Source organism: Pristiophorus japonicus, chromosome 3 (assembly GCF_044704955.1).
Source record: "Pristiophorus japonicus isolate sPriJap1 chromosome 3, sPriJap1.hap1, whole genome shotgun sequence".
NCBI classification, from domain to species: Eukaryota; Metazoa; Chordata; class Chondrichthyes; family Pristiophoridae; genus Pristiophorus; species Pristiophorus japonicus.
The window spans coordinates 61,783,168-61,855,256 of NC_091979.1; positions in this window are offsets into that span (position 1 = coordinate 61,783,168).

Consider the following 72,089-nt stretch of genomic DNA (forward strand, 5'->3'; position numbering starts at 1 on the left):
GCTCGCTGCATCCCACTGGGACCCGCAGCCTGGGACGGTGGGGCCCAGGGTGTGCCTTGCTGCACCACACCACTGGGACCCGCAGCATCGGAAGGTGGGGCCCTGGGTGTGCCTCACTGCACCCCACTAAGACCTGCAGCCTCGGTTGGTGGGGCCCAGGGTGTGCCTTACTGCACCACACCACTGGGACCCGCAGCATCGGAAGGTGGGGCCCTGGGTGTGCCTCACTGCACCCCACTAAGACCCGCAGCCTCGGTTGGTGGGGCTCTGGGTGTGCCTCGCTGAACCCCACTGGAATCCCCATTCTCGGATGGTGGGAAACCATGGAATGTCCCACCAACACTCAAACCACTACTCAGGGAAGGGGCTGGTACCTCAATGGGTGGCACCTGCACCTCCTCCAAAATGAGTACAACAGTGGGGGCTTCATCCATCCCCTCCCCCTCCCCCTCATCCCATACTCTGGGTCTGGAAGGTGGGATTGGAAGATATTCTCTTCTTCAGGCTTGTCCTCGTCTGAATCTTCTTCTGCATCATCAGGCTTGGCATCAAGCTCTAAAAATAAGAACAGAACAGACAAATGGTTAGCAGTAGAGGAGGGGACAGGGTGGCATTAGTAGGCTGCAGGCTGATTTGAAGAACCACGATGAATGATGGCACATTGCATCTGTCATGTATTCAACTATCATTGTAACCCATGTATAAGCTGACCTAAGTTGTACACCTTGAGAACATTGACCACAAGGGGGCGAACTTGTGGGAGACACTCCTAACCTGGACTTTCCGGTATAAAAGGGGAAGCTCCACTCACCGTCTGCACTTGAGGTCTTGGTAATAAAGGTAACTGGGCACAGAGTGATCTACTCTCAAGTATGGGCCTCATGTGCATTTATACTATATAGTATAAATGCACATAGTGATAGGGGATTCAATTGTGAGGGGAATAGATAGGCGTTTCTGCGGCCGCAACCGAGACTCCAGGATGGTATGCTGCCTCCCTGGTGCAAGGGTCAAGGTTGTCTCTGAGCGGGTGCAGGACATTCTTAAAAAAGGGAGGGAGAACAGCCAGTTGTCGTGGTGCACATTGGTACCAACGACATAGCTAAAAAAAGGCATGAGGTCCTACAAAACGAATTTAAGGAGCTAGGAACTAAATTAAAATGTAGGACCTCAAAAGTAGTAATCTCGGGATTGCTACCAGTGCCACGTGCTAGTCAGAGTAGGAATCGCAGGATAATGCAGATGAATACGTGGCTTGAGCAGTGGTGCAGCAGGGAGGGATTCAAATTCCTGGGGCATTGGAACCGGTTCTGGGGGAGGTGGGACCAGTACAAACCGGACGGTCTGCACCTGGGCAGGACCGGAACCAATGTCCAAGGGGGAGTGTTTGCTAATGCTGTTGGGGAGGAGTTAAACTAATATGGCAGGGGGATGGGAACCAATGCAGGGAGACAGAGGGAAACAAAAAGGAGACAAAAGCAAAAGACAGAAAGGAGATGAGGAAAAGTGGAGGGCAGAGAAACCCAAGGCAAAAACATAAAGGGCCACTGTACAGCAAAATTCTAAAAGGACGAAGGGTGTTAAAACAACAAGCCTGAAGGCTTTGTGTCTTAAAGCAAGGAGTATCCGTAATAAGGTGGATGAATTAACTGTGCAAATAGATGTTAACAAATATGATTTGATTGGGATTATAGAGACGTGGCTCCAGGATGATCAGGGCTGGGAACTCAACATCCAGGGGTATTCAACATTCAGGAGGGATAGAATAAAAGGAAAAGGAGGTGGGGTAGCATTGCTGGTTAAAGAGGAGATTAATGCAATAGTTAGGAAAGACATTAGCTTGGATGATGTGGAATCTATATGGGTCGAGCTGCAGAACACCAAAGGGAAAAAACGTTAGTTGGAGTTGTGTATAGACCATCAAACAGTAGTGGTGATGTTGGGGAGGGCATCAAACAGGAAATTAGGGGTGCATGCAATAAAGGTGCAGCAGTTATAATGGGTGACTTTAATATGCACATAGTTTGGGCTAGCCAAACTGGAAGCAATACGGTAGAGGAGGATTTCCTGGAGTGCATAAGGGATGGTTTTCTAGACCAATATGTCGAGGAACCAACTAGGGGGGAGGCCATCTTAGACTGGGTGTTGTGTAATGAGAGAGGATTAATTAGCAATCTCATTGTGCGAGGCCCCTTGGGGAAGAGTGACCATAATATGGTGGAATTCTGCATTAGGATGGAGAATGAAACAGTTAATTCAGAGACCATGGTCCAGAACTTAAAGAAGGGTAACTTTGAAGGTGGGAGGCGTGAATTGGCTAGGATAGATTGGCGAATGATACTTAAGGGGTTCACTGTGGATGGGCAATGGCAGACATTTAGAGACCGCATGGATGAACTACAACAATTGTACATTCCTGTTGCCGTAAAAATAAAAAAAGGAAGGTGGCTCAACCGTGGCTATCAAGGGAAATCAGGGATAGTATTAAAGCCAAGGAAGTGGCATACAAATTGGCCAGAAATAGCAGCGAGCCCGGGGACTGGGAGAAATTTAGAACTCAGCAGAGGAGGACAAAGGGTTTGATTAGGGCAGGGAAAATGGAGTACGAGAAGAAGCTTGCAGGGAACATTAAGAAGGATTGCAAGAGTTTCTATAGATATGTAAAGAGAAAAAGGTTAGTAAAGACAAACGTAGGTCCCCTGCAGTCAGAATCAGGGGAAGTCATAACTGGGAACAAAGAAATGGCGGACCAATTGAACAAGTACTTTGGTTCGGTATTCACTAAGGAGGACACAAACAACCTTCCGGATATAAAAGGGGTCAGAGGGTCTAGTAAGGAGGAGGAACTGAGGGAAATCTTTATTAGTCGGGAAATTGTGTTGGGGAAATTGATGGGATTGAAGGCCGATAAATCCCCAGGGCCTGATGGACTGCATCCCAGAGTACTTAAGGAGGTGGCCTTGGAAATAGCGGATGCATTGACAGTCATTTTCCAACATTCCATTGACTCTGGATCAGTTCCTATCGAGTGGAGGGTAGCCAATGTAACCCCATTTTTTAAAAAAGGAGGCAGAGAGAAAACAGGGAATTATAGACCGGTCAGCCTGACCTCAGTAGTGGGTAAAATGATGAAATCAATTATTAAGGATGTCATAGCAGCGTATTTGGAAAGAGGTGACATGATAGGTCCAAGTCAGCATGGATTTGTGAAAGGGAAATCATGCTTGACAAATCTTCTGGAATTTTTTGAGGATGTTTCCAGTAGAGTGGACAAGGGAGAACCATTGATGTGGTATATTTGGACTTTCAGAAGGCTTTCGACAAGGTCCCACAAGAGATTAATGTGCAAAGTTAAAGCACATGGGATTGGGGGTAGTGTGCTGACATGGATTGAGAACTGGTTGTCAGACAGGAAGCAAAGAGTAGGAGTAAATGGGTACTTTTCAGAATGGCAGGCAGTAACTAGTGGGGTGCCGCAAGGTACTGTGCTGGGGCCTCAGCTGTTTACACTGTACATTAATGATTTAGATGAGGGGATTAAATGTAGTATCTCCAAATTTGCAGATGACACTAAGTTGGGTGGCAGTGTGAGCTGCGAGGAGGATGCTATGAGGCTGCAGAGTGACTTGGATAGGTTAGGTGAGTGGGCAAATGCATGGCAGATGAAGTATAATGTGGATAAATGTGAGGTTATCCACTTTGGTGGTAAAAACAGAGAGACAGACTATTATCTGAATGGTGACAGATTAGGAAAAGGAGAGGTGCAACGAGACCTGGGTGTCATGGTACATCAGTCATTGAAGGTTGGCATGCAGCTACAGCAGGCGGTTAAGAAAGCAAATGGCATGTTGGCAATCATAGCGAGGGGATTTGAGTACAGGGGCAGGGAGGTGTTGCTACAGTTGTACAGGGCCTTGGTGAGGCCACACCTGGAGTATTGTGTACAGTTTTGGTCTCCTAACTTGAGGAAGGACATTCTTGCTATTGAGGGAGTGCAGCGAAGGTTCACCAGACTGATTCCCGGGATGGTGGGACTGACCTATCAAGAATGACTGGATCAACTGGGCTTGTATTCACTGGAGTTCAGAAGAATGAGAGGGGACCTCATAAAAACGTTTAAAATTCTGATGGTTTTCGACAGGTTGGATGCAGGAAGAATGTTCCCAATGTTGGGGAAGTCCAGAACCAGGGGTCACAGTCTAAGAATAAGGGGTAAGCCATTTAGGACCGAGATGAGGAGAAACTTCTTCACCCAGAGAGTGGTGAACCTGTGGAATTCTCTACCACAGAAAGTAGTTGAGGCCAATTCACTAAATATATTCAAAAGGGAGTTAGATGAAGTCCTTACTACTAGGGGGATCAAGGGGTATGGTGAGAAAGCAGGACCGGGGTACTGAATTTGCATGTTCAGCCATGAACTCATTGAATGGCGGTGCAGGCTAGAAGGGCTGAATGGCCTGCTCCTGCACCTATTTTCTATGTTTCTATGTTTCTATGTAAGGATATATCATTGGCGACGAGAAACTGGGATTTAAACTACGCGAGCATGGCCACTAGCAGCACGGAAGAGAGGTACTGTGTTGTTGATGATTGGGACAACTTTATTGAGAGACTACAGCAAAGTTTTGTCACTAAGGAATGGTTGGAACAGGATTTGGCCGACAAATGCAGGGCTTATCTCCTGATGGTTTGTTGATCCAGAACGTATTCCCTGATGAAGGACCTTCTAGCGCCAGAGAAGCCGGCGGATAAGACATTCAAAGAGCTCAGTAAGTTGATCAGGGAACACCTTAAACCGGTGAGCAGCATGCACATGGCGAGACATCGGTTTTGCACACACCGGCGGGGAGAAGGGCAAAGCGTTCCAGACTTCATGGAAGATCTCCGGCGACTGGCGAGCCGATGTAAGTTCCCAGATGAGGGCATCGGGCACGCTGGAGTTTTCAGGAAACTGATTGAGACCAAAGATCTGACCTTGAAAGCGGCGGCTCTGATAGCCCAGACAATTATCTCAGGGGAGGAAGAGACCAGAATGCTTTATGGCAAAAATCTTGGCTCAAATGCGGCAAACGACCAGGGAGTCAACATTGTTAATGCGGCACACAGTTCTCTAGGCAGACAAGGGCAATCAGACATGCCCCAGCATGCAGTCGAACCCAAAATGGGAATTCAACAGAGACAATGGCTAGCTGAACGGCGATTCATGCCATCGCAATGTACAATGCGGCCGGTAATGGGGCCATTAACACCTGTTAATGGTGCGCTTAAGGACAGTTACAGAGACAGTCAGAGACGATCGACTGGTAATGGACCTTCTGTTTCCAACAATGGGGCCTCCAGCTCATGCTGGAGGTGTGGAGGCAAACACCCAGCCGGAGCTTGTAGGTATCAGCAATACATCTGCAGACACTGCAACATCAGCGGTCACTTGGCGCGTATGTGCAGGAAGCCTGCAGCCAGGTTTATGTATGAGGAGGTCGGGCCCGATGTAAGCCCTACGTGGCCAAATGAATACTGGTGGAAATCGCTGGAAGCTGAAGTTCAGCGAGTTCATGTGGAGCTCGTCTGCAAGCTCGTTGGAGGTGCCCCATTGTTCCACAGCTCTTGCAAACATACCCTTTGAAGCGGCATGAATAGGCTGAATGGAAGCCTCCACAACGCCAATAAGGTGTGAATTGCCTTGCATTCATCCTTTGTTGCGGATTCTGAGTCATCTGGGTCACCTGAGGTCTGCTGGCAGTTGCAGGCTCATGGTTTCTGCCCTGTACATTTCTGCTTGCAAACACAGTTCCAGTTAATTTATGAACATTGCTAGCACTTGTATGCTGAGAGATTTGTTTGGTGTTATCACTGGTGGACATAAACGCCTGTGCTATCGCAATGGCCTTACTGAGGGTCGGTGTCTCTGCAGTCCAAAGTTTTCGTAGATTGGTCTCGTGACCAATGCCCAGTGCAAAAAAGTCTCTGAGCATTTGCTCCACATAGCCATCAAACTCACATTGTCCTGCAAGTCACCTTAGCTCGGCGATGTAGCTTGCCACTTCCTGATCTTCAGATCGCTGTCATGTGTGGAACTGATACCTCGCCATCAGCACGCTCTCACTTTGGTTCAGATGCTCCTAAACCAGTGTACACAGCTCCTCATACGACTTATCTGTGGGTTTCACCGGAGCCAGAAGATTCTTCATGAGGCTGTAGGTCGGTGCCCCGCAGACCATGAGGATGACTGCTCTCCTTTTTGCAACGCTTCCTTCTCCGTCCAGCTCATTAGCTACAAAGTACTGGCCTAGCCGTTCGACATAGGCTTCCCAGTCCTCACCCTCCACGAACTTCTACAGTATGCCCACAGTTTGCTGCATCTTTGCATTGGATTCATATACTCGTCGCCAGTTATTGTGTTCCTAACACAGATGAGACTGCACACAGGGAGGTTAAAGTAACAGTGACCTCAGTCTTTATTAAGACACTCCAGAGTGAGGAACAGGCCTTAGGGGCCGGCTTATATACAGTGCTCCCAAGGAATGCTGGGATCCCTTGGGACTTCAGGGGATGCACACCCTGGTGGCGGAACATGGGAGTGCATGCTTTACAGATACACAACAAATTGGTTCCAGCGTTTCTTCATTTTTTTGGGTGGAACTTTTATGTGACCTCTTCCGGTGTCCAGCTCCTGCCATCTGGCCTCAATCTCAGTAACTAGTGCCTCTACTTCATCCTGTAAGAATTTCTTGGTCCTTGCACTGCATTGCACTTTGTATTGCAGCTCCAATTTTTCCAGTGAAAGTTACAGTTCTCACATAGTACTCAACATTCTCATACACACAACTGGCACTTTAAAAATGGCCGACTGCAGACCGGGAGCTGTATTGCGCATGCGTGCCCATTGGAATCATGTTAGAAATGTCCTTTTTTTTCGCGCATGCGCAGAAGATGCGGCAACGTTTTTTTGGCGCAGACAGCAGGCTCCACCCCCCCAAGGCGACTGGACAGGCTATGCTGCGGCAAATTTGAAAAATACAGTGGGGTAACTTTGGACAAATATTGTTGAAGTATTTCTGGCCTAGAAAAACACACATAATTCTGGAAATACGCCAAAAAATGGCTTTGGGCAAAATTGAGCCCATTAAATGGATCAACCATGAGAAATGCCATAAAGTTGACATGTGGCTAAAGTGCCAGTCCTAGTTTGCTCCCAGTGCTAAATCTTTAACATTTGTAATATAATGAAAGTTAAATAACGGGACAAAACATGGCGCTAAAATTTCCCTAACCTGTTTTTCTGGCGCCCTCACTCGAGGTGCGCCACTTTTGTCTGCCTCCAAGCGCGCCGAAAAAAGACCTCCATATTCTGGCCACTCCGCAGCCTCTCCTCGGTCGTGGCACAGCGTGGCCCAATGGATTGGGGTGGAGCCAGGTCCCAGTGCTGAAAAAAGTGCCGGGACCTCTGCACATGCGCGCTAGAGTCTGCGCACATGTGCAATAGGTCCTGGCAGGCCGTTTCTGCAAATGCGGGGCAGACTTTGTGGGAGGGGCCCGAAGCTCGCCGTCCCTAACCCTGGCTGAATGGGCTCCCTCTTCGGCGGCCAGAGTGTGCTGTGCAGCCTGTGTCATCTGATTGTTTTCTTCCCTTCATGTCAAAAGATGATTTGATTCCTTTCTGCCTTGGATTAGGGGATTTACAGATTAGAAACATTTTAAGAAAATCAAGATGGAACTTTGGCCTGGGAGAGGCCCGTGGTGATGGTTTTTGAATCCACCAGTGGTGACGCCTCTGACCTGATTGTAAAACTCCTGAAGAGTCTCTGGGGATCTGGATTTGTAATTCTTGACCAGATGAACCGGGGATTCATGCGGGTGTTTGATGCCATGCCGGACATCAGTCTAGACGTGCTTCGCAAGAGGTTACTTCCACCTCCCCCCTCCTCTCCGCCCCTCCACCCCCCTCTGCCTCCTCTCCCCCCTCCCTCCCCCCATCTCCTCTCTCCCCCCTTCCTCTCTCTCCCCTCCTCTCTCCCCCCCCCCTCCCTCCCCACTCCCCGTTCTCCCTCCCCTCCACCCCCCCACCCTCCTAGCCCTGGCCGAATGGGCTCCCTCATCGGCGGCCCGCTGCATTCCCTAAGGTAGGACTTCTATTTTTTATTTGTTGTTTCCTGATTGATTTTGGTGCTTTAGGTGCAGGGTTCCTTCTATTTTTTTATTTGTTATTTATTGATTGCTTATTACTTTGGTCTTGGTGCTTTAGGGGCAGGGTTCCTTCTATTTTATTTGTTAATTAATTGCTTATTACTTTTTGTGCTTTGTTTGGTGCTTGGTGGTGCTTTAAATGTAGTTACTTGCGCCGATTCCTTAACTGTAAGTAAGGTCTTTCTGTGCGGACAAAAGTGGACACATACGCTGCCCTCAGTTAGTTTAGTACAACTTTTTTCTGGCCAAATTGGCATAAATGGTGTAAGTGGCTGGGAACACTCCCTTTTGCAAAAAAAACAGACCTAACAAAAACCCTAACTAACTCATTTACACTGGCGCAAATTAAATGACCATATTTGCAACTAAAAAGATACAGCAGAAAAATCAAGTTACACCAAATAAAACGGTGCAACTCATGGGAAAACTTGTACCCATAGAATGTAAGATATCTGCCATCAATACATGGCCTTGGAGATTCAGCAATGGAATTTTGAGGACAGGTAACATGGAAGGATGTGATCATCTCATTTGTATTTCAACAATGGACGGAAAGATGTGGGAAAATAGGATGTTGAAGTGCCTGTTTAACGCTATCAGTTGTTGATCAGCATTTCTTCTTTCTCCAATGATGCCATTATTTGGATGGGGAAAACGAAGCTTGCGTGCTAAGCTTATAATTGCTGTTCCAACAGATGCAAATAGCATTTGTGTAAATACACTGAGGGATTCATGCGCATTGTAATTAGGTCCTTGAATATTTTCAGTGAAGTATCCACAAAAGAATAAGAATATTTTTTGATATGTGTTGGTGCTTTTATTTTAAATTCTTGAGGATTAACATTTATCCATTCACCGGATCTCAAGATAAAACATCTGCCCTAGACTTTACATAAACTTTGCGACCTACATTGGAAAACTTGGCGATGAAGTGCTGCCACTTTACAATGTCTACTGCTGAAGTAACCCTATATCCACGATATAAGTGTTATAAATGTAGGCAGATATTTTTAACATGGGCTAAACATGGCATATTGGCAGCAAGCAAATGACTACAGGCAACTTTGATTAATAAATACACCTGCACTGCTCACTCATAAGCATTTATGCAGTGTTCTGTGACCTTTCCTTAAAAGTCCAATTGCTTTGTGTTTTTTAAAAATTATATTTAATAATTTTTGAATAAAAAACCATTGCAGGTCTGACATTGAAGAGGGTACAGGTTAGGAAGCGAAAAGAATCATTCCACAGGTTTCCTTTGGCAACAATCTCATTCCAGCATCAGATAAAACAGTGATGAGTCAATGGGTAAGTGCAGTATTATACTAAGCTATACTGCCCAGAAAGGCCCCACATTTGCTCACTGATTTTTGTTGTACTAGTTCATTTCAACTGGGGTGATAGTGGATCTGCTAAAATTAAGAACATAAGAACATAAGAATTAGGAGCAGGAGTAGACCGTACAACACTTCAACTCTGCTCCGGCATTCAATAAGATCATGGCTGATCTTCGGCCTCAACTCAACAATTTGCACTGTCAGCTGAGGCTCAGTGGGAAGCACACTCGCCTCTGAGTCAGAAGGTTGTGGGTTCATAGACCCAATTCAGAGAATTGAGCACAAAGAATCTCGGCTGACACTCCAGTGTAGTGCTGAGGGAGCACTGCACTATTGGAGGTAGAATCATAGAATGGAATCAGCTGAAAGTAGGCCATTTCGGCCCATCGTGTCCACGCCAAGAGCTATCCAGCCTACTCCCATGTTTTAGCTCTTGATCCGTAACCCTATAGGTTATGGCACTTTAAGTGCACATCCAAGTATCTTTTAAATGTGGTGAGGGTTCCTGCCTCTACCAACCTTTCAGGCAGTGAGTTCCAGAACCCTACCACCCTCTGGTGAAGAAATTTCCACTCATATCTCCTCTAAACCTCCCCCCAATTACTTTAAATCTACGCTCCCTGGTTGTTGACACGTCTGCCAAGGGAAACAGGTCATTCCTATCCACTCTATCCAGATCACTCATAATTTTATGCACCTCAATCAGGTATCCCCTGTTGTAAACAAAACAGACCCAGCATCTCCAATCTTTCCTCATAGCCAAAATTCTCCAGTCCAGGCAATATTCTTGTAAATATCCTCTTTACCTTTTCCAGTGCAATCACATCTTTCCTGTAATGTGGTGACCAGAACTGCACACAGTACTCCAGCTGCAGCCTAACCAGTGTTTTATTCAGTTCAAGCATAATCTCCTTGCTCTTGTACTCTATGCCGCCACTTATAAAGGCAAATATTCCATATGTCTTCTTAACCACCTTATCTACCTAGCCCGCTACCTTCAGGGATCTGTGGACCTGCACTCCAAGGTTCCGTTGTTCCTCTACACTTTTCAATATCGTACCATTTAATGTGGATTCCATTGCCTTCTTAGACCTCCTCAAATGCATTACTTCACACTGTCCTGCCCACCTCCCAGTACATTGCTATCTTCCTGCAGTCCACAGCTTTCTTCTTCATTATCAACCACACGGCCTATTTTAGTGCAATCTGCAAACTTCTTAATCATACCCCCAACATTTAAATCCTAGTCATTGATATATACCTCAAAAAGCAAGGGTCCCAGCACTGAGCCCTGTGGAGCTCCACTGGATACAGCCTTCCAGTCACAAAAACACCCATCAACCATTACCCTTTGCTTCCTGTCTCCAAGACAAATTTGGATCCAACTTGCCACTTTACTCTGATCTCATGGGCTATTACTTTCGTGATCAGTCTGCCATGTGGGACCTTATCAAAAGCTTTGCTGAAATCCATATACACTAAATCATATGCACCTCCCTCATTGACCCTCCTTGTTACCTCCTTGAAAAATTCAATCAAGTTAGTCAGACACAACCTTCCCTTGACAAATCCATGCTGACTGTCCTTGATTCATCCATGTCCTTCCAAATGAAGATTTATCCTGTCCCTCAGGATTTTTTACAATAGTTTTCCCACCACTGATGTTACACACACAGTTTTCCTTTATAGTCACTAATAGGCCCCACTCTTTCTCCAGTTATCCTCTTGTGCTTAATGTATTTATAAAGCATCTTTGGGTTTTCCCTGATTTTACTTGCGAGCATTCTTTCATTCTCTCTCTTTGCTTTCCTGATATCTTTTTTAATTGCACCCCTGCACTTCTTATATTCCTCTAGAGTTTCTGCAATGTTGAGATGTTGAGTTCTCGGTATCTGTCATAAACTTCCCTTTTTTTCTTTATCTTACCCTGTATGCCCCTTGACATCCAGGGGGCTCTAGATTTGTTAGCCCCACCTTTTTTTTTAAGAGAACATCATTGCTCTTACCCTCAGGATCTCCTCCTTGAATGCTTCCCAATGCTCTGACACTGGTTTACCATCAAGTATGTGCTTCCAGTTCACTTGGGCAAATCCCATCTCAGCTCAGCAAAATTGGCTTTTACCCAATTGGGAACTTTTATTCCTGGTCCCCCTTTGTCCTTTTCCATAACTACCCTAAATCTTATTGAATTATGATCACTAGCACCTAAATGCTCTCTCACTGATACCCCTTCCACCTGCCCCTCTTCATTCCCCCAAACCAATTCCAGAACCGCCCCCCCCTTGTTGGGCTTGTTACATACTGGCTAAAGAATTTTTCCTTGATGTATTTTAGGAATTCCGCACCCTCTGTACCATTCACACCTTTTTTCCAGTTAATATTAGGGTAGTTGAAATCCCCCACTATTACAGCTCTATGGTTTTTGCACTTTGCAGCAATTTTCCCACATATTTGTTCGGTTGAGAGGTTAAACCGAGGTCCAGTCTCATGTAGATGTAAAATATCCCATGGCACTATTTTGAAAAAGAGCAGGGGAGTTATCACTGGTGTCCTGGCCAATATTTATCCCTCAATCAACATAACAAAAAAACTGATTATCTTGTCATTAACACATTGCTGTTTGTGGGAGCTTGCTGTGTGCAAATGGCTGCCACGTTTCCTACATTATAACAGTGAGAACACTTCAAAAAGTACTTCATTGGCTGTAAAGTACTTTGAGACATCCGGTGGTCGTGAAAGGCACTATATTAATCCAAGTCTTTCTTTTTTTTTTAACTCCACTTTCCCACCCAATCCCTTGATTCCTGTAGAGTCCAAAAATCTAGCGATCTCAGCCTTGAATATACTCAACAATTCAGTTTCCACAGCTCTTTGGGGTAAAGAATTCCAAAGATTCACAACCCTCTGAGTGAAAAAATTCCTCCTCATCTTAGATGGCCGACCTCTTATCCTGAGATTATGCTCTCTAGTTCTAGACACTCCAGCCAGGGGAAACAACCTCTCAGCATCTACCCTGTGAATCCCCTTCAGAATCTTATATGTTTCAATGAGATCACCTTTCATTTTTCTAAACTCCAGAGAGTATAGACCCAATCTACTCAATCTCTCCTCATAGAACAACCCTCTCACCCTAGGGATAAATCTAGTGAACCTTTGTTGCACCGTCTCTAATGCAAGTATATCCTTCCTCAGATAAGGAGACCAAAACTGTACGCAGTACTCCAGGTATGGTCTCACCAAAGTCCTGTACAATTGTAGTAAAACTTCCTTACTCTTCTACTCCAATCCCCTTGCAATAAAGGCCAACATGCCAGTTGCCTTCCTAATTGCCTGCTCTACCTGCTTGCTAACTTTCTGTGTTTCCTGTACGAGGACATCTAAATCTCTCTGGCACCAACATTTAATAGTTTCTCACCATTTAAAAAATATTCTGTTTTCTATTCTTCCTACTAAAGTGAGTAACCACACATTCCCTGACATTATACTCAATATTCCTAAACTAGAGGGAGGAAGGGTTCCTACTCTTGATTATTATCTAGCAACCCCTGCTGGAAGTCCACATATGTGGTCATCAAGTTCATATAGGATCAGGCGTGGCTGTGAAGGTCCCAATGATCAAATAAGCCGCTGACATTCACTGCCCAGGCTAGACATGGGCAGATTACTGCTTGGCTGTAGCACCTGTCAAACCACCACAGTATCTTCAAAACAGGGGGAAAAAATTGGGGTAGAACTTTTTGCATTGTGTAAGAGACGATGGTGACAGAAACCTATGCCTACTTTTATGCTCATACACAACACTTGTACAAAAAGCTCTTGAAGTGTTACAGCCAGTCCTTAGAATGTTTAACCTTATGGGTTAGAAATTGACCAGCCTTGCTCATTTCTCCGGCAATATTTCGCCTTTGTTGACGGAAAAAGGTGTTCACCTAAAGTCGTGCACCGGCGGTTTTAAAATACGGTCCGACGCGTGCAAGATGAAAAAAAGCGATATTGCTTTAAATTGGCTGCTTGGCACGCCTGTATTTTGCGCGAAAAAAAACATCCGAGAAAAGCCTGCGTTGCAGCCCCAGAGACAGCGGTAAGTATGAAGATCTGCAAAAAAGGTAAGTTCTAGTTTTTATTTTTTAATTCGTTTTCAGTGATTCGCTAGATAAGTGCCTTGTGAATGTTTTGTGATTTTTTATTTTTTGTTTTTTTGCAACTTTTTTGTGTGTCTTCCCCCTCCCAGGACTTGTCACTTTAGCGGTAATCGGCCTCGGACTAAAGTTGGCAAGGACTGCGGTTTCCACCGCGAATCCTTGTGCAACGCCAATTTTTATTGTTGGGCACATTTTTTTGCCAATTTTATGCCTTTAATAAATAGCGGTATTTTTAATGCTTTTTTTTGGCAAAAAATGCCGGAAAAATACCACTATCACCAAAAGACCAATTTCCCATTTATATCTGTAATCAGCTCATTATTAATGTTTTGCGGCAGTAAGTTATTTTTTAGAACTGCTATTGAGGATGACAGCATTTATTTGACAAAACTACAAACACAACAAGATGATAATTCTGTTTACTTATAGAATACTTTGGATTCAGCAATGGTCTCTGGATCTTCAGATTGCTCTCGTATTATAAAATCCCACATTGAAAACTAATGACAAAATAAATTGTTGCTGTTAATACATGTGCAGTTTCAAAGGCATTCTTTACTCAAAAGATCTGATTTGAAATATCATAGACCGAAATTCACAGTTGTACTATTAAAATTGAGGTTCTATTGAAGCAAATTTCATGACATCAATTAAAGGGAGCTGGTTAATTATTTGCCTGCCCCCGCCACACAGCACTGCCCACCAGTTATCAAAATCCACGATGAGGCCTTGGACAACGTGGACCATTTTCCATACCTCGGAAGTCTACTGTCAACAAGGGCAGCCATCGACAAGGATTTCCAACACCGCCTTCAGTGTGCCAGTGCAGCCTTCGGTCGCCTGATGAAGAGAATGTTTGAAGATCGGGACCTCAAACCCGGCACCAAGCTCATGGTCTACAGAGCAGTAGTGATACCTGCTCTCCTATATGGCTCAGAGACATGGACTACGTACAGCATATTGGTTGGACAAAGCAAATTGGCTAGGATAGCCTTGAAGAAGAGTTCATAGAGAGTATCTGGGATAGCTTCCTTGAACAGTACATAGCAGAACCAACCAGGGAGCAGGCTTTCTTAGATCTGGTACTGTGTAATGAGACAGGATTAATAAACAATCTCATAGTAAAGGATCCTCTAGGAATGAGTGACCATAACATGGTTGAATTTCAAATTCAGTTGCAGGGTGAGAAAATTGGATCTCAAACCAGTGTCCTAAGCTTAAATAAAGGCAACCTCAAAGGTTTGAAGGCAGAGTTGGCTAAAGTGGACTGGGAAAATAGATTAAAGTGTGCGACGGTTGATGAACAGTGGCAGATATTTAAGGAGATATTTTATAACTCTCAACAAAAATATATCCCAATGAGAAGGAAAGACTGTAAGAGAAGGGATAACTATCCATGGCTAACGAAGGAAATAAGGGATTGTATCAAATTGAAAACAAGGGCATACAAAGTGGTCAAGACTAGTGGGAGGCCAAAGGATTTGGAAACTTTTAAAAGCCAGCAAAGGACAACTAAAAAAATAATAAAAAGAGGGAAGATAGATTATGGGCTCAATTTTCCCCAGTGATTTGAGCTGTTTTTTTGGAGTAGGCTACTTTTTTAGTGTATTAAGTTAAATTTTTGGCGTATTTTTTTTTCAAACTTTCTCCCTGTAATTTGCGTCGACATAACGGGCTTAGTTACGATTTTTCTAGGCCAGTTTTTTTTCACCTCAGAGCGGGCGTTGCCTCATGTCTGCGCCGGTTTTTTCAATTATTCGCAGTTTGGTCAACATTTTTCTCCAGTATGTTGGCGTATCTGGCCACTCCCAAAAAACCTTCTGGTGATTTAAGAAACCAGCGCACATTCACAAATCTGCACTGAAAAGACGCCATTGTTTTTAAATCGAAGATTTTGGAGGGAGTCAAGGACACTGTCAAAATCAATAATAAAGTTCAACTTTTTTTTACCTGTCAACGTAGAAGTGTAAATTTGTTGGATTTAGGCCAACGATCAGGCCAACATCCCCAGCATCGAAGCACTGACCACACTCAACCAGCTCCGTTGGGCGGGCCACATTGTTCGCATGCCCGACACAAGACTCCCAAAGCAAGCGCTCTACTCGGAACTCCTACACGACAAGCGAGCCCCAGGTGGGCAGAGGAAACATTTCAAGGACACCCTCAAAGCCTCCTTGATAAAGTGCAACATCCCCACTGACACCTGGCCAAAGACCGCCCTAAGTGAAGAAAGAGCATCCGGGAGGGTGCTGAGCACCTCGAATCCCATCGCCGAGAGCATGCAGAAAACAAGTGCAGGCAGCGGAAGGAGACCAGACTCCCCACCCATTCTTTCCTTCAACCACTGTCTGTCCCACCTGTGACAGAGACTGTAATTCCCGTATTGGACTGTTCAGTCACCTGAGAACTCACTTTTAGAGTGGAAGCAAGTCTTCCTCGATTTCGAGGGACTGCCTTTGATGTCTTCACAGCTTAAATATCTGTATGTTATGATTCATCAAAATAATCCCATTTGTGAAATAAATATTTCTGTAGATATGAAATGAAGTTAAAGCATTGCTCCAGCTTTAATTTAAAGGTAAGTAATGTTCCAAGGATTAACAGCTCCACCCTTCTTACCTTATACAGAAGCCACATGGTTCAGCCTATTTGTAGAAATCATTCAGAAAATGGCCAGCTGAACGGCCAGGGAATAAAGTGGAACATGGATGCTTGTCAGCTTTTTTTTTTAAATACTGGGTACTTCTGTCATAGGAAATGATAGTGCTTTCTGACCTATGGTGCACAATTTCCAGCTTCTTCCCTTCGTAGGTGCATAATGAAGTCTACAGGGAATATCCAATCCTGTCAGGCAGAAACCATTGGTTCTGATATCGAGGAACTTGAGAGTGGGAGTGAAAGCAGTCAGAATGACGGCAATGGGAAAAGGAAGAGGAAGACCTATTCAACTGGTATTAGCAAACAACGACAAGCAGCAAATGCGAGAGAGCGGGACAGAACCCACAGTGTAAATACGGCATTCACAGCTCTCAGGACTCTCATTCCCACTGAGCCAGCAGACCGCAAACTATCGAAGATAGAGACTCTACGCTTGGCCTCCAGTTATATTTCCCATCTGGCGAATGTCCTTCTCCTGGGAGAGGACTGTCTGGACGGACAGCCCTGCTTAAAATATCGAGCTGTCATGCAGAGCAGCAATAGCGATGTAAATACTGCAGCTCCCAGACCTATATGCACCTTCTGCCTTAGTAATCAAAGGAAAATGGTGAGATTCTGAACATGTTATTAATATATTTTACAACTTTTAAACAAGCCTGTGAACTATGTCTTTGGGATCACTTTCAAGTAATATTAATATTGAAAATAATTTGAAAGTTGAAGTTGACAGCGCAATTCGTTGATAGTTGCAATCGTTAAAGCAAATGGAAGTTTTCACCTAGCTGAAGAAGTGACAAAATTTCTACTAAAAGAAATGAGAGATGCAAATTTTAAAAATGTGTCATTAGGTGGAACTTACTTTGCATAATTGTTCCATATTTTCAGCTTAGAGAAGGGGAAAAGCACCTTACTGTTTGACGTTTATGAGGACATCCCACTGGATGAGATGCACAACTCCTACTGCACTGACTGAATAATTACAGACAATTTACTGCACTGATATGTTTACATAATATATTATTTATTGTAAAAGAGAACTTCAATGTTCTGATATGTCCATAAGAGGATGTCTATTTGCACTTTCTGTTTACAATGTGAGTTTTCAAATCAGGATGTTCTATCAATGAAACCTAATACTGTGGGCAAAGCTGCACCTGGCATTGCAGTTATTTTTAGGGACAGAAATGTTAAACCTCAGCATCTTCAACCGAAAGTTGTGGCTCTCAGACCAGTGACACATGATGTAACTTGAGCAGACACACACAGTGTCTCCTGTCAGTGTGGTCTTCACAACACATCATCACCAGTTTCCAGGAGCCAATGCCAGCTCATGTTCTTCAGTGCTAAAATAACAGGGGAAATATCTGTCTACGACGAACATGTTGCTTACCACCATAGATTATGAAAATATATCTGAATGTATTTTAAAGGAAGATTGTTTGCTACAAGCCCCTAAATTGTAACGGTGTTACTATAATTTACTACTTTCTTTTACTACCTACAGTTTCTTTTCCATTGTAAAATGATACTTGAAACACTGTGTACTATGCTTGACGAATCTAGTTTGTGGTGCTTCAGGAAATTAATGATGCAATAATAGTTTCCTATCAACTGTGTGCTTCATTTCATTACAGTATAACTACTTGTGATTTTATTTTGATTAAATGCCATTATTAAATTGGGGGCAAAGTCAGGTAGATTTATGTCCACTTTATGAGGCGCACCCAAAGTGTCCAATTGCTCACGTTGACAGCAGCGCAGAGTAGTCCAAAACAAACAGCTGCTTGTAACAGCTGACTGCCTTATCCACCATGTTGGTGGGAGTGATGGAAGAACGGGGACAGTATACAGCAGCTGTGTGCAGCCGCCATTCCTCCTGAATGTTAACTTATTTTGTATTGTGGTTCTTCAAAGAAACATGATCTGCAGCTTTGCAGTCAGACTCGCTCACTTGAAGGTCGGAATCATTTTTCAAATTAAATGTTTTGTGGTACAGTATTCCAGCTATACTATTGGCAACTTGGTTGAATGTGCATTCTGGAATCAACCAATTTATCAAAACATTTTTCGCGGCTAAAGTGGGTTGGTGGAAGTGCAAAGAGCACCAGCTCACCTTCTCCTCCATGTTGCACTGTTAGTTGCTGGTACCATTGCATAAATAATGAAAGAAGAATTGGTGTATACCATCTGCAATGGACACAAACATTCTTGTGCAGATGGAACAGAATCGGCCCCATTGTGATTTGGTCCAGTATCATGGTCTGGATAAAATTAGCCCATATTATATGTATAGATTAAAACAAGTTGTACATTTATTATGTACAGATTTTACTGTTATGCACAAGACACCAAGGTTTATTTTGCAAATGGTTTTATATTGAGAATTTTAAATTTCTCAGTTAAATGTATTTTAAACAGTCTGGTTAAATTTATACATGAATTTGTATGAAAAAGTATTTAGCATGCAGTCTTCCTCTAAAGATAAGGTTATTTTCTTAAATTTTATTTAATAATTATGCAAATAAAATACTTTTATTCAGACTGACTTACATTTTTATTATCTTCATCTCTTCTAGTTTATAATATGTCAATGAAGTAATAATTATTAACATGTCGTTAACAAGATTACATAAATGTAATGGTTATTCTAATTATTACATTTTTACTGAGCATTTTAATCTTGTTCTTTCTGCACAGCACCCCGGAGTGCATACCTTAAACAAAAACTCTTTTAGTATTCATGCAAGTGGTTATTACCTTCTTGAAATTAGCCAAGATATAATTTATGGTCCATTTAGTGGAATGACAGGATGTTTGTCTGTGGATGTATTCTACAGCATTAAACATTTTTAATTATTGCTTTGCTTGTAGAGCTGTAGCATTGGATCACAAGCGTGCTTGATTATTTAATGCATCTTAATGACAGGGAAAGGCATGATCGAGTGTATTTTAAACCTGTTGATTGACAGTGACAACAGTTCTGCCATCTTCCTCCCATCAATAGATTAAAATGTTCTCAATGCACATCATAATTTGCACACCACACATATTACATAGGATTTCATAAGTCACCACCAGTGCTTCTTGTTAGGGAATGAATACTGGCTGATTTCAGATTCTTGTTTAGCACCTACACATCATGTGAATAGGTACACCTTGCATAAAAGTTAACTAAATAGACTTTCTGAGATTGATAATAAATATGGATAAAAATCCTTTTGAAATGTTTGACGATAAAAAATTTTTTAAATGAGGATTGCTTTAAGATGAGTTGCCGTTCGTATACATCAATTATACAGTGATAAACACTTTCTGCAATTGTGTAGTGACTTAAATAATATTTCTGGGAGGACCACGCTCACTCTACATGCATCTCCTGATTTGGCAGTTCTCAACTATTTGGTTAGAGGGGAGGGAGAGAAGTGTTGTTAGACTCAGATGTCTTAGCCCAAAGCCAATGGTTTTGCTCACTCAAATGTATCAAGCAGTATTGAAAGCTTCTGCTGTTAATGCTAAGAAAAAGGCACATGGGGTAAAATTGTACATTATTGCAGTGTTACTGAGGAATTCACCACATCTAACGGGTCTGCATTCCATAGTGAAGTAGTGTCAGAATGAATAAATCAATTCTTCAAGTCTCTTTAGAGATGCATGCTGCCTAGCTCCCCAAAAAAGCCTGTATCAAATTACATTACCATCACCTCACATTGTTAGGCATAACTCTTATAGCATAGACATTGGCCCAGAAATTGCGGTCGTATGCCTCCGACTGAAAATGTTTTAACGAAATTACCTGGTGGTCCTGGAGGAATGTAGACTTGCACTCCAATGTCTCCATTCCCAGTCCAGCATATGAGCCCAAGTATTCCAGGAGCGTATGTGCAGCCTGGGATCACGTGGGCCGGTCCAACCAATTAAAATGACGTATCCCCATTCACAGAAATGGTGATCTCCAGATATCACCATTTCTGTGAATGGGGGATACCCCAAAAACACATAGAGCTAGAATTTCCATAAAATCAGCCACCGCCGGATAACTGCCCCAAAAAACGCTAAGATTATTAAATTAACGCTGGTGAAAAATTGCATAAAAAATGAAAAAATTCCACACGGTGGGAAAAATGAGTCTTACACGCAGATTCTCGGTGGAAAACGCGATGCTGGGCAAATTGGGCACTTCTTAATCAAATTGGGCAGTACTTATTCAAATTTAGTCCAAGGCTAGGTTGGGCCTGGGCTGGGTGGTGGGGGTGGGGGGGGGCGGCGGGGGGCGGGGGGGGCAGGAACACAAAACACATTTTTTCCAAAAAACAAAAAATACAAAATCAGAAAACATTCTCAGGACACTTTTCCACTTAATCACTGTAAAAGAATTTAAAAATAATTATAAAAAACCACTTTAACTTATCTTTTTTTACAGGACGACTTATCTACCACCCAGCTCCGGCTGATTTCTCGTGGGCGTGTTTTTTCTTCTACTCACCTACGGGTCACCGCTGAGACTAAACTTGGGCAGTTGTGGTTTTTTCGGCGGTGCACGCCAGTGGTATTTTGAAACAGCCAGCGGAACTCTTTGTGGAAATTTGTGGAACTTCAAGTCGGATGATGTTCTATCAAAAATGAGCAGTACAGCCGAAAAAAACGGCGGAAATGGAATGAAAATTCTAGCCCATAAACATTTTAAATAAATAAGAAAAACACTTCACATATTTAAAATTAATTGAAATTGAATTACGGGTATGTGCGCACATCATACATGCCCGTAGAGGCCGCGATTTTTGGCCCATTGTGATTTTTCACGTGACTAAGGTGCCAAGTTCATTCACAAATTTATATTTTTGTTCAATAGCTACACAACGTATTAACATGTGCACCCAACATAAAAGCTAATTAAATAGACTCTAAGATGGATAAGTAAACATGAATAAAAATCTTTCTAAAATGTTCAATAATAAATTATTTAAAGCAAGTTTGAGTTAAGATGAATTGCTTTTAATATCTATCAATTATACAGTGAAGGGTCTTAGATATGAAGTGGGTAATTTTAATCTAACTTGCGGGTGGGAATCTCACAGGAGCAGGGGGTAACACCATTTTTCTCCCAATTGAACTTAACTGCCAAAGCCTAACTTCATATCTAATTCATTTGGCTTGATTTCTTCTAAAGTTGGTCATACGAGCTGCAGAACAGTCTGATCAATAATTAAAATATGAAAAATGAATTTTATTCATGCAAGACTAATAAATTCAAAGCACTAAATGATGTTGCATATTGTACATGTACAATTTTAGACAAGATTGATGTGCATAATATGATATATAACATGCTGTGCTTTGAAATAGGAATTGGGCAGTTTCTGTTTTCAAAATCATTCATTGCCAAATTAATGTTACAGGATGAATTAACTAACAACTTAATCAATCATATAACCTTGGGTCAAAATATGTTAATATTGCATTGTTCTGTTACTCTTAGACACCACCACTATGTGTATACAGGAATATTGACAAAAATACAAGAACATGTGTAATATTAGTTGAGAACAGTGGGTGCCTTCAAAAAATTGTCCACATTTTCTAATGCATTATAAACAGGTGCTTCATTAAAGAGTCTCCACATGTTTGACATTACATGCATTGCATTTAATTCCAAATATTACACTTATATTCTGATTTTAGTTAAGTGCAACTTTGAATACTTTGAAACTATATGAGTTAAACTATTACACAAATTTATCAAAATTTATGGCTTTCTATAAATTAGATTTATTCAATCATGGACAAGTGAGGAGTTGGTGTTTATTGTTGGTGATGATGATAATGGTTTGTCCGTCATTGTGAGTGATGGCCGTCTATGATTCATCTCAAAGTAATGCAGGTTGTGGGTTCTCATAAGACTGTAAAGTCCAATTTTCACACAGGAATGTTTTCCCACACACAGTATATCAGATGTTATATTTACTGGCTGATCTTTCCTTGATTTCCTTTGGTTAGCTGAATACATATGCACTGTGCATTTTAATATAAAGCAAAGATGCATTCGACATTGCTAGAAAATGTTCGTCAATTGCAGAGATTGCCTTTCGAATCGAAGACCACAGCTTCAGTCCCATTCTCGATTGACATTCAAGCAAAAACTTCTCCAAAAAGAGCAGTTTTTTTAGTTTTGTCTGAATCAATAGAAGCTGAGTGAAAACTACGTCAGGTAAGAAATGCTTCCCATTCAAGCTGTCTCTAGGCTGTTGGTATCTAGGGAGATATCTACAGGCTGCAGTCTTTAATGCTCTTGACTGTGGATGACAGTATGAATCACTGTTAGATCAAGCATTCTGAAACCTGATTTCATTTAGGCTTCCCTGTCCAATCTTAGAGTCACAGTGGAGAAAACATTGATGTAAAAATGACATGTAATCCCTAGGTGTTTCAGTATGTTTTAAAAACAAAGTAGGAAATGATATTTACTAAATGCACTGGCAGCATCTTGCAGCAGAACATCCATTTTTGACAGCCTGCCCAATTTGAACACTTTTTATCCATATGATGATATCTAATTGGAGTCTCAACTGACCATTGAATACTTAAATGTGTTTACATCTAAAACTATGGTGTCTGGAGGAGCTGCCATTGGGAAGGGAAGATATTTTTCTCACTGCCCAACCATTGGAGTATTTACTACTTTTTTTCTTTTGCCAATTTCTTGCAGATTTTCTGCCCTTGTGCCGTGACATGTGTGAGCATACAGTTCGACAACCCTGCCAGGCTGGTCATAGAGGTATTACAGATGAACCCAAACCTGTTTGACAACCATACATGCTCTCTTCTGGCAGGATCACTGGAGAGCTATCAGAACATGATTCCTAGCTGTGTTTTCCCCTCTGTAGCATATGGACATAATTAGGCATGACTGAGAACAGCTAATGCACCATGAATAAGAATCAGATCTGAGTCATTCCAAGCAGTGCATTCATCAATGAACTACAGATGGTGGCGGGTCTTTGAAAGCTGTATGGTATTTCAAACTTTTAGAATGCAAATCTTTTTCAAGGTAGGAGGTTTAGAGGGGATTTGAGGGGATTTTTTTAAAAACCTAGTTCTGGAACTCAATGCCTGAAAGTGTGCTAGAGGCAGAAACCTTCACCACATTTAAAAAGTACCTGGATATGTACTTAAAGTGCCATAACCTACAAGGCTACAGACCAAAGCTGGAAAGTGGAATTAGGCTGAATAGCTCTTTATTGGCCGGCATGGATACAAAGGGCCGAAATGGCCTCCCTCCATGCTGTAAATTTCTATGATTTTATGATTCAGTATTGTTGTAAATAGAACCTACACACAGAGCAATTTGATGCAATTTCAAAGTGCTCTAGGATTAAAACCGTTTTGGAGAAGTTGGGATAGATATTGCTTTTTTTCTCAAATTAGAAACACTAATTAAAGAATAGAAAGAGATCATCAACAAATAATATAGTCAAACAAAATTTAAAATAATAAATTATGCCTGTTTAAAAAATATTCTGATTATATAAAATGATAACTACATTCAAGGAATTCCAGTTCTGATAAAAGGTCATCAAGCTGAAACAGTAAATTTGTTTCTCTCTCCACAGATGCTGCTTGACCTGCTGAGTATTTCCAGCATTTTCTGTTTTTATTTCAGATTTCCAGCATCCATAGTATTTTGCTTTTGTAGTCAAGGAATAATGTTCACTTCTATGTTGCTTTAATTAAAACATGTTTTCTCATGTAAAAAGTATTGAGGGAAAATATGTGGGCTCTTTTCAAGTGAACATAAGAACATAAGAAATAGGAGCAGAAGTAGGCCATGTGAGCAAACATCGATATCAATGAACAATGGGATTTTACATAAGAACATAAGAAATAAGAGCAGGATAGACCATTTGGCCCCTTGAGCCTGCTTTGCCATTCAATAAGATCATGGCTCATCTGAACTTGGCCTCAACTCCACTTCCCTGCCCACTCCGAATAACCCTTGACTCCCTTATCATTCAAATGTTATGTTTTTGGTGGGGGTGGTTGAAGGAAAAATATTGGGCAGGACACCAGGAGACCTCCCAGGCCTTTGAATAGTGCCATGGGATCTTTTACATTTAAAAGGCAGACAAGACCTTGCTTTAATGTCTCATCCAAAAGTAATATAAAATCATATGTTGACATCATCATCATATCATCATAGGCAGTCCCTCAAGATCGAGGAAGACTTGCTTCCACTCTAAAAGTGAGTTCACAGGTGACTGTACAGACCAATGCAGGAATTACAGTCTCTGTAACAGGTGGGGCAGACAGTGGTTGAAGGAAAGGGTGGTTGGGAAGCCTGGTTTGCCTCAAGCTCCTTCCACAGTCTGCGCTTGGTGTCTGCATGATCTCGGCGATGAGACTCGAGGTGCTCACTTAGGGTGGTCTTGAGCCATGGATTCCCAGGTGCCGGTGGAGATGTTACACTTTATCAAGGAGGCTTTGAGGGTGTCCTTGAAGCGTTTCCTCTGCCCACCTGGGGATCGCTTGCCGTTCCAAGTAGAGCACTTGCTTAGGAAGTCTCGTGTCGGGCATGCGGACAATGTGGCCCACCCACTGGAGCTGGTCGAGTGTGGTCAGCGCTTCGATGCTGGGAATGTTGGTCTGGGCGAGGACACTGACGTTGGTGCGTCTATCCTCCCAGTAGATTTTCAGGGTCTTGTGGAGGCAGCGCTGGTGGTACTTCTCTGAGTCCAGATCTCTGAGCCATATAGGAGAGCGGGTATCACTACTACCCTGTAGACCATAAACTTGGTGCCAGATTTGAGGGCCTGATCTTTGAACACTCCCTTCCTCAGGCAACCGAAGGCTGCGCTGGCACACTGGAGGCAGTGTTGGATCTCGTCATCGATGGCTGTCCTTGCTGATAATATGCTCCCGAGGTATGGAAAATGGTTCATGTTGTCCAAGGCCGAGCCTTCAATTTTGATGACCGGGGGGTAGTGCTGTGTGGCGGGCTCAGGTTGGTGAAGGACCTTTGCCTTATGGATGTTTAGCGTAAGGCCCATGCTTTCGTATACCTTGGTGAAGGTGTTGACGATGGCTTGAAGTTCAGCCTCTGAGTGTGCGCAGACGCAAGCATCGTCCGCATAGTGTAGTTCGATGACAGAGGATGGGATGACCTTGGATCTAGCCTGCAGGTGAGATAGGTTGAACAGGTTCCCATTGGTTCCATAGTTTAGTTCCACTCCAGTGGGGAGCTTGTTGATAGTGAGATAGAGCATTGCAGCAAGGAAGATCGAGAAAAGCGTTAGTGCGATGACGCAGCCCTGCTTGACCCCGGTCTGGACGTGGATTGGATCTGTGGTGGATCCATTGGTCAGGATTACGGTTTGCATGTCTTTGTGGAGCAGGCGGAGGATGGTGACAAATTTTGGGGGCAGTCGAAATGGAGGAGGACGCTCCATAGTCACTCACGGTTGACAGTATCTCAGGCCTTTGTGAGGTCAAAGAAGGCCATGTACAAGGGTTGGTGCTGTTCCCTGCATTTCTCTTGTAGTTGTCGCACGGTGAAAATCATGTCCGTTGTACCCCTTAGTGTACGGAATCTGGGAAGAGCTCCTCAGGCACAGGGAGAAGACGATTGTGGAGCATTCTTGTGATGTCTTTCCCAGTGCCCGACAGCAGGGAGATTCCTCTAGAGTTGTTGCAGTCGGACATGTCCCTTTTTTTTAAACTGGTCATGATTACGGCATCTCTGAGATCTCCCGGCATGCTCTCCTAGAGATGAGATCATGCATTCATGCCAATTGTGCTTCTCCGCCATACTTTCATGCCTCAGCGGGGATTCCATCTGCTCCTGATGCCTTGTTGTACTTGAGCTGACGACCACACTGTGATGAAATGTGACAAGAAGCTCAAATATATTCATAAGTGATCGCAAACTACAAAAACAATTTTGCCATTTTCTTCAATATTTTTCAGCCACTTGAGGGCACTAGTTAGTTGATTCTAAACTGTAAAGGCTAATACAGATATGGAATCTGAAATCCAACATAATGGCCCTGAAAATCAGATGTCCCGGGTCCGTACAAAGTTTCTATGGACCCGGGAAGGCATCGGAAAAGCCGGTTTTCAGCGCGCAATGCGCATATCGGGAGCAAGGACACTTGCAGGACAAGATTTCCGATATTTACGAATATCTTCCCCTGCAAATGTCCTCAAAAATCTTGTGCCCGAAAAAGCAGGCATATAGCCTACTTTTACAGGTGCAAGTGTTTAAAAACATACAGCTACGTTAAAATGAAATTAAATAAACACATATGAAAACATATTTTATTGTTAAAAACCCTCCCCACTACGGTAAGTTTATTTTAAGGCAGCTTTAAAAAAAGTTGGGAAAATATATTTTTTTATAAGAATTTTAATTTAAATGATTCTTAAATATGTAGTGTATTTTTCTATTTTTTATTAGTGCTTTGTGTGTTTGGGGGCGGGGGGTTCTCATTCATAATAATGGGAACTCCAATTTACGGAGTTCCCATTATTATAAATGAGAACATACTATACCTGATTGGCTGCTCAGAGCCATGTGACTACAGCTCCAGCCCTGCGCTCGTCCTGACGTGCACACGCTCTGATGCGTAGGAGTGAAGGCCTCAGGCTCGGAAGTTCGAGCGGGAGCAGCAGCAACAGGTAAGTGCGCATCTTTTTTCGCTTTTTCACTCGTTTGCCCGCGGGAAGACCTCAATCGGAATTTCAGGCCCATTAGTTCTCACTTACAGACTGACTATGACATTACAAAGATGTCACAGACAGTCTGTAAGTCTAAAGCAGAAGAACTGCATTGCATGAAGTTTTCATTTAAAAAGTAAGTCAAGTTCTGTCTGGTCTTGGCCTTTCACCTGCTCATTATGATTCAAATAGCGATCATGCCACTGAATAAAGGCACTAACAGTAAATGCCATTCAAAATATTTAAACTGAAAGTGTAGCTCAGCCATAACTGCCCTTCCCTTCTCAAACTGTATGAATTACCTAAATTTTTGTTCCCAATCCCTCTCAGTGTCCATAGGAAGTCCATTCACTATAGCTTAGGAGACTGGAAAGAAAAGAAAGAAAGACTTGCATTTATAGAGCGCCTTTCACAACCACCGGACTTCCCAACGTGCTTTACAGCCAATTAAGTACTTTTTCCTGAAGTGTAGTTACTGTTGTAACGTAGAAAACACTGCAGCTAATTGGCGCACAACAAGCATCTACAAATAGCAATGTGACGATGACCAGATAATCTATCTTAGTGATGTTCATAGAAGGATAAATATTGGCCAGAACTGGGCAGGAAACTTCACTGAGATATTATGATAAAACAGGGTGACAAGGCAGCGTGTGAAAAAGTCGATAGTGGCGTTTGCTCCAACTGTGCCTGGCCTGTATTGACCAACTTCTCACAGAGGCATGTTTAAAATTGGTAACTCAGCATCATGGTTAAAATTCTGGTCGACATAGCCCATTAGTTCTCCAAAATACTGTGTCACCTTGGGAATTTAAAAAATTGGTTTTACGGTGCTTTGGCAATTAGATCTTGGAGGAGCATTACAGGATTTGTTGTTCCCCCAGGAAACCAGTAAGAATTAAACTCTACATTTGAAACTGATCATTCCTGAGGCAAGGCGGGTTTTTCTGCCTTCTTGTGTGCTGTGGCATGTGTTGTAAAACATGATCGATGTCACTGAATAATAAGCGATTAATAGAAAGCTATCACATCAGATTTATGTATTTTTTCCTTTTTAATAGCAAAATCATAAGATGATTTTGTGTCAGCTTGCAGTTATAATGAGCACGGTAATAATAAGTTGTTCTTATGGGCTATGTTCTCCTGAAGTCTAGCTTCAACTAAGCCAGGTTAAATAGTTCAATTGATCTGTCTCTAATCAGTATGTGATACAAGGCTACAAACATTATGATAGTGAATTTGAAGGGCAGGGGAAGCAAGGGCTAGAAAGTAGTCAATAAGGAGCTCGGGCTGTACTAAATGGTATATACTTCATTGCAAGGAGTATAGCGAATAAGGCAGATGAGCTGAGAGCATAGGTAGACACTTGGGAGTATGATATTATAGCTATTACAGAGACATGGCTAAAAGAGGGGCAGGTATGGCAGCTCAACATTCCTGGTTACAGGATCTTCAGACGGGATAGAGAAGGGGGTAAAAAGGGAGTGGGGGGTGCGGTATTGATTAAAGAAACTATTACAGCTGTGAGGAGGGATGATATGTTAGAGGGATCATCAAACAAGGCCATATAGGTCAAACTGAAAAACAAAAAAGGGGCGATCACACTCCTGGGAGTGTATTATAGACCCCCAAACAGTGAGAGGGAGAGAGAAGAGCAAATATGTAGGCAAATTTCTGAAGTGCAAAAACTATAGGGCAGTAATAGTAGGGGATTTAAACTAACATAATATTAACTGGGACAAAATTAGTGTGAAGGGTATAGAGGGAGAGGAATTCCTAAAAGGCATTCAAGAAAACTTTTTTAGCCAGTATGTAGCAAGCCCAACATGGGAGGGGGTGGTTCTGGATTTAGATTTAGGCCTTCCAGTGACGTTACAGGCTGACCTCCAGGCCTCCCGCTCCTTGCCAACCTCAAGGCCTCCCACTCCTTGCAGTCCTCTAGGCTTCCAGCTCCTTGCTGACCTCCGGGCCTTCCGCTGCCGAGTGCGTTACTCCCCTGCGCCCTGTTGATTTCGGATTCGGCTCCAAACCATCATTTCTGACTGCTGCCCAATCACAGCCCTCGTCCATGCAGGTAAATGATTGGCTGGTTTATTGATAAGTATCTCTCTTTCTCTTTTTTAACAGATAAGTCTAATTAGAGGGATGGCAGGGCAGCCCACTCAGTTCTATGGAGTGCATGTCCTGCGGCATGTGGGAAGTCCTGGACGCTTTGTGCAGCCTAGACAACCATGTGTGCAGGAGGTGTCTAGAGCTTCAACTATTCGAGCTCCGCATTTCGGAGCTTGAGCAGCGGTTGGAGTTGCTGCGGTGCATCCACAAGGCAGAGAGCTACGTGGATAGCTCATTTCAGGAGGTGGTCACTCCGCAGCTTAAAAGCATGCAGGTAGAAGGGAAGTGGGTGAACACCAGATGGAGGAAGAATGCTAGGCAGGTAATGCAGGAGTCCCCCCTGTGAGTCCATCTCACTTTCCAACCGATATTCTCTTCTGAGCACCGGTGAGGGCGCTGGTGCCTCTGGGGAATGCAGCCAGAGCCAAATCCAAGGCACCATGGGTGACTCACCTGCACAGAGGGGAGGGACAAAGAATAAAAGAGCTTTAGGGGTAGTGGATTCAATAGTTAGGGGAATAGAGATGCATTTCTGTAGCCATAGTCGTGACTCCAGGATGGTATGGTGCCACCCTTGTGCCAGGGTCAAGGATGTCACAGAGCGGACGTAGGGTATTCTGGAGGGAGAGGGTGAAGAGCCAGAGGTCGTGGTGCATATCAGGACAATGACATAGGTAGAAAGAGGGATGAGGTTCTGCAGGCAGAATTTAGGGAGCAAGGAGAAAAATTAAAGGTTAGGACCTGAAAGGTAGGAATCTCCAGATTACTACCAGTGCCTTGTGCTAATGAGTACAATAGTGAGGATGAACGTGTGGCTGGAGAGTTCATGCAGGAGGGAGGGCTTTAAATTCCTGAGGCATTGGGACCGCTTCTGGGGGAGATGGGACCTGTACAAACCAGACGGCACCTCAACAGCGCTAGGACCAATATCCTCGCAGCGAGTTTTGCTAGTGCTGTTGGTGAGAGTTTAAACTAGCTTGGCAGAGGGATGGGAACTTGAGAACAAATTCAATAGGGAAGGAAGTAAAGCTGAAATTGGAAAGCAAGAATGTAGAAAGTAAATCTGTAAGACAGAGGAAACAAGGATTAGTAAGTAGTAATCAAGGAGGTCTTCCTGTGCTAAATGGTGCAGAATACAATGCAAGGAGTAAAACAAACAAGACGGATGAACTGAGAGCACAGGTAGACACTTGGGAGTATGACGTTGTAGCCATTACAGAGAAATGAACTGAGGTCGAACTGAAAAATAAAAAAGGGGCGAGCACACTGCTGGACGTTTATTATAGACCCCCAAACAGTGGGAGGGAGATAGAAGAGCAAATATGTAGGCAAATTTCTGTGGCCCAAAAACCATAGGGCAGTAACAGTAATGGATTTCAACTATCCTAATATTGATTGGGACAATTATAGGGTGAAGCGTATAGAGGGTGCAGCATTCCTAAAATGCAATCAAGTGAACTTTTTTAGTCAGTGTGTAACAAGCCCAACACGGGAGAGGGCGGTTCTAGATTTAGTTTTGGGGAATTAAGCTGGGCAGGTGGAAGAGATATCAGTGGGAGAGCACTTGGTGCAGTGACCATAATTCAGGCAGATTCAAGGTAGTTATAGATAAGGACAAGGATAGATTAGGAATAAAAGTCCCAAATTGGGGAAGAGCTAACTTTGCTAAGTTGAGAAGTGATTTGGCCACAGTGGCCTGGAAACAGCTACTTGAAGGTAAATCAGTATCGGATCAGTGGGAAGCATTCAAGGAGGAGATCCGGAGGGCTCAGGCCAATCAGGAACCCTTAAGGAAAATGGGTGGGTAGAATAATTCTAGAGCCCCCTGGATGTCTAGGGACTTACAGGGGAGGATAAAGAAAAAAAGGAAGCTTATGTCATATACCGACGGCTAAATACTGTAGAATCTCTGGAGGAATATAGAAAGTTCAGAGGTGAAATTAAAAAGGATATTAGGAAAGCTAAGAGAGAGCATGAAAAATCCTTGGCAAGTAAAATCAAGGAAAACCCAAAGATGTTCCAGAAATATATTAAGAGAAAGAGAATAACTAAAGCAAGGGTATGGACCATGAGGGTAATCTAAGTATGGAGGCGGAAATTGTGGGTATGGTTCTTAATGAATATTTTGCATCTGTTTTCACAAAGGAAAGCGGCAATGCAGATACTGCTACCAAGGAGGAGTGTGAAATTCTGGATGAAATAAACTTAGTGAGAGAGGAGGTATGAAGGGGTTTAGCAGCTTTGAAAGTGGATAAGTCCCCAGGCCCAGATGAAATGCATCCCAGGTTGTTGAGCGAAGCAAAAGAGGAAATAGCAGAACCTTGACCATCATTTTCCAGTCCTCTTTGGTTTCAGGAATGCTGCCGGAGTTCTGGAGAATCGCTAACGTGGTACCCTTGTTTAAGAAAGGAGAAAGGGATAGGCCAAGTAATTCAGGCCTGTCAGCCTAACCTCAGTGGTGGGAAAATTATTGGGGAAATTCCTGAGAGAATAAATCTACATTTAGGAAGGTAAGGATTAATTAGGGAGAGTCAGCATGGATTTGTTAAGGAAAGATCGTGTTTGACTAACCTGATTACATTTTTTGAGGGGTAACCAGGAGGGTAGTGCGTACGATATAATGTATATGGACTTTAGCAAACTTGTTGCTAGGGTCCCACATGGCAGACTGGTCACAAAAGTAAAAGACCATGGAATCCAGGGCAAAGTGGCAAGTTGGATCCAAAATTGGCTTAGAGGTAGGAAGCAAAGGGTAATAGTTGATGGATAGAAACATAGAAACATAGAAAATAGGTGCAGGAGGAGGCCATTCGGCCCTTCGAGCCTGCACCACCATTCAACGAGTTTATGGCTGAACATGCAACTTCAGTACCCCATTCCTGCTTTTTCGCCATACCCCTTGATCCCCCGAGTAGTAAGGACTACATCTAACTCCTTTTTGAATATATTTAGTGAATTGGCCTCAACAACTTTCTGTGGTAGAGAATTCCACAGGTTCATCACTCTCGAGGTGAAGAGGTTTCTCCTCATCTCGGTCCTAAATGGCTTACCCCTTATCCTTAGACTGTGACCCCTGGTTCTGGACTTCCCCAACATTGGGAACATTCTTCCTGCATCTAACCTGTCTAAATCCATCAGAATTTTAAACGTTTCTATGAGATCACCTTATCGAATACCTTTTGGAAATCTAAATACACCACATCCATCGGTGCACCTCTATGCACCATGCTCGTTATATCCCTAGATATCATAGAGGGCATCAAACAGGAAATTAGGGGTGCATGCAATAAAGGTGTAGCAGTTATAATGGGTGACTTTAATATGCACATAGATTGGGCTAGCCAAACTGGAAGCAATACGGTGGAGGAGGATTTCCTGGAGTGCATAAGGGATGGTTTTCTAGACCAATATGTTGAGGAACCAACTAGGGGGGAGGCCATCTTAGATTGGGTGTTGTGTAATGAGAGAGGATTAATTAGCAATCTCATTGTGCGAGGTCCCTTGGGGAAGAGTGACCATAATATGGTGGAATTCTGCATTAGGATGGAGAATGAAACAGTAAATTCAGAGACCATGGTCCAGAACTTAAAGAAGGGTAACTTTGAAGATATGAGGCGTGAATTGGCTAGGATAGATTGGCGAATGATACTTAGGGGGTTGACTGTGGATGGGCAATGGCAGACATTTAGAGACCGCATGGATGAATTACAACAATTGTACATTCCTGTCTGGCGTAAAAATAAAAAAGGGAAGGTGGCTCAACCGTGGCTATCAAGGGAAATCAGGGATAGTATTAAAGCCAAGGAAGTGGCATACAAATTGGCCAGAAATAGCAGCGAACCTGGGGACTGGGAGAAATTTAGAACTCAGTAGAGGAGGACAAAGGGTTTGATTAGGGCAGGGAAAATGGAGTACGAGAAGAAGCTTGCAGGGAACATTAAGGCGGATTGCAAAAGTTTCGAAAGGTATGTAAAGAGAAAAAGGTTAGTAAAGACAAACGTAGGTCCCCTGCAGTCAGAATCAGGGGAAGTCATAACGGGGAACAAAGAAATGGCAGACCAATTGAACAAGTACTTTGGTTCGGTATTCACTAAGGAGGATACAAACAACCTTCCAGATATAAAAGGGGTCAGAGGGTCTAGTAAGGAGGGGGAACTGAGGGAAATCTTTATTAGTCGGGAAATTGTGTTGGGGAAATTGATGGGATCGAAGGCCGATAAATCCCCAGGGCCTGATGGACTGCATCCCAGAGTACTTAAGGAGGTGGCCTTGGAAATAGCGGATGCATTGACAGTCATTTTCCAACATTCCATTGACTCTGGATCAGTTCCTATGGAGTGGAGGGTAGCCAATGTAACCCCACTTTTTAAAAAAGGAGGGAGAGAGAAAACAGGAAATTATAGACCGGTCAGCCTGACCTCAGTAGTGGGTAAAATGATGGAATCAATTATTAAGGATGTCATAGCTGTGCATCTGGAAAATGGTGACATGATAGATCGAAGTCAGCATGGATTTGTGAAAGGGAAATCATGCTTGACAAATCTTCTGGAAACTTTTGAGGATGTTTCCAGTAAAGTGGACAAAGGAGAACCAGTTGATGTGGTATATTTGGACTTTCAGAAGGCTTTCGACAAGGTCCCACACAAGAGATTAATGTGCCAAGTTAAAGCACATGGGATTGGGGGTAGTGTGCTGACGTGGATTGAGAACTGGTTGTCAGACAGGAAGCAAAGAGTAGGAGTAAACGGGTACTTTTCAGAATGGCAGGCAGTGACTAGTGGGGTGCCGCAAGGTTCTGTGCTGGGGCCCCAGCTGTTTACATTGTACATTAATGATTTAGACGAGGGGATTAAATGCAGTATCTCCAAATTTGCGGATGACACTAAGTTGGGTGGCAGTGTGAGCTGCGAGGAGGATGCTATTAGGCTGCAGAGTGACTTGGATAGGTTAGGTGAGTGGGCAAATGCATGGCAGATGAAGTATAATGTGGATAAATGTGAGGTTATCCACTTTGGTGGTAAAAACAGAGAGACAGACTATTATCTGAATGGTGACAGATTCGGAAAAGGGAAGGTGCAACGAGACCTGGGTGTCATGGTACATCAGTCATTGAAGGTTAGCATGCAGGTACAGCAGGCGGTTAAGAAAGCAAATGGCATGTTGGCCTTCATAGCGAGGGGATTTGAATACAGGGGCAGGGAGGTGTTGCTACAGTTGTACAGGGCCTTGGTGAGGCCACACCTGGAGTATTGTGTACAGTTTTGGTCTCCTAACTTGAGGAAGGACATTCTTGCTATTGAGGGAGTGCAGCGAAGATTCACCAGACTGATTCCCGGGATGGCGGGACTGACCTATCAAGAAAGACTGGATCAACTGGGCTTGTATTCACTGGAGTTCAGAAGAATGAGAGGGGACCTCATGGAAACGTTTAAAATTCTGATGGGTTTTGATAGGTTAGATGCAGGAAGAATGTTCCCAATGTTGGGGAAGTCCAGAACCAGGGGTCACAGTCTGAGGATAAGGGGTAAGCCATTTACGACCGAGATGAGGAGAAACTCCTTCACCCAGAGAGTGGTGAACCTGTGGAATTCTCTACCACAGAAAATAGTTGAGGCCAATTCACTAAATATATTCAAAAGGGAGTTAGATGAAGTCCTTACTACTCGGGGGATCAAGGGTTATGGCGAGAAAGCAGGAAGGGGGTACTGAAGTTTCATGTTCAGCCATGAACTCATTGAATGGCGGTGCAGGCTAGAAGGGCTGAATGGCCTGCTCCTGCACCTATTTTCTTTGTTTCTATGTTTCTATGTTTCTATCCTCAAAGAATTCCAGTAAATTAGTTAAACATGATTTGCCCTTCATGAATCCATGCTGCGTCTGCTTGATTGCACTATTCCTATCTCGATGTCCCGCTATTTCTTCCTTAATGATAGTTTCAAGCATTTTCCCCACTACAGATGTTAAACTAACCAGCCTATAGTTACCTGCCTTTTGTCTGGCCCCCTTTTTTAAACAGAGGCGTTACATTAGCTGCTTTCCAATCCGATGGTACCTCCCCAGAGTCCAGAGAATTTTGGTAGATTATAACGAATGCATCTGCTATAACTTCCGCCATCTCTTTTAATACCCTGGGATGCATTTCATCATAACCAGGGGACTTGTCTACCTTGAGTCCCATTAGCCTGTCCAGCACTACTCTGCTAGTGATAGTGATTGTCTCAAGGTCCTCCCTTCCCACATTCCTATGACCAGCAATTTTTGGCATGGTTTTTGTGTCTTCCACTGTGAAGACCGAAGCAAAATAATTGTTTAAAGTCTCAGCCATTTCCACATTTCCCATTATTAAATCCCCCTTCTCATCTTCTAAGGGACCAACATTTACTTTAGTCACTCTTTTCCGTTTTATATATCTGTAAAAGCTTTTACTATCTGTTTTTATGTTTTGCGCAAGTTTACCTTCGTAATCTATCTTTCCTTTCTTTATTGCTTTTTTAGTCATTCTTTGCTGTTGTTTAAAATTTTCCCAATCTTCTAGTTTCCCACTAACCTTGGTCACCTTATACGCATTGGTCTTTGATTTGATACTCTCCTTTATTTCCTTGGTTATCCACGGCTGGTTATCCCTTCTCTTACCGCCCTTCTTTTTCACTGGAATATAGTTTTGTTGCGCACTGTGAAAGAGCTCCTTAAAAGTCCTCCACTGTTCCTCAATTGTGCCACCGTTTAGTCTGTGTTTCCAGTCTACTTTAGCCAACTCTGCCCTCATCCCACTGTGGTCCCCCTTGTTTCAGCATAGTAGGCTCGTTTCTGACACAACTTCCTCACCCTCAATCTGTATTACAAATTCAACCATACTGTGATCACTCATTCCGAGAGGATCTTTTACTAGGAGATCGTTTATTTTTCCTGTCTCATTACACAGGACCAGATCTAAGATCGCTTGCTCCCTTGTAGGTTCTGTAACATACTGTTCTAAGAAACAATCCCGTATGCATTCTGTGAATTCCTCCTCTAGGCTACCCCGTGCGATTTGAGTTGACCAATCGATATGTAGGATTAAAATCCCCCATGACTACTGCCGTTCCTTTTTCACATGCCTCCATTATTCCCTTGATTATTGTCCGCCCCACCGTGAAGTTATTATTTGGGGGCCTATAAACTACCAGTGACTTTTTCCCCTTACTATCTCTAATCTCCATCCACAATGATTTAACATTTTGTTCATTGGAGCCAATATCGTCTCTCACAACTGCCCTGATATCATCCTTTATTAACAGAGCTACCCCACCTCCTTTCCCTTCTTGTCTATCTTTCCGAATCATCAGAAACCCTTGTATGTTTAATTCCCAGTCTTGGCCACCCTGCAACCATGTTTCTGTAATGGCCACCAAATCATACCCCTTTGTAATGATTTGTGCCGTCAACTCACTTACTTTATTTCGAATGCTGCGTGCGTTTAGGTAGAGTGTTTTAATCCTAGTTTTTAAACCATGATTTTTAGTTTTGACCCCTCCTGCAGCCCATTTATATTCAGTGGCCATTTTTGTTTTTTGCCTTGGGTTTCTCTGCCCTCCACTTTTACTCATCTCCTTTCTGTCTTTTGCTTTTGTCTCCTTTTAGTTTCCCTCTGTCTCCCTGCATTGGTTCCCATCCCCCTGTCATCTTAGTTTAACTTCTCCCCAACAGCACTAGCAAACACTCCCCCTTGGACAATGGTTCCGGTCCTGCCCAGGTGCAGACCGTCCGGTTTGTACTGGTCCCACCTCCCCCAGAACCTGTTCCAATGCCCCAGGAATTTGAATCCCTTCCTGCTGCACCACTACTCAAGCCACGTATTCACCTGCGCTATCCTGCGATTCCTACTCTGACTAGCACGTGGCACTGGTAGCAATCCCGAGGTTGCTACTTTTGAGGTCCTACTTTTTAATTTAGCTCCTAGCTCCTTAAATTCGTCTCGTAGGACCTCATCCCTTTTTTTACCTATGTCGTTGGTACCAATGTGCACCACGACAACTGGCTGTTCTCCCTCCCTTTTTAGAATGTCCTGCACCCGCTCCAAGACATCCTTGATCTTTGCACCAGGGAGGCAACATACCATCCTGGAGTCTCGGTTGCGGCCGCAGAAACGCCTATCTATTACCCTTACAATCGAATCCCCTATCACTATCGCTCTCCCACTCTTTTTCCTGCCATCCTGTGCAGCAGAGCCAGCCATGGTGCCATGAACTTGGCTGCTGCTGCCCTCCCCTGATGAGTCATCCCCCTCAACAGTACTCAAAACTGTGTATCTGTTTTGCAGGGCAATGACCGCAGTGTACCCCTGCACTACCTTCCTTGCACTGCTCTTCCTGCTGGTCTTCCATTCCCTATCTGGCTGTGGACCCTTCACCTGCGGTAAGACCAACTCGCTACCCGTGCTACTCACGTCATTCTTAGCATCATGGATGCTCCAGAGTGAATCCATCCTGAGCTCCAATTCCGCAACGCGGACCGTCAGGAGCTGGAGGCGGATCCACTTCCCGCACACGTAGTCGTCAGGGACACCGGAAGTGTCCCTGAGTTCCCACATGGTACAGGAGGAGCATATGACATGACCGAGCTCTTCTGCCATGACTTAACCCTTAGATACACTTAAATTGACAACAACAATGTTAACAAGTTACTTATTGTTATAGGAGAGAAAAAAGAAAAACTACTCACCAATCACCAGCCAATCGCTCACCCCTTTGGCTGTGACATCACCTTTCTGTTTCTTTCTACTTCTTTTTTGCCTTCCCCCTGTAGCTGCACAAGTACGCCTTTTATAGGCCTCACCAACGGACCTCCTCGACGCTGCTCCCGACTACCGCCGACGCTGGGCCCCGGACTCCCTGCTGTGCCTTTTATAGGCCTCTCCACACACCTCCTCGACGCTGCTCCCGACTGCTGCCGACGCTGGGCCCCGGACTCCCTGCTGTGCCTTTTATAGGCCTCACCAACGGACCTCCTCGACGCTGCTCCTGACTGCCACCGACGCTGGGCCCCGGACTCCCTGCTGTGCCTTTTATAGGCCTCACCAACGAACCTCCTTGACGCTGCCGCCGATAGTTAAGAAACTATCTATCTCTGTTTTAAATTTATTCAATGACCCAGCTTCCGCAGTTCTCTGAGGCAGCGAATTCCACAGATTTACAACCCTCTTAGAGAAGAAATTCCTCCTCATCTCAGTTTTAAATGGGCGTCCCCTTATTCTAAGATTATGCCCCCTGGTTCTAATCTCCCCTATCAGTGGAAACATCCTCTCTGCATCCACCTTGTCAAGGCCCCTCATAATCTTATACGTTTCGATAAGATCATCTCCCATTCTTCTGAATTCCAATGAGTAGAGGCCCTACCTACTCAACCTTTCCTCATAAGTCACCCCCCTCATCTCCTGAATCAACCTCGTGAACCTTCTCTGAACTGCCTCCAAAGCAAGTATATTCTTTCTTAAATATGGAAACCAAAACTGCATGCAGTATTCCAGGTGTGGCCTCACCAATACCCTATATAACTGTAGCAAGACTTCCTTGCTTTTATACTCCATCCCCTTTGCAATAAAGGCCAAGATTCCAATGGCCTTCCTGATCACTTGCTGTACCTGCATACTAACCTTTTGTGTTTCATGCACAAGTAACCCCAGGTCCTAATGTACTGCAGCACTTTGCAATTTTTCTCCATTTACATAATAACTTGCTCTTTGATATTTTTCTGCCAAAGTGCATGACCTCACACTTTTCAACATTATACTCCATCTGTCAAATTTTTGCCCTCTCACTTAGCCTGTCTATGTCCTTTTGCAGGTTTTTTGTGCCCTCCTCACACGTTGTTTTTCCTCCCATCTTTGTATCGTTTAGAAGGAGAATTCTTGTGTGCTCAGAGCAAATCTTTAACTTGGGCTCCATTTCCTTTTTGGTTACTTTGGTGGATGGGGCACGACTGAGCACTGAGGGGTCTGGTAATCTTTACCCAGACTGTCAGTCATACAGTGAGCCAACCGCATCTGTGGAAGAGCTGCCCTGGCTCACTGTCTGCCCTGAGACACTTTGGGACATTAGCTCCGGCCACACGGAGGTCTCCGAGCACAGCCCATGGACATGGTGCCCCCTCCGATTACAGTCCTGTCATTGCTGAGCTCACCAGCGGTCCTGTTCCTCCCCCCCGGCCCCCCCAGGAGACCTCCATCGATTAAAATAAACTGCCTACCTCCCCTCAGGCGCTGAATGGCTCAGCCCGTGAATGGGGCCTTTCCTGGAGATTGTACGTGAGATGTTTTGTGTCAAGCATTAGTTCATAAACACAATCTTATTAAATATTTTCTCTGAACGTAGATGTTATAAACATGCATCCATTGTGGATACAAACCATATTAGCATATAACGTTAATGTTACTGATGAATAGCATGCGGAGTGACTAATTGTGGATTACAATATCTGTTGTGTTTCCGTAATAGTACCTAGGCAATTAGTTTATGCCATGCTCTTGTCACATTTGCAGAGGAAGATATCTAAGAATCATGCAGAGCAGAGGCGGACCGGAGGAGGGCCTGCTGAGCTGCACCCTCTCAATGACCTGGAGGAATGTGCCGCAGCATTAGTGGGCACCCATTATCGTTCTGCCACCCGTGGTGGTGCAGATCCCGTTGTTGTGCCACATGAGTAATGTGTAAACTATTGGTAATTTAAAGTAATTTAATGCCATTTGATTATAATATAATGTTATGCATGCAGTTTCAGTACTATTCTGTACTCTCATGTAAATCACATTTATTGCAGTAGTGTTGCTCCTCGTAGATATGCCTGTGCAGCGCAAGCATTCTCATGTCTCCCCTTCTCTTCTAAAAATCTCAATTATGTTTTCCAGCTCCCCAGACTCCCCAGGCGCAATGGGAGGCCCCTGCAGCAACACTTGTACCGCTGCAGGTCGTGATCACCACGGGTGACGAACAGCAATGTGAGGAGAAGGAGGCTGAATCCGTGCCTAATGTCTCATCTGTGGTACCTGCGGCCACGTCATCCTCAACGGATGAAGTAGCGGGACAAGCGGCTTGCAGCAGGCCACCCCAAGTCATCCAGTGCCTACGCCGACCCCGCGGAGGTTGAGTCGGCGAGGAAAGCACGCACTGCTACGGGCAGATGTCAATGAGGACATGGTGTCACTGTCGAGGACAAGCGTCGACATAGGTCGAGAGCTCTTCCTCAGGCGCTTGGTGGATTGACCGTCAACATTGCCACACTGTCTGCGAGAATAACAGGGCATGGAGCAGATGGTTGCGGCAATGAGGTGAACAACCGACTCTGTTGATGCCTTGCAGCACACAATTGTTTCAGGATATGGCACTGCACTCCAAGGTGCCGTACTACCAACCAGCACGACAGATACGAGACAGGAGGAAGAACTTCCTTCTGACTCGGAAGACGATTCTTTGCAAACGTCTTCTCCACCATCCACTGAGGTCATTCTGCCGACATCACTCTCCACCCCCCCCGCCTCACAGCAGCAGCCCTTGAGGTGCTCTGCTGCAAGATGGTCTTGGTCCCGTTACTCGGAGATTACGTGGGAAACGGGGTGTTACAACAAGATGGGGTCAGGTTACAGGAGGGAAGCTTGGCCGCAGGTGGGAAGGGGGCCTTATATTATTGTATTGTTGTTATTAAAAAAAATTGTTGAATGTTGACTGTTGGGTTAAAAATTTTGTTCACTGTTGGGGGTATATGTTATATATGTTATATATGTTTGATTAAAAAAATTGTTAAAGTACCTGTTAAATTATTTTAAAAATGTATTTAACTTTACAATTGTTGTGAAGTGTCTTCTAATAACATAAGGTAAAACATCAATGCAATGGTTGCAAACAGTAGCCATGGCCAAGCCAGGCCAGGCAAGGATGAGACGTAACGCAACTGTAATTTGTCACCAACGTAACTTCACGCAAAGCGTTCATTTATGAGCTGCTGATGCAAGAGTTTTGCTTTTCCAGTGGTGTGGGGGGACATGGATTCATCGCCAGGTCCTTAACCTCCTCCTCGGCCTCCTCTTCCGCCTCCCCTCTCTCCTGAGATGGACCAGCGGTCCCATCTGGCAATTGTTGTCCTCTCTTGCTAGCTAGATTATGCAACATGCAGTACACCACATTGAACTCAGCGACCTGCTCAAGGTGGTATTGTAGGTTGCCTCCTGAGTGGTCCAGGCATATGAAGCGCTGCTCAAGAACTCCAATTGTCTTTTCGTCGATATTGCGTGTAGCCATATGGCTTTCATTGTCGCACTTCTCGGCTTCTGTCTGGGGCTTCTGCAGGGGGTTCATGAGCTAGCTGGAACCTTTATCCTTTATCACCCAGCATCCAACCGTGACCTTGTGGCTGACTCTTAAACAGGTCAGAGACAGTGTTCTCACGCAAGATGTGCGTATCATGGATGCTCCCTGGAAAATTTGCATTTACTGCCATGATTATTTGTTTGTGATCGACAACAAGCTGCACATTCAGGGAGTGGAATCCCTTTCGGTTCCGAAACATCTCTTTAAAGGTGCACACAGGGCGATGTGCGTACAGTCTATTGCTCCCTGCACCTTGGAAAAGTTTGCTATTCTCAAGAAACGCAAAGCCCTCTCACTCTGTGCCTCCCTGGTCATAGGGAAGTTTATAAAGTGCATCCTGCGTGTGTAACGGGCTTCAGTCACCTATCGAATACAGCAATGTGTGGCATGCTGAGAGATACTGCAAATGTCGCCAGCTGAGGCCTGAAAGGAGCCCGATGAGTAGAAGGAAAGTGCCGCAGTAACCTTTACCTCAACAGGCAGTGCGGTCCTGATGGTGCTAGAAAGCTGCAGATCTCCCTTAATTAGCTGGCATATCTCACTGAAGACCTCCTTTTGGAATCACAACCTTCGAACGCACGTGGTATCGGACAAGTTCAGGGATGATCGCTTATGCCTATAAATGCGTTGGGTGTAACGTCTCTTCCTCATGAGCAGTCTGCCACCTCTTTGATTGGTCACATAATGCACTTCAATAAACCTTTTCCCATCTCTATTCTGCAGCATGTGATTAGTCATCAATACTGGTTGAGAAATTACAGGTCACATCACTATAAATCACTATAAATGTCTTTAATTTCTCTTCTTAATTTGTACTCAACAAATACAAATGCGATTAGATGATTGGCATGAGTCAAAAAGGCCCTTAAAATCACTCACAAATTGCTTCTCCTGACAAGCACTTCAAGCAGCCTTTTATTAAAGATCCTCCACATTATAAAATGGCTTCTGTAGTGCCGAGTTAAGGTCAGGTGATTGCAGCTTTTCTTCTTTTTGGGCCAGCGATCATTTGGGCGAATTATGGGCGAAATGCTGAAAGTAGCGCTCGGCGATAATCTGGGCGATAATCGGGCGCTAGTTTCCATTATAACCAGTATTCACGGCCTTGCACGAGGATGATGTTATATATATTTTTTTAAATAGGCCGGGTGATACAGCTCATTTCTGTATGCCAGCGATAAATGGGCTATAATCAGGTGCTAGTTTCCATTTTTCATCAAAAATGGACGAAAGCCTGAATCTCAGCTCTTATATGGGCGTTAAATGGACGCTAAATGGGCGATGATGTGTGGACAGTCTAGCCTATATGTTTCTATGTTTCTATGAATGAAGCTGGGCAGGTGGAAGGGGTATCAGTGGGAGAGCATTTAGGTGCTAGTGAGCATAATTCAGTTAGATTTAAGGTAGTTATGGAAAAGGACAAGGATAGACCAGGAATAAAAGTTCTAAATTGGGGAAAAGCCAACTTTGCTAAGCTGAGAGGTGATTTGGCCATAGTGGACTGGAAACAGCTCCTTGAAGGTAAATCAGTGTCAGAGCAGTGGGAGGCATTCAAGGAGGAGATCCGTAGGGTTCAAGCCAAATATATGTCCTTAAAGAAAAAGGGTAGGATTAACAAACCTAGAGCCCCCTAGATGTTGAGCGACATACAGGGTAGGATAAAGAAAAAAAGGGAGGCTTATGACAGATACCGAGGGCTAAATACTGCAGAATCTCTAGAGGAGTACAGAAAGTCCAGGAGTGACATTAAAAAGGATATTAGGAAAGCTAAGAGAGAGCATGAAAAATTCTTGGCAAGTAAAATCAAGGAAAACCCAAAGATGTTTTATAATTATATTAAGAGCAAGAGGAAAACTAAAGAAAGGGTAGGGCCTATTAGAGACCATGAGGTTAATCTGTGTGTGGAGACGGAAAATGTGGGTATGGTTCTTAATGAATACTTTGCGTCTGTTTTCACAAAAGAGAGGGGCGATGCAGACACTACTATTGAGGAAGAGAATTGTGAACTATTAGATGAAATAAACATAGTGAGAGAGAGGAGGTATTAAGGAGTTTAGCAGCTTTGAAAGTGGATAAGTCCACAGGACTGGATGAAATGTATCCCAGGCTGGTAAGTGAAGCAAAAGCGGAAATAGCAGAGGCTTTGATGATCATTTTCCAATCCTCTCTGGCTTCAGGTGTGGTGGAGGACTAGAGGGCTGGAAGACTGATAATGTGGTACATTTGTTTCAGATGGGAGAAAGGAATAGACCGAGTAATGACAGGCCAGTCAGCCTAACCTCAGTGGTGGGAAAATTATTGGAAAAATTCCTGAAGGACAGAATAAATCTTCATTTAGAAAGACACAGATTAATCACAGAGAGTCAGCGCAGATTTGTTAAGGGAAGGTCGTGTCTGACTAAATTGATTGAATTTTTCGAGGAGGTAACATGGAGGGTCAATGAAGGCAAAGCATGTGATGTAGTGTATATGGATTTTAGCAAAGCTTTTGATAAGATCCCACATGGCAAACTGGTCACAAAAGTAAAAGCCCATGGGATTTAGGGCAAAGTGGCAAGTTGGATCCAAGATTGGCTCAGAGGCAGGAAGCAAAGAGTAATGTTTGATGGGTGTTTTTGTGACTGGAAAGATGTTTCCAGTGGGGTTCCACAGGGCTCAGTACTAGGTCCTTTGCTTTTTGAGATATTCATCAATGATCTAGACTTCAATAAAGCGAATATGATTAAGAAGTTTGCAGATGATACTAAAATCGGCTGTGTGGTTGATAATGAAGAAGAAAGCTGCGGATTGCAGAAAGATATCAATCAAATGGTCAGATGGACAGAACAGTGGCAAATGGAATTTAATTCAGAGAAGTGTGAGGTAATGCATTTCGGGAGGGCTAACAAGGCAAGGGAATACATATTAAATGGTAGGATACTGAGAAGTGTAGAGGAACAAAGGGAGCTTGGAGTGCTTGTCCATAGATCCCTGAAAGTAGCAGGCTAGGTAGATATGGTGGTTAAGAAGGCATACGGAATGCTTGCCTTTATTAGCCGAGGCATAGAATACAAAAGCAGAGGGGTTATGCTTGAATTGTATAAAACACTGGTTAGGTCACAGCTGGAGTACTGCGTGCAGTTTTGGTCACTGCATTACAGGAAGGACGTGATTGCACTGGAGAGGGTACAGAGGAGATTTACGAGGATGTTGCCAGGAGTGGAGAATCTAAGCTATGAGGACAGATTGGATAGACTGGATTTGTTTTCACTGGAACAGAGGAGGCTGAGGGGAGACCTCATTGACTTGTATAAAATTATGATGGGCCTAGATATAATGGATAGAAAGGGCCTATTTCCCTTAGCAGAGGGATCAATAACCAGGAGGCATAAATTGAAAGTAATTGGTAGAATGTTTAAAGGGGATTTGAGGGGTAATTTCTTCACGCAGATGGTTGTGGGGATCTGGAACTCACTGTCTGAAAGGGTGGTAGAGGCAGAAACTCTCACCACATTTAAAAAGGACTTGGATATGCACCTGAAGTGCCGTAACTGCAGGGTTATGGACCTCGAGCTGGAAAGTGGGATTAGGCTGGATAGCCTCTTGTTGGCCGGCGCGGACACGATGTGCCAAAATGGCTTCCTTCCGTGCTCTAAACTTCTATGATTCTATGATTCTATAGTCATACCTCTAAGCTTTCTTTGAAGATTATCTACTCTTTTTAATATATTTTGGTGAATTGTTTTGCATGTAAAGATGTTGGATAATGGAACTTTTTCTTAATTTAGGCCATCATCACCAGCATGAAACACAGCCAGCTCAGATATGTCATATGGATGAAGAGTGGCTCTTTCTACATGCTCTACATCTCTTGATCCCAGCCCTGAAAGTGCACTCCCAACTGTTCTGAGTTTACCTGCAATGGATTCTGAATTCGAATGTAACTTTTCTGATTGAATTCATATGTGAACATCACTATCATTTGGGAAAATTAAGGAGAGGCAGATTAATTGGTCTTCAAATCACCTTCAATTTTCAATTTGTTACTTTTCACAATTGCTATCAATCATGTTAGCTTGGTTCCTGCACATCTGATGGCAGCAACAAGTAAATGATCACCTCCACTCAAATATGACTGCCCTCATGGGTGCGACCAGGAGTAAAGATTAATTTCCTAGTCTTTTGTTTTCAAACTCAGGGCCCCAAACGCAAAGGGCTTAAAATTCCCCAACTTTGCGCCTGGTTTTTCGTCAATATTTCTTTATATTTGGCAAAAAATGGCGAACTGGGAAATTCGATGAAGTTTTGCACCGGCTGTTTTTATGTACCACTGGGGAGCGGACTGCCGGCGTGCAAGACCCGAAAAGCCACTCTCGCCCGAAATTTGGTTCGCAGTGCACCCTATTTAACCCAGCCCCCGTGATCGGAGACCACCTCATGAGGCCTCTGATCGCCTTCGCAGACCTCCGATCCCCACCATGAAGCCTCTGCTGATGATGATGAAGTTGAGGCCAGCCACAATCGTCTGGTGGCCACCCCCAATCCTCTCTTCCCCCACCTACCAATGCTCTGGCTGACCCCCCCCCTCCGCCGCCAGTCCCCAATCCCCAGCCAATTCCACCCCCCCGCCAATCCCCGACGCTCCCCATCCCCGACCCCCCGCCCCTCTCGATCCCCAATCCTCCTCTGACGATCCCTGACAACGCCCCATTGCAATTCCCAACCGGACCAGCCAATCCCCGCCACCCCCCACCACCACGATCCCTGACCTCCCCACAATCCCCGACCAAGCTAGCCTTTCCCCGACCACCCAACTCACCCCTTCCCTCCCCCTGAGATCCCCAACCGATGACTTCTTTCCAGCGGCGATGTTTAAAGCAGCCATGGCCACATTGCATTTAAAGGTTCCTCCAGGAGTGTACAGGAAGGATATGTCATGATCCGGTTATTGCTCAGACTTGCAAAGATGCTTCAGAAAGACAGAGAGTTGCACCTAGGTTTTCAGATAACTCCCTACATATTCTTGTGGAGGAAGTCAGACCACGCAGGGAGGTCCTCTTTCCTGTGAATGGGAGGAACAGACTTCCCTCGGAGACAAAAATAACCGGGTTCCAAACAGCAGTGGTAAGGTGGACCTGGATACATGCAGGAAACACTTTAATGATCTGATGATATCAGGAAAGGTGAGTGCAAAGCCACACTCAGCTTCATCCTGCTGTGCATGTCACCACATCTCATCCCCATCACTCTGCCTTCCCAAGCCTACTCCTGCACATCATTACTCACACATACCTTGCCACCCATCCTTCTCTATTTTCATACTCACATCCCCCTCTGACTAACCACCCCTCACACTCACCCTCATTCTAATGGAATCATACATGGTGTAGTTGGGGGTGGGGGCAGTGAGCAACCTGGCACAGCATGTGGCAGCCATATGTGAGCAATGAAGGAAATTAAGTAAAAATCTGTCCATGATGAGGCCAGCAATGTGCTCCGGTGCTCCAAACCCGGGGCCATAATTGTCCGGCCGATCGGGAAGTCGTCCAGCAAAAATAAACTTGGTGGCCGTGACAGTGCGCCATGCTGCCATGGCTCACACACAAGGTGCACCGACAGAAAAAGCTGTCGGGGGCACCGCACGGTGGCTCATGGATTTTTTTAGGTAAATTTGGCGCGGAGTGGGATGGAGGTGTGGGAGAGCGGCGGTGCGCGATTTGATGACGCGCTTGGGGCAGTCAGCAGCAGTGGGGCGGAAGTTGTGGGCGTCCGAATAATCCCCGAGGTAAATTTTGGATCGTGGCGGCCACTCAATTCCGCCGCATGGCCGCCACAAAACGACGGTAACGGGCCTTATCCGGACCCTGAATTTCAGCTCCAGTAACTGCATGCACCAAAAAAATAGCATGCTGCATGCACGTAGCTTATGGGGGAGCCAAAGGCAACATCATTTTTTTTCGGACTCTAGCTGGATAAAATTGCTCATGAGAGTTCATCAGTGGAAATTGACTGGAACTAGAGGAGCTAAAATTTAAGTTTAAATCTGGAGCTGGTTATTGCACCAGAAGGACTGGCAACAATCCCACATTTGATTGGATATCATCGGAAGTGCTGTCTACATTTCACTGATAAATCCAAGATTGACAGAGCCAAGAAGAAACAAGAAAGAGAACATTAGAACTATAAACATGAGTACATGTGATTTTACTGTATTTCCTATGAAACTATCAGACAATAAATGTTTATATCCAACTTTCGTTCCTTAGTTCAATGATTATGCCATTTGACATGTTCCATTTCATGGGCCTGCTAGAGCCCAATATATTTATTTCTGTGTAGAATGACTGGGGCCGAAATTCAGCTCCTGCTGGATTGCAGCGGCCATACGGCGGAGTCGAGGGGCTGCCAATTTCTGGTTGAATACCGCCACAAGCTAAATTCAGCAGGGGGAGTTTTCTGGTGGTCCTGAGTGGCTGTGAGTGCGTCATCAGTGCGCCCACCACCGGCAGCCCCCCCGACCCCCACCTCCCTCGAAATTCAGCCCAAAAATTCCTATTGCCACCAAGTGGTGCACCCGACAGCTTTTTCTGTCGGTGCACCTTTTATTCCCTCTGTCAGCCCTGGCAGTGTGGTGGCCATTAAAAGCAAGGGCCCAATGCCATGGCCGCCATTTATTTTTTTTGCCAGCCGACCCTTTCCATGTCGGCCGGACTATTGTGCCTCCTGGTTCGGTCGGGCCGCCACCAGGCAGCCTGGCCCACCCCCCCTCCTCTTGAGTGCCAGGCTGCTGGCCATGCCGAAACCCTCCCTGGTGGCCAATCGTAAATAATGGCCGATTCTCTCCCCTTTAAGTTAAGGGGAGTGACGTGGTGATGCAGACGCGCAATGACATCATCACCGCTCTGCTGCTGAGTGACAGCGGCGGAGAATCTGTCCTGCCTCCACTTCTGCTCCTCAACAGCACTTACCACCGCATTTCCACACCCATTATGACCAACTTTCTGGCCGCTTCAAAAAAAGACATAGAGTTGAATTTCGGGAAAGAAGCGTCCTCATCCGAGACGGCAGTAAAAACACTTTGAAAAAGATAGATGTGCCGGGTGGTCGGAATTTCGGCCCAGTGACTCTAAACTCCTCACTCTGGTCATTACACGCACAAGAACAGCAAAACGCAGGTTTTTTGACAAAGGGTCATTGTCAGTGGGGTTGATTAGAAAATCCATTTTATCATTCCTTCGCAGCCATTGCAGAACCAGTACAGAACAAAGAGGAGAGGAATGAAGCCACCACCAAGGTTCGACTGAATCGCACAAAGACGACAGACCCCAAAGTTATATCTGCGAGAGCTTCCCATCTTCTTCCAGTGCAGTGCCTTCTCTGGAAGAAGAACAAAAACATTGTGGAGAGATACAGCTGAAAGAGACAAAAAGAGAGGCTGGTGAGACTAAAACTGCAGGTAAGCGGCTCCTTGCAGCAGAAACCCGCAAAGGTGAGTCAACCCTGTTGCATATCCATGGACAAGATCTTGTTGCCCTTGAAGTGTAGGATTCACAAAATTCTGGGACCCCCTACTCAATGGACATGTCTGGAATTTAAAAGGGAACTGTGTTAGACTTTTGGAGGAGAAATGAAGACAGAAATATCTCACTATTAGACGCCTTTGGACTAAACTTGGGCCTTTTAGATTGAATTTGGACATTTTAAATTGTATGCTGGGTCTGCATAGAGCTGCTAACCCACCTGGGAGGTAGGCCCCAGGGAGACATTAGCAGTCTAACAAAAGCCCACTTACCAGGGACCCAGATACATACATATTTTAATAGTTCTTAAAATGGCTATACAGAAAAACCCTGGCATCAGCAAAACACACAATGGACAGTATCAAGACCTGATTACATTCTAACAGCACCACTCGAAAACCCCATCAACACCTTTGGGAATCTTGTATCATGCTAATACTCAATCAGCCCACCAAAGTTCTCAGCCAGCCAAAATCGCACAAAAGCAGTCATCAAAAATCAATTGTGCACTCAGGTATAACTGGGGGCCTTGGTGGTGACTTTTTGGGCTGGTGGATACTTTTGGGCTGAGGAAACACATTTTTGAACAAACATATAAAGGGAATTAAGGGTTACGGGGAGCGGGCGGGTAAGTGGAGCTGAGTCCACGGCCAGATCAGCCATGATCTTGTTGAATGGCGGAGCAGGCTCGAGGGACTAGATGGCCTACTCCTGTTCCTAATTCTTATGTTCTTATGTTCTTATACCTGAGAACACTCTGGAAAAACACTTGGATTCTGGGGTCTTTGACTCTGGCTTTGAAACATCTAACTTGCCACACGAGGTTACAGCGACGCAACAAGAAGAACCTAACAAGAAGCCTCGGAGTCACTGAAAAATCAACAATCATTCAGCGCTGACTCAAGGAAAAAACGTATTTCCTATCAAAACTTCGACCAGTGCTAATACCGAAGACACCGCAACCAGCCAAATAATCCACAAGATTGAGGAGAGAGAAAGAAGTGTGCAACTGGTCTAAACTGTGGAGAAATCCTTTGGTGAGCATAGTCCCTGCAATTTCAGAGCCTAACTTAGTTAGTGTAGTGGTGGGAGGTGGTGATATGTCCTTACTATACAGTATAAATGCACACGAGGCCCATACGTGAGAGAAGGTCACTCTGTGACCAGTTACCTTTATTACCAAGACCTCAAGAGGCAGACGGTGGATGGAGCTTCCCCTTTTATACCAGAAAGTCCAGGTGAGGAGTGTCTCCCACAAGTTCGCCCCCTGTGGTCAATGTACTCAAGGTGTACAACTTAGGTCAGCTTATACATGGGTTACAATGACAGTTGAATACATGACATCACCTCCCCCCAAAGTCTTATTGGGATCACAGGTTAAGTCTCTCTGGTGGTTTACGCTCCCTTGTAGAGCACCTGAGTTGGGGCTCCGGTTGTTGGGCGCTGACCTGAGTGTCTGCTGTTTGCGGTGTCTCAGGCCTGTCCAGACTGCCCAGAGCGACTGGGCTCTCCTCCACTTGGTTCCAGTGTTCGGTCACCTGTGGTGGAGTAAACTCTACGTCGTGTTCTTCCTCTGCTTCTTCTATGGGGTTGCTGAAACTCCTTTTAGTTTGATCCACGTGTTTGCAGCAGATTTGCCCATTGCTAAGTTTAACTACCAAAACCCTATTCCCCTCTTTGGCAATCACAGTGCCTGCAAGCCATTTGGGCCCTGCAGCGTAATTAAGGACAAAAACAGGGTAATTGACATCAATACATCGTGCCCTCGCATTCCTGTCATGGTAGTCACATTGTGACTGACGCCTGCTCTCAACAATTTCTTTCATAGTAGGATGTATAAGGGATAACCTGGTTTTGAGCATCCTTTTCATTAGCAGCTCTGCGGGTGGAACCCCGTGAGCGAGTGTGGTCAGGATCTATTGGCAAACAGGAGGCGTAATAAGCGGCTTTGTAGGGAATCCCCTTGGATTCTGAGCATCCCCTGTTTGATTATCTGCACTGCTCGTTCTGCCTGGCCGTTTGAGGCTGACTCGAAAGGTGCTGTTCTGACATGGTTGATTCTATCGTCTGCCATGAAGTCCTGGAATTCAGTGCTTGTGAAACACGGGCCATTGTCGCTGACCAAGACGTCTGGTAGACCATGGGCGGCGAACATTGCCCGTAGACTTTCTACCGTGGCAGAGGATGTGCTTGAATTTAAAATAGTACACTCAATCCATTTGGAGTAGGCGTCTACTACAACCAAAAACATTTTTCCCATGAAAGGACCTGCGTAGTCCACATGGATGTGTGACCATGGCTTGGCGGGCCAGGACCAGGGGCTAAGGGGGGCTTCCCTGGGTGCATTGCGCAGCTGAGCACACGTGTTGCACCTGCGAACACAAAGTTCCAGATCTGCATCTATCCCTGGCCACCAAACGTGTGACCTGGCAATTGCCTTCATCATGACAATGCCCGGGTGCTCATTGTGAAGTTCTCTGATAAACACCTCTCTGCCCTTCTGGGGAATGACTACTCGATTTCCCCACAGTAGGCAATCGGCCTGAATCGAGAGTTCATCCTAGTGCCTATGAAATGATTTAAAGTCCTCAGGGCTTGCCTCATACATGGCTGCCCAGTCCCCATTCAGGACACATTTCTTAACTAAAGACAATAGCGGGTCTTTATTTGTCCAGACTTTAATCTGACAGGCTGTCACAGGTGGGCATTCGCTTTTGAAGGCTTCAACAGCCATGACCATCTCAGCATCATGCTCAGCTGCCCCCTCAGTGGTGTCTAGTGGGAGCCTGCTCAGTGCATCGGCACAGGTTTCAGTGCCCGGTCTGTGCCGAATTGTGTAGTCATAGGCGGCTAACGTAAGTGCCCACCTCTGTATGCGGGCCGATGCATTCGTATTTATGGTCTTGTTGTCGGCCAAAAGGGGTTTGTGATCTGTCTCCAGCTCAAATTTCCTGCCAAACAGGTACTGGTGCATTTTTTTTACTGCATATACACATGTTAACGCTTCCTTTTCTACCATCCCGTAGCCCCTTTCTGCGTGGGACAGACTTCTGGAGGCATAAGCTATCGGCTGTAACTGACCATTGGCATTCACATGCTGCAACAAACACCCGACCCCATAGGACGACGCATCACACGTTAAAACTAGTTTCTTACATGGGTCATAAACGTTAACAGTTTATTGGAGCATAATAAATTGCGTGCTCTATCAAAAGCCCTTTCCTGGCTGTCCCCCCAGACCCAATCAAGACCTTTGTGTAGGAGCACGTGTAGCGGCTCCAACAGCGTGCTCAATTTGGGAAGAAAGTTGCCAAAATAGTTCAAGAGCCCCAGGAATGAACGCAGCTCCATCGTGTTACGGAGTCTGGGTGCTCTCTGGATCGTTTCCGTTTTGGACGCAGTCGGTGTGATCCCGTCTGCTGCTACCCTCCTCCGCAGGAAGTTTGCAACCGGATAGCATCGCAAAGAGGTCCTCCGCTCTCGGTAGCGAGTACTGGTCTTGGAGTGACACCCGATTGATGGTGGCCTTGTAATCACCACATATCCTGACCGACCCATCCGCCTTGAGTACCGGCACGATCGGAATCGCCCAGTCACTGAATTCGACTGGCGAGATGATGCCTTCCCTCAGCAGGCGGTCCAATTCGCATTCTATCTTTTCCCGCATCACGTACGGCACCACTCTGGCCTTGTGGTGTACTGGCCTGGCGTCCGGGTTTATGTGAATCGCTACCTTGGTCCCCATGAAAGTGCCGATGCTAGGTTGAAATAATGAGTCAAATTTGTCCAGGGTCTGTGAGCATGATACTCGCTCCACAGAAGAGAATGCATTGACATCGCCCCATTTACAGTTCATGACAGCAAGCCAACTCCTCCCCAGCAATGCGGGACCATACCCCTGGACAATCCAGAGTGGCAACCTGTTTTCCGCATCTTTGTGGGTCACGACTACTGTGGCGCTGCCTAACACCAGAATGATCTCCTTTGTATATGTCTGTAGCAGTGCGTCAATCGGCAATAATTTTGGCCTCCTGGCCTTGGACACCCACAACCTTTCGAACTGTTTGATACTCATCATGGACTGGCTGGTCCCCGTGTCTAGCTCCATTAATACTGGGATGCCATTGAGGAGCACTTTCATCATTATCGGTGGCGTCCTGGTATATGAACTATATATGTGCTCCGCTTGAACTCGCTGAACTTCAGCTTCCAGCGATTTCCCCCAGTATTCATTTGGCCTCGTAGGGCTTTCATCGGGCCCGTCCTCCTCGTACATCAACCTGGCTGCAGGCTTCCTGCACATATGCGCCAAGTGACTGCTGACGTTGCAGTTTCTGCAGGTATATTGCTGATACCGGCAAGCTCTGGCTGGGTGTTTGCCTCCACACCTCCAGCATGAGCTGAAGGCCCCATTGTTGGAAGGAAAAGGTCCATTACTGTCGATCGTCTCTGACTGTCTTGTAACTGTCCTTAAACGCACCATTAACAGGTATTGATGGCCCCATTACTGGCCGCATTGTCCATTGTGATGGCATGAATCGCCGTTCAGCTAGCCATTGTCTATGTTGAATTCCCCCTTTGGGTTCGACTACATGCTGGGGCATGTCCGATTGCTCTTGTCTGCCTAGAGAACTGTGTGCTGCGTTAACAATGTTGACTCCCTGGTCGTTTGCCACATTTGAGCCAAGATTTTTGCCATAAATCAATCTGGTTTCTTCCTCCCCTGAGATAATTGTCTGGGCTATCAGAGTCGGCGCTTCCAAGGTCAAGTCTTTGATCTCAATCAGTTTCCTGAAAACCCCAGCGTGCCCGATGCCCTCAATAAAAAAGTCTTGCAGCATCTCCGCTCTGCATGCATCTGGGAACTTACATAGGCTCGCCAGTCACCGGAGATTTGCCATGAAGTCTGGAACGCTTTGCCCTACTCGCCGCCGGTGCATGTAAAACTGGTGTCTCACCATGTGCATGCTGCTCTTCGGTAAATAAGGTGTTCGCCGATTAACTTGCTGAGCTCTTCGAATGTCTTGTCCACCGGCTTCTCTGGCGTTAGAAGGTCCTTCATCAGGGAGTACGTTCTGGATCCACAAACCATCAGGAGATGAGTCCTGCGTTTGTCGGCCGAATCCTGTACCAACCATTCCTTAGTGACAAAACTTTGCTGTAGTCTCTCAATAAAGTCGTCCCAATCATCACTAACACAGTACCTCTCTTCGATGCTGCTAGTGGCCATGCTCACGTGGTTTAAATCCCAGTTTCTCGTCGCCAATGATATGTCCTTACTATACAGTATTAATGCACAAGAGGCCCATACTTGAGAGAAGGTCACTCTGTGACCAGTTACCTTTATTACCAAGACCTCAAGAGGCAGACGGTGGGTGGAGCATCCTCTTTTATACCGGGAAGTCCAGGTTAGGAGTGTCTCCCACAAGTTCGGCCCCTGTGGTCAGTGTTCTCAAGGTGTACACTTAGGTCAGCTTATACATGGGTTACAATACATGACAGGTGTTTTTTTTTTCACTGCATAACCTCTGTACCCGTTGCATATACGTATTCCCCCTTTTTCTGTACATTTTGTTATTTGCTGTTAAGTCAATTAGTGTGGTGTGCTATTTTCTAAATAAAATATTTGTTCTTGCACCAACCAGTTGTCTGTCTACATCTATCACATCCCCTAAATAATTCCAAGCTGTAGAACCAGTGAGTGGGACGATTCGAACTGTGAAGATCAGAAAAGTTTGACAAACCCACCACCCCCTACAGAAGCAAGTTATCATCTTAGCTGCTACCAGAGCTACACCAGATTTCTGAGCAGAAAGGAGCAGGAAGACCCTGCAGAAGGAAACCTTTACCAAACAGGTTATAGGCACTTCTGTGATACAGTGATAGAGGGCAGGATTGTAAAGAACCGTTTAAAAAGTTTTTAAACTTATAATCAACTTTTAAACTTTTTAAACAATTTGGGAGAACTTTTAAAACTTACATTTTAGACTTTTAATCGAAATACTTTTAAACATCTATTATTGACCTACATCTTTGACTTTTTAACAACCTTTAGAAACTTTTTAAACGGGGGAAACTTTTATAACCTATTATTGATTTTCATCTTAGAATTTTTAACAACTCTTAGAAACTTTTTAAATAAATTGGGAATTTTTATCAACTTTTATCTTTTAAAATAACTTTGGAAGTCACCTTCCTAATGCCTGCCCCCCAACCAAGGTTTGGGCCATCTACCATCAATGGCGCTACTCGGTGCCGAGCTTGCGGCCAAAATTTTGCCGTAGGCAATTAGATTTATAGAGCTGTGCCTGGTCTCCAGTTGTATTGGACCCCTTTGCCACTGGACCAAGACCTTGCTCAGCTAGGCCCGTGTGGTTGCCGGTGTGCAGCGGCGACCCCACGTTAAAAGAACTCACGCACAGGCATCTTCCACTTAGTCAGTATGAAGGTCGGGGCCTGGAAAATCAGGACCCTCATGGGCAATCCCAACAGCAACAGGCCAGAACGCTGCATCACCATAGTTGCCCGGGAACTCAGACACTTTGACATTGACATCACCGCCCTAAGCGAGACCCGCCGGGCAGAGGAAGGCCAGTTGAAGGAACATGGTGGAGGTTACAACTTCTTCTGGAAAGGGAAACCAGAGGCAGAACGCCGCCTTCATGGAGTCGGCTTTGCCATCAAGAATGAGCTGGTCGACTACCTCAAAGACTCCCCCTGTGGGGTTAACGAACACCTCATGACTCTTCGTATTACCCTATCCTGGAACCAATGCGCCACAGTCACCAGTGCGTATGCCCCTATACTCGATGCAACGGATGAAGCTAAAAAGGGTTTATATTCCAACCTCGAGACATCCTTGTCCCGCATCCCCACGGGCGACAAATTGATCCTCCTGGGTGATTTTAATGCCAGGGTCGGCAAAGACACAGCTCTCTCGGGCGGCGTGATTGGCAGAGAGGGGGTAGGGAAAGCCAACTCCAGCGGTACCCTACTCCTGACAAAATGTCTCGAACATGAACTCCTCATCACCAACACCCTGTTCTGCCAGAAGGACAAATACAAGGCATCGTGGCAACACTCTCGCTCCAAATACTGGCACCTGCTTGACTATGTGATCGTCCAAGCCAGGGATCTCAAGGATGCGCGCATCACCCGTGCCATGACAGGAGCTGATGACTGCTGGACGGATTACCGCCTAATCTGATCAATCATCAACATTAACATTGCCCCAAAGCAGAGGGGACAGCAGAAACAGTTCCGCAAAAAAGTTAATGCCGGGGCACTTAGAGACTCAGCTAAGAGAGCCCTATACAGCCAGCACCTCACAGCCAATCTGGTGTGCCTTGATGACCCTGAGATGCTGAATGCCCATAGCACTTGGTCTGTCCTCCAGGCCTCTATAACCAGTGCCTGTGAAGAGACACTTGGTCACTCAACCAGAAAACATCAGGACTGGTTTGATGAAAATAATCAGGAGATCGAAGAACTAATAGATCGCAAGCGCAAAGCATTTCTGAGCATCAAGCAACAACCCAACTCGGGAGTTGCAAAACAACATTACAGACGGCTCAAGGCTCCGGTCCAACAAAAAACCCGGGACCTAAAGAACAGGTGGTGGATGGAGAAAGCACAGGAGATATAACAACTGGTCGATAGCCACGATATGCGAGGATTTTTCGCTGCAGTCAAGGCCACCTACGGTCCAAACTCCCAAGGCCCCACCCCACTCCTGGCCAAGAACGAAGAAACACTCATCAAGGACACCGAGGCAGTCAGGGCCCGATGGAAGGAACACTTTGAAGATCTCCTCAATCGAGACTCTGCCTTTGACTCGAGTGTTCTCGACTCCATCCCGCAGCATGCGACCCGCCACCAACTCAGTGAAACTCCAATGTTGCACGAGGTAAGCAAAGCCATAAAACAATTCAAGATAACAAGGCTACGGGTGCGGATGGAATCCCTGCTGAGGCGCTAAAGTATGGTGGAGAGGTGCTGTTGGTGCGGATACATGACCTCATCTCTCTCATCTGGAGGAAGGAGAGCATGCCGAGAGATTTCAGAGATGCAGTGATTGTGACCATTTTTTAAAAAGGGGACAAGTCCGACTGCGGCAACTACAGGGGAATCTCCCTGCTATCAGTCACTGAGAAAGTTGTCGCTAGAGTTCTCCTCAATCGTCTTCTCCCTGTGGCCAGAATCACAATGCGGATTTCGTCCCCTACGGGACACAACAGACATGATCTTTGCAGCGCGCCAGTTGGAGGAAAAATGCAGGGAGCAGCGCCAGCCCTTATACATGGCCTTTTTTGATCTTACAAAGGCCTTTGACACTGTCAACCGTGAGGGTCTATGGAGCACCCTCCTCCGTTTTGGATGCCCCCAAAAGTTTGTCAACATCCTTCAGCTGCTTTACGATGACATGCAGGCCATGATCCTTATCAACAGATCCATTACAGACCCAATCCACATCCGGACCGGGGTCAAACAGGGCTGCATCATCGCTCCAACCCTCTTCTCAATCTTCCTCGTCGCCATGCTCCACCTCACAATCAACAAGCTCCCCACTGGAGTGGAACTAAACTACAGAACCAGTGGGAAGCTGTTTAACCTACGCCGCCTCCAGGCCAGGTACAAGATCACCTCTGTCTTTGAGCTGCAGTATGCGGACGACGCCTGCATCTGCGCACATTCAGAGGCTGAACTCCACGATATAGGCAATGTATTCACTGAGGCATATGAAAGCATGGGCCTTACACTTAACATCCGTAAGACACAGGTCCTCCACCAGCCTGTCACTGCCGCTCAGCACAGCCCTCCAATCATCAAGATCCACGGTGCGGCCCTGGACAATGTGGACTATTTCCCATATCTCTGGAGCCTCTTATCAACAAAGGCAGACATTTATGTGGAGATTTAACATCACCTCCAGTGCGCCAGTGCAGCCTTCGGCTGTCTGAGGAAAAGAGTGTTTGAAGACCAGGCCCTCAAATCTACCACCAAGCTCATGGTCTACAGGGCTGTAGTAATACCCGCCCTCCTGTATGGATCTGAGGCATGAATGATGTATAGAAGGCATCTCAAGTCACTGGAGATATATCACCAACGATGTCTCCCCAAGATCCTGCAAATCCCCTGGGAGGACAGGCACACCAACATCAGTATCCTCGTCCAGGCTAACATCCCCAGTATTGAAGCACTGACTATATTCGATCAACTTCGTTGGGCAGGCCACATAGTTCGCATGCCAGACACGAGACTCCCTAAGCAAATGCTTTATGCGGAGCTCCTTCATGGTAAACGAGCCAAAGGAGGACAGCGGAAACATTATAAGGAAACCCTCAAAGCCTCCCTGGTAAAGTGCAACATCACCACTGACACCTGGGAGACCCTGGCCGAAGACCACCCGAGGTGGAGAAAGTACATCCGGAAGGGCATCGAGCTCTTCGAGTCCCAACGCAAAGAGCAAGCGCAGGCAGTGGAAGGAGCACACGGCAAACCAGTTCCACCGACCCCTTCCCTCGACGAATGTCTATCCCACCTGTAACAGGGTCTGTGGTTCTCGTATCGGACTGTTCAGCCATCAAAGAACTCACTTTGGGAGTGGAAGCAAGCCTTCCTCGATTCCAAGGGACTGCCTATGATGATGAAAGAACCGTGAAGTTCTTAGAATGACATAGCTGAACAGTTTGTTTGACAAATGCATTTTTGAGAAAGCGGGCATTGATGCTTCTTCTTATAAACGTATAATTTTAAACGTAGAATGCAGAAATCGTATCCTTTCCTGAAATTTGTCAGATGAACACACAGTAATGAGCATGATCTTGTTTATGTAGAAGATCTTGCAACAGAAGAAGTCGTTGAGGAGGCAGTCAGAGATTTGCTTTCAGAAACAAGCACATAAAAACCGTGCCAATTACCAGTCTGCAATTCACAAGCAATGTCTTGAGAACATGCTGGAAATCTCATCTCCAACGGACTATGCGTGGAATCTTGAAGATGATGTACTTGTCACAGACTGGATGACACGTCCTCCAGCACCAGAAAGTGTAATGGAGCTTGCACATTGTTCATGCAAAAAGACCCAGTGTGCACAAGGAAGGTGCTCTTGTCTTCTCAACAAGCTACCTTGCACCGACATCTGCTCGTGTGTAAGTTGTGAGAATGTTGCATCTTTGCCCGAGACTTCTAAGGCTGAGATAACAGATATCCTAGATACTGATGATGATTCATAGATATGCATTCAGTTTCAGCCTTTAACTCTTTTTCAGATCTATTTTGTTTTCTAGTACTTCTATCTTTAAAAAAAAATCAATACTATTACTTTTATTATTAATCTAATTATTATCATAATTATATGGTTGACAAATGAGTGCGGGTGTCCATCTGAAATGTCAATAAGTGTGCATGAAATAAATGGTAGATTTCTTTCTTAGCAACGGATATGAAACCAAAACCTAGATTGATGTATAACTGCACCATATGAGGCATCCAGACCTCAGATGTCCTCAGTGATACCTCTTTTAACCAATTCTGACACTATACATGCTTAAAATTTAGCAATTGCACTGATATGTCACTGTTGCTAGGGAAAAGAAAGTCCATAGCAACCATTTTTATGTTGTTCTTTGTTTTGGACCATTTCTTCGTAACACTCCGTTTCCAGAATTGGGAGCATTTGGTTTATGCTTCAGATACATATGTTTAACATATTTAACATTATTCTAGGTACGAAGACTACAGAAGACTACAGACGAAGACTGTAGTCACACACGAAGACTACGGAACTAAAAATCTAGGCAAGAAAACGGGCTTTGGTCCACAGACTACACTTAGGAATGGTACTGTGGGGTTACCACCCCCTTCCTCCAACTCCCACTGCCCTCGCACCCCCACCCTACCTCCATCACAATCTCTATCCATGGAACAATATGATTATGGTCATTGCCTTCAGGAGTAGTAAAGGAAGAAAACTAGAGAACAAATTGAAAGAGAAAGCATAAATAACACTGAAATGGGGGAAAAACATACAGTCAGAGAAGAAAAAGAGAAAAGGCTGCTAAGAAATCTAGGTGAATTAAAAACTGAGGATGAAATAGAGCAAGTATTATAACTTGACACAACTTATAATATGCCACAGAACAATTAAAGCAGTTTGATTGTTAATAACATACAGGAATATAATGAGTTCAAATGATTCAAAAGGCATTTGTGGAATTCTTGGAATACTTACAAGAATTATTACATGAAAATCAAATAATTCTGTTAATTGACCCTGTTTCTTCCTTTGGGCTTCTGTATCAGGCTGATGTGTGCTGGCCCACTCTCTCTGCACTCCTTTCAGTAAAGTTCCAAAATTACTATAACTGCAATGAATATTCAAACACTTATCATAAGAACATAAGAACATAAGAAATAGGAACAGGAGTCGGCCATTTGGCCCCTCGAGCCTGCTCTGCCATTCAATAAGATTATGGCTGATCTGATCCTGGCCTCAACTCCACTTCCCCATCTGCTCCCCATAACCCTTGATTCCTTTATCATTCAAAAATCTGTCTATCTCCACCTTAAATATATTCAATGACCCAACCTCCACAGCTCTCTGGGGCAGAGAATTCCAAAGATTCATGATCCTCTGAGAAAATTCCTCCTCATTTTGTTTTAAATGGGCGACCCTTTATTCTGAAACTATGCTCCCCAGTTCGAGATTCCGCCATGAGGGGAAACATCCTCTCTACATCTAACTGTCAAACCCCCTCAGAATCTTATATGTTTCAATAAGATCACCTCTCATTCTTCTAAACTCCAAGGAGTGTAGGCCCAACCTGCTCAGACTTTCTTCATATGACAACCCCTTCATCTCAGGAATCAATCTCATGAACCTTCTCTGAACTGTCTCCAATGCCTGACCTGTATCCTTACTTAAATAAGGAGATCAAAACTGTACACAGTACTCTAGGTGTAGTCTTACCAAGGGAGCAGGACTTCCTTACTTTTATACTCCATCCACTTTGCAATAAAGGCCAGCATTCCATTTGCCTTCCTCATTATTGCTGTACCTGCATGCTAACTTTTTGCATTTCATGCACAAGAACCTCCAGATCCCTTTGTACAGGTTCAGTGTCCAAAATCTGGAAACCTCAGGACCAAAGCCATTCCGGATTCCGAGTATTTCCAGATTTTGGAACGTCGTTGCCTGGGCCGAGGTAGGTGGGGTCGGGCAGCCGAGGTAAGGGGGCGAGGTCGGCCCGCCGAGGTAAGGGGGAGGTTGGGGGGCGAGCCGACTGAGGGGTGGGGGGGAGCCGGGACCGAAGCGAAGTCGGGCCGGGGCGAGGTCAGGCCCCCGAGGGCCATAGAGAGGTAGAGCCGGGGCGAGGTCGGGCCGCCGAGAGCCGGAGCGAGGTAGGGCCGGGGCGAGGTTGGGCTGCCGAGGGCCGGGGTGAGGTAGGGCCGGTGTGAGGTAGGGCTGGGGCGAGGTCGGGCTGGGGCGAGGTAGGGCTGGGGCGAGGTCAGGCCCCCGAGGGCCGTAGAGAGGTAGGGCCGGGGCGAGGTCGAGCAGCCGAGGGCTGGAGAGAGGTAGGGCTGGGGCGAGGTCGGGCTGCCGAAGGCCAGGGCGAGGTCAGGCCAGAGTGAGGTCGGGCCGCGGAGGGCCGGGGAGAGGTTGGACCGCCGAGGGCCGGGGAGAGGTCGGGCCGCCGAGGGCCGGAGAGAGGAAGGGCGGGGGTGAGGTCGGGCCGCCGAGGGCCGGAGAGAGGTCGGGATGGAGTGAGGTTGGGCCTCCGAGGGCTGGGGAGAGGTTGGGCCAGGTCGAGGTCAGGCCACCGAGGGCCGGAGAGAGGTAGGGTTGGGGCGAGGTCGGGCCGCCGAGAGCCGGGGCGAGGTCATAGAAACATAGAAACATAGAAAATAGGTGCAGGAGCAGGCCATTCAGCCTTTCTAGCCTGCACCGCCATTCAATGAGTTCATGGCTGAACATGAAACTTTAGTACCCCCTTCCTGCTTTCTCGCCATACCCCTTGATCCCCCGAGTAGTAAGGACTTCATCTAACTCCCTTTTGAATATATTTAGTGAATTGGCCTCAACTACCTTCTGTGGTAGAGAATTCCACAGGTTCACCACTTTCTGGGTGAAGAAGTTTCTCCTCATCTCGATCCTAAATGGCTTACCCCTTATCCTTAGACTGTGACCCCTGGTTCTGGACTTCCCCAACATTGGGAACATTCTTCAAACCCGTCAGAATTTTAAACGTTTCTATGAGGTCCCCTCTCATTCTTCTGAACTCCAGTGAATACAAGCCCAGTTGATCCAGTCTTTCTTGATAGGTCAGTCCCGCCATCCCGGGAATCAGTCTGGTGAACCTTCGCTGCACTCCCTCAATAGCAAGAATGTCCTTCCTCAGGTTAGGAGACCAAAACTGTACACAATAGTCGGCCCGGAATGAGGTCGAGCCGCTGAGGGTCGGCAAGGTTCGGCCGCCGAGGGCCGGGGCGAGGTCGGGCCGCCGAGGGCCGGTGCAAAGTTGGACTGCCAAAGTGGGGGGAGTCTAGATTTCAGAACATTTTCCGGTTTCCGGACGACACCGCCACGAATCAGCCTGATGTCTGGATTCCGGAACATTCTGAATTTTTGAACTCTGGATTTTGAACGGATTCCAACCTGTATTACAGCATTTTGTAATTGTTCCCATTTAAATAATAATTTTTTTTTAATTTTTCTTACCAAAGTGGATAACCTTATATTTTCCCATATTATAGTCCATCTAGGGACTGCCTATGATGATGATGATGATCATGAGTCCATCTGCCAAATTTTTGCCCACTCATTGAGGCTATCTATATCCCTTTGTAGATTCTTTGTGTCCTCCTCACAATTTGTTTTCCCACCTATCTTTGTATCAACAAACTTGGCTAAATTACATTCGATCCCTTCATCCAAGTCATTAATATAAATTGTAAATAGTTGAGGCCCCAGCACTGATCCCTGTGGCATGCCACTAGTTTCAGTTTGCCAACCTGAAAATGACCCATTTATCCCAACTTTCTGTTTTCCGTAAGTTAGCCAATCTTCTATCCATGCTAATACATTACCCCGAAACCCGTGAGCTCTTATCTTATGCATGATACCTTATCGAATGCTTTCTGGAAATCCAAATATACGATATCAATTGGTTCTCCTTTATCCACTCTGCTCGTTACATCCTCAAAGAACTCCAGCAGATTTGTCAAACGTGATTTCCCTTTCATAAAACCATGCTGACTCTGCTTGACTTTATTATGATTTTCTAAATGTCCTGCTATTACTTCCTTAATGATGGACTCCAGCATTTTCCCAATGACAGATGTTAGGCTAACTGGTCGATAGTTTCCTGCTTTCTGACTCCTTCCTTTCTTAAATAAAGGTGCTACATTTGTGGTTTTCCAGTCTGTTGGTATCTCTGCAGAATTCAGGGAATTTTGGTAGATTACAAACAATGCATCCACTATCTCTGCAGCCATTTCTTTTAAGACCCTAGGATACAGGCCACCAGGTCCAGGGGACTTGTACACCTTTAGTCCCATTAGTTTGCATAGTACTTTATCTCCAGTGATAATGATTGTTTTAAATCCCGCCCCCCCCACCCCCCCCACCCCCGCAATAGCTCCTTGATAATCAATTATTGGGATGTTTTTAGCCATGAAGACCTAAACAAAATATTTGTTCAAAGTCACTGCCATTTCCCTCTTTCCCATTATTAATTCTCCAGTCCCATCCTTTAAGGGACCAACATTTAATTTAGGTACTCGTTCCCTTTTTATATATCTGTAGAAGCTCTTACGTTCTGTTTTTATATTTTTGTTAGTTTACTCTCATAAGCTATCTTCTCTGTCTTCATCCATTTTTTTAGTCATCCTTTGCTGGTTTCTAAAAATGTCCTAATTCTCTGGCCTTCCAATGTCCTTTGCAAAATTGTATGCCTTTGTTTTCAATTTGATACCATCCTTTACTTTCCTTCCAGGGATGGTTCATCCTTCTCTTAGCATCTTTATTTCTCACTAGAATAAATTTTTGCTAAGAGTTATGAAATACCTCCTTAAATGTTTGCCACTGCGTTTCTACAGTCTTACCCTGTAATATATATGAGGGACTGCCTATGATGATGATTTTACAAGTCCACTTTAACCAACTCTGTCTTCATACCTTTGTAATTAAGAACATAAGAAATAGGAGCAGGAGTAGGCCATGTAGCCCCTCGAGCCTGCTCCACCATTTAATACGATCGTGGCTGACCCGATCATGGACTCAGGTCCACTTCCCTGCCTGCGCACCATAACGCCTTATTCCCTTATCGGTTAAGAAATTGTCTATCTCTGTCTTAAATTTATTTAATGACCCAGCTTCCACAGCTCTCTGAGGCAGTGAATTACACAGATTTACAACCCTCTTAGAGAAGAAATTCCTCCTCATCTCAGTTTTAAATGGGCAGCTCCTTATTCTAAGATTATGCCCCTAGTTCTAGTTTCCCTATCAGTGGAAACACCCTCTCTGCATCCACCTTGTCAAGCCCCCTCATAATCTTACACGTTTTGATACGATCATCTCTCAATCTTCTGAATTCTAATGAATAGAGGCCCAACCAACTCAACCTTTCCTCATAAGTCAATCCTCTCATCTCCGGAATCAACCTAGTGAATCTTCTCTGAACTGCCTCCAAAGCAAGTAAATATGGAAACCAAAACTGTACGCAGTATTCCAGGTGTGGCCTCACCAATACCCTGTATAACTGTAGCAAGACTTCCCTGCTTTTATACTCCATCCTCTTTGCAATAAAGGCCAAGATTCCATTGGCCTTCCTGATCACTTGCTATACCTGCATACTAACCTTTTGTGTTTCATGCAGAAGTACCCCCAGGTCCCATTGTACTGCAGCACTTTGCAATTTTTCTCCATTTAAATAATAACTTGCTCTTTGATTTTTTTCTGCCAAAGTGCATGACCTCACACTTTATAACATTATACTCCATCTGCCGAATTTTTGCCCACTCATTTAGCCTGTCTATGTCTTTTTGCAGATTTTTTTGCGTCCTCCTCACACATTGCTTTTCCTCCCATCTTTGTATTGTCAGCAAACTTGACTATGTTACACTCGGCCTTTTCTTCCAAGTCATTAATATAGATTGTGAATAGTTGGGGTCCCAGCACTAATCCCTGTGGCACCCCACTAGTTACCTATATTTAAGTTCAGGACACTTGTTTGAGACCTAGCTTTCTCACCCATTTCTCATAATTTGAAATTATGTCATATTATTATCACTCTTCCCAAGAGGATACTTCACTACAAGATCATTAATTAATCCAGACTCGTTATACATTATCAGATCTAAATTAATTTGTGCCCTGGTTGGTTCCACAACGTATTGTTCCAAGAAACCATCCCGCATACACTCTATGAACTCTTCCTCAAGGATACCATTGCCAATTTGATTTGTCCAATCAATATGAAGATTAAAATCGCCCATGCTTATTGCTGTACCTTTTTTACAAGCCTCCATTTTTTCTTCATTTATACTCCATGCCACAGAGTGGCTACTGTTTGGGGGCCTGTAGACTCCTGCCACCAGTGACTTCTTTCCCTTATTACTTCTTATCTCCACCCAAACTGATTCTATATCTTGATCTTCTTAGCCAATATCATTTCTTACTGTTGCACTGATCTCATCTTTTATCTACAGAGCTACCCCAACTCCTTTTCCTTTCTTCCTGTGATATCTTCACAGAGCACACACACACACACACAACTTCTTAAGATGGCAGGCTCTCTGTCCAGAAGCTACCGGAAGCTGCCGGTCTGTTTATTATAACTCTGCAGCTGCAGTACACAATACGTCCACATCCACAGTATGGAGCTACAAGCATTACAAGCTTACAGCACTTACAGACATCACACTTCTCCCTCCTTAATGAAAAAGCCATCATAACAAACATCATAAATAACTTCATTTTTATACATATTTACAAATTTAACTTTACCACTTGTTTTCTGTTTCGAAGAGGATATCTTCGCTCTCGAACAGAACCTTCCAAACATGGTGTTGATTTCACATTCATTTGAGGCTCATCCTGAGGAACATTTTCCTCCACGGAATTTCTTTGATTTTCATTTGCACTCACTCTAACTTCAGGCTATTTGTTTCCCTGACTCGGACTCAGACTTTCATTCTGATTCTCTCCTAGATTTGTTTCCAGCACATTGGATTTAGGATTTGCTATTGGTATAGCAAAACTGTCTGATCAATCAGAAATAATTGAATCATTCCCACCTTCAACTCCTTCCATGTCTGTAGGTAAAATATAATCAATATGGACAAACCTAACCTGTCCATTATCAAACATCTTTACCAAATATGTGCGAGGACCACATATCTTCACCACTCTTCCGGGTAACCACTTTAAACATTTATGGTGATGGTTCTTCACTCTCACCTTCTGGTTTAATTTCACTCTTCTCTCTTTTAGTCTCCCTTTATCATGAATCTCTTTTGTCAAATTTGTGTCTCTTCTACAGACTGTGCCAAATTTGGTTTTAACAATGAGAATCTGGTTTCATGGCTGTCGTTTGAGAAACAAATCCGCTGGCATTCTACCAGAAGTTGTATGAGGAGTATTTCGATATTTAATCAAACAATTAGCCAATTTGTGATCCAATGACAACTGTTGTTTTCTTGGATTTGGATCTAACATTTGTTTAATGAGGGCACGTTTGACAATTTGTACAGTGCGCTCTGCTGCACCATTCGAAGCAGGATGGTATGGTGGAACCTTGGTATGTTTCACACCATTTTTGCTTGTGAATTGTGCAAATTCTTCTGAACGAAATTGTGGTCCATTATCCGAAATAATTTCTTCAGGGAGGCCAAATGCAGAAAATAATTTTCGTAAAATGTCCAATGTTTTACTTGTTTTTATGTTCCACATTGGAAACACCTCAACCCACTTTGAATGGCTATCAATTACAATGAACAATTGTTGTCCATCTAACTCAGCAAAATCAATATGTAGCCTTTGCCACACCCTGGGAGGCCATTTCCATGGCTGTAATGGTACTGGTGGTGGTTGCTTGCTTACTGATTGACATGTCGTACACTGACTCACAATGTACTCTATATCTTTATCAAGACCTGCCCACCATAAATAACTGCGTGCAAAACTCTTGATCAAACACATTTCCAGGTGCTGGTCATGGAGGTCTCCTAATAATTTGGACCTGAATTTCTTTGGTATAACCACTCTTGCACCCCACATAATACAATCTTTATCTACTGATAATTCATTCCTACAAATGAAGATGTGTATCTTTGTCTGTTACCTGGTTTGGCCATCCATTTGCAATATAATCATACACCTTTGACATCACTGGGTCATGTTTGGTTGCTCTACCAATCTCTTCAGCTGTGACTGGTAGTTCATCAATGTATGAAAAATAAAACACTTCTTCCCTATCGGGTGTTACCTGTGATGGGGAAGGCAATCTAGATATTGCATCAGCATTACTGTGATCAGCTGATCGTCTGTATTCAATATCATATGTATATGCTGACAAAATCAAAGCCCATCTCTGCATTCGGGCTGCAGCTAATGTTGGAACTGGGGACTTTGGATGGAGGATTGCTGTTCTGGGCTTATGGTCTGTAATGATGGTAAATTTACAACCATACAAGTATTTGTGAAACTTCTTGACCCCAAAAATTAATTCCAAAGCTTCCCTTTCAATTTGCGCATAATTTCCCTCACTGACACTGAGAGTGCGTGAAGCAAAAGCAATTGATCTCTCCTCCCCATTACTTAATACGTGAGAGATTACTGCCCCAACTCCATACGGAGAGGTATCACATGCTAGTTTAACCTCCTTAGATATGTCCTTAGAACTAACATGGTGCTCTCTACCAATTTGTTTTTACACTCCTTGAATGCTGTATCACATTCTTTTGACCACTTCCACTGGATCTGTTTTTTCAAAAGTTCATTCAGTGGATGTAATACGGTAGCCAAATTTGGTAGGAACTTCCCATAATAGTTCAAAAGACCCAAGAATAAACGAAGTTCAGTGACATTCCTGGGAGTGGGTGCATTTCTAATTGCATCCAATTTTTCCTTGGTCGGATGTAAACCATCTTTGTCTACTCTGTACCCTAAGTACTCCACTGAGTTTTTAAAAAAGTCACACTTACGAGCAGATACTCGTACTCTGTGCTTCTCTAGCCGTTTGAGGACTTCATTCAATATCTTATTATGAATTTGCCTATTTGGTGCTGAAATTAGTATGTCATCCAAATAACATACGACCCCTTCAATACCTTGCAAAATCTGGTTCATCACCCCTTGGAATATGGCAGAGGCGGAAGACACTCCAAACTGTAGCCTATTAAATTGATATAGGCCTAGATGAGTGTTTATAGTCAAACATGACTTGGACTCCTCATTTAGTTCAAGCTGTAAGTAGGCATTCGTAAGATCCAGTTTTGAGAAGATCTGACCACCTGTTAATGTTGTGAACAAATCTTCTATATTCGGCAATGTATTTGGGACATTACCCTCTAGAATCTGGTTTACGGTTACCTTATAATCACCACACAATCTACTTTACCATCAGACTTAGGTACAACAACAATGGGTGTAGCCCAATTACATCGATCTGGCTTACAAATAATGTTCTCAGTCTCTAGTCTTTTGAGTTCTTGCTCAACTTTCTCTTTGAGTGCATATGTTACGGAACATGGCTCGTAGTAAACTGATCTAGCATCCTTCTGTACCCTGATACTCACCTTGAAGCCTTGGATCGGACTGCCCGTTTCGCAGAACACCTTCGGATACTGCTTGATAACCTCATCCATTGATGCAAATCTTGCTTCCACAGAGAAGATCTTACTCCAATCCAGCTTCAGTGAGCTCAACCAATTTCTTCCTCGTAAAGCAATCTTGTCTCCTTTCACTATTATGAGAGGCAAGTTCTGAAATTGATCCTTATATTTCACTGGTACGGTGATACGGCCTACTACAGGAATTTTCTCTTCCGAGTAGCCTCGCAGCTCTATCTTGGATTTCTCCAGTTGGAAATCATGCAATTTGTCGCGATATAGTGACTCCGGTACTACACTCACAGAGGCACCCGTGTCAATTTCCATTGGTATCTTGAATCCCGCAACATCTATGTGGATTTTGATGCTTTCCGAATCGCTGTCCGTTAACCTCATGCTCCTGATGACGTGTAATTCTAACATCTCCTCGTCCTGCTGTTGTTCTTCCAAGCCATGCAGTCTCTTTGGATTACTACTCATAGCTTTGAACGCTGGACTCATAGCTTTAAAAACTGGTTTACCCTTCAGTCGGCAGCCTTCGCAAGGTGCCCAGTCTTTCTGCAGAAGAAACACTCTGCCTTCACGTATGGGCAACTTTTAGCAATGTGTTGTCCCAGGCACCTATAGCACGACCTTGATGTTCTGTTAGAATTTCTAGTTTCTGAGACTTTCGGCCATGGCCGTCTTTTACTTTGAACCTGCAGGTGATTTACTTCGGTTGACTGATGACCGTAATCATTATTTAATTCTTGCAAATATTGTTCGGCCATGCTCATCGACCTCGCTGTCTGACAAGCAATATCAAAAGTCAAGTTATCCCTCGTCAATAACTTCCTTCTGATCGCATCATTTTTCACCCCACAAACAAAACGATCCCGTAATGCTCGTTTTGAAAGTTTCCAAAATTACAGTGCATCGATAGTTTTTTTAATGCTATGATATAATCATTGATACTTTCATCAATCTTTTGATTCCAAATCCCGAAACAATAGCTTTCAGCAATTTCTAACGGTTTGGGGTTATAGTGCTGCTCCAGCTTCGTTAAAATCTCTTTAAATGTTGTGTCCTTTGGCTCGTCAGGCACAAGCAGATTTACAAGGGTTTCGTATAATGCCAGATCCGCCACCGATAAGAAAATCGTTTTGATCCATTCCAATACAGCCTGGTTTTGGATTGCATTGTCTGGAACTTCGATTATGTTATTTGCAGTGAAATACACTTCTAGCCGATCCACATACGCTTTAAAATGTTCCTGGTCGTGTCTATATTCACCCAAATATCCGATTACACCTGCCATTTTTAATCTCTAGCTGTTCTCACCGTATGCTGTAGTTTACCTCGGACTTTGTAGCTTTTTTTTAAAGACAGAAACTTCCAAAGTCTTCTGTCGGCTGGCTGAATCCTTCACCAACAAAATTTAAGCTTTAAACATCCGAAAAATCTCCATCCTCAGTCACCAACTGTGATATCTTCACAGAGCACACACACACAGCTCTTAAGATGGCAGGCTCTCTGTCTGGAAGCTACCGGAAGCTGTCTGTCTGTTTATTATAACTCTGCAGCTGAAGTACACAATACATCCACATCCACAGTATGGAGCTACAAGCATTACAAGCTTACAGCACTTACAGACATCACACTGCCTATTCTTATGAAATGGCAAATACCCCATAATATTTAGTTCCCAGCCTTGGTCAGCTTGCAACCACATCTCTGTAATGGCAATCAGATCATACTCATATATTTCTATTTGTGCCGTCAACTCATCTATATTGATACAAATGTTTTGTGCATTCAGATATAGAGCTTTTAATGTTATCTTTTGTGTATACACTCTGTCCCTACTTGTCCCACTCTGCTTATCATTATCCCTATCGCTACCCTGCACTTTTGCCTTCTCCTTTCTCTTTGACTTTTTTAATTTCCGCTCACCGTATCCCTCATTTAATTTAAAAGCTCTTTATCTGAATGCATGCAGCATTGGTAACAAAATAGATGAGTTGAAGGCACAAATAAATACAAATGGGTACGATCTGATAGACATTACAGAGATGTGGTTGCAAGGTGACCAAGGCTGGGAACTAAATATTCAGGGGTATTTGACAATTCGGTTGGACGGACAGAAAGGAAAAGGAAAAGCGGTAGCACTATTAATAAAGGATGAGATCAGTGTGTTAGTGAGAAATGATATTGCCTCAGAAGATCAAGATGTTGAATCAATTTGGGTGGAGATAAGGAATAGGGGGAAAAGTCATTGGTGGGTGTAGTCTATAGGCTCCCTAACATTAGCTACACTGTTGGACGGAATATAAATCAAGAAATAATGGAGGCTTGTAAAAAAGGAACGGCAATAATCATGGACGATTTTAATCTTCATATTGATTGGACAAAGCAATTTGGCCAGGGTAGCCTTGAGGAAGATTTCATAGAGTGTATCTGGGATAGTTTCCTTGAACAGTACATAGCCCAACCAATCAGGGAGCAGGCTATCTTAGATTTGGTACTGTGTAATGAGACAGGATTAATAAACGATCTCCTAGTAAAGGAGTGAGTGACCATAAGATAGTTGAATTTCAAATTCAGTTGGAGGGTGAGAAAGTTGGATCTCAAACCAGTGTCCTAAGCTTAAATAAAGGAGAGTACAAAGGTATGAAGGCAGAGTTCCCTAAAGTGGATGGGGAAAATAGCTTAAATTGTGGGATGGTTGATTAACAGTAGCAGACATTTAAGGAGATATTTCATAACTCGCAACAAAAATATATCCCAATGAGAAGGAAAGACTGTAAGAGAAGGGATAGCCATCCGTGGCTAACTAAGGACATAAGAGATGGTATAAAATTAAAAACAAGGGCATACAGTGTGACCAATACTAGTGGGAGGCCACAGGATTGGTAAACTTTTATAAGCCAACAAAGAACAATTAAAAGAATGATAAAGAGAGGGAAGATAGATTATGAAAGTAAACTAGCACAAAATATAAAAACAGATAGTAAGAGTTTCAATAGGTACATAAAAAGGAAAAGAATGACTAAAGTAAATGTTGGTCCCCTTGAGGATGAGACTGGGGAATTAATAATGGGGAACAGGGAAATGGCAGAGACATTGAACAAATATTTTGTATATGCCTTCACGGCAGAAGACACTAAAAACATCCCAATAAGGGATAATCAAGAGGCTATAGGGAGGGAGGAACATAACACAATCACTATCACTAAAGAAGTAGTACTCTGTAAAATAATGGGACTAAAGCGGACAAGTCCCCTGGACCTGATGGCTTAC